A 70,388-nucleotide genomic window follows, 5' to 3' on the forward strand; every position below is an offset into this window, starting at 1 on the left:
TTTTCTGGACAAGAAATTACTACATATTTTTACACTATTACACTGTGTTCTTGTTGTATTTTTTTTTTTCTGTAAGAAAGTCCCTGTAGAAAGGAAATAGGAGCCAACTCTGAAATCTAAAATAAGGACTAAACAGCTTTTCATTTGCCTTTCTACCCTTTGAGATGCCAGAAGCAATTTCCTCTTGAAGCTGACTTCCTTTCTGGAAGTGATTTTCATCTCCAACCATGTTGAGGCTCTTTTCTCATTCTTTCATTCTGACTAACTTGCTTTTTTCCTGTCTGAGTTTCTACTGCAGTTGGGAACTTCTGGAGGTAAGTAATGACAGACAAGTTTCTCTCTAACTTTCTTTTTCAGTTCTTCTTCCCCCCTCGCCCCCCCTCACCCAGTCAGTCTAGAAGGACAAACAAAGCACTATTGGTGTCCTCTGCAAGAGAGCACTGATAGGGGCTGGCTGTAAATTGACGTGGCATGGAAAATCTCTGCTAGTTGGGAGCAGCTCTAATGTTGCTGCGAAATCAAGCCTACTCTTAGCCAAGTTTGTAGCTTGAAATCATCGCGAGCTTACTGCTTCTATATTAAAAATGAATGGAAAGTACCTTTGCTGTTTGGTCTGGGAACGGGACTTTTTCTCTGTTTGGATTTACAGCTAATAGGAAAAAAAAATCAAGGGGAATTATTTGGTTCCTTTTTTTTCCCCTGTAGTAAGAGCGACAGATCTTGCTGCTCCCCCCACCTTTTCCTGCGACTTAATCATTTGCAGATCTTGCCATGGGGTGCGGACTGAGAAAGCTGGAAGACCCAGATGATAGCAGCCCTGGAAAAATCTTTTCTACACTGAAGAGACCACAAGTTGAAACAAAGACGGATTCTGCTTATGAATATGTATTGCTGGATTTTACCTTAGAAGGTATTTTTTTATGCTGTATCTTTACTCTTTTGAAGTAAGAAGGAGTAGGTTTTAACTTAGTTTTGTCTTGTTTGGCTTACAGTAAATCTTAGGCACTTTTATCAAAGCTAGCCAAAATGTAAGACTCTTATTTTGAAACACAAATCATGACGAAGGTTCTTACTTGTATAAAATTACAATGGAAACTGCTGAAGTATTTTTAACAACCAAACCCTCCAAATTATACAACTGTCCTCGTTAAGGAAGCTGGCTAAAAACTGTTCAGAGATTTTTCCTAGTTTTCCTGTGAGTCACATACTGCCATCCGTACTCGCTTTGAATAATGGTTGTCTGAATTCAGTGTGACGGTTCAGAAAATACACTGTGCCTGAGCCTTAATTGAATAACAATTTTTTAAATGCACTCTACTTCCGAAAACAGGCTGTCATTGTCCTTGTTTCTTTATGCAGAAGTAAGTCTGTTCCTTAGTTGTATATCAGGAGTAACTTCCCCTCTTATGCCCACCGCAGTCTCTTGGTAGAGGTTTCTGTTATAAGAGTCTGAGTTTTGTCTTACATTTTTTTCCCAAATGCTTTACTTGTAGTTGTTGAATAGTCTTTTGAAATTGTGACTGAAATGAAACAAAATCTGTATGCATAGCTAGAGGCAGACAGTGCTCTGTGGGATACTTCCTTCCCGAGGGTGTCCCATCTCTAACAGAGCAACTCCCTGTTCCACAAAGTTGAAAACGTAAACAAGCCCAGATGGCTGCCCTCAGAGCACAGACAGCTCAGTTTTACAGTCACTTCGTAGTAACTTGCATTTTGTAACAACCCAATCTACTGGAAATGCTTAATAACAAGGACTTGAAGTAACTGCTATTACTAGAAGGGTTGGATAAAGGGAAACAGTGTAAGTGCAGGTCTTACTGCAATTGCAGGAATGTTTTCATAAACAAAACTTGGCTTTTGATTATTTTTAAGTGTTGTAATATTTTTATTTTAAATACAAGAGTCTTTTCATTAAAAAGATGTAAGATACTAATAGAAGATATATTCTGCTAGGTTATATAGTACTAGATATCTTTGTTCTGGTTATTTACACAAAAAGTTTCTTACTGGCTTTTTTCTTTTGAAGAAAGAAAACTGTCAAATAAGTAATGGTAATATACTGGAAATAAAGCTTGGCTGCCTAATGCATACATGGATTAGCTACTGATATAGGAAGGATAAATTTTTTGGAAACTGAAGAGCATTCAGTGTTCTTAAATAGCCTCTATTCCAGATAGTTTTGCTGTGTTTTCAAGTTACAGTTTCTAATAGTGGGTTATATATTATTTGTTTTAAAGGTGGTTGTGACCTTTGAAGTAATAGCCCATCGAACGTGTCCAATTAAAGGTGTATTGTGTATTCTGTTTTATTAACCTAGCAGTACAGCAGTAAAGATTCATTTTCTGTTGTTTTGTCTGATAATCAGAATTGCCTTGCTTCAGTGGAATTATGAATGGTAAATAACTGAGATCAGTTTCAGATAGTTACCTCACTCTTTTTTAGATTTCTTACTGGAAGTAAGGGGATTTGTAAACAATCTTTCTGTTGAATGGTTCTAGATATGTGTATATAACCTTAAATTTATTTTTTGGAAGTCTCTATTTTTAGAGCTAAGATGAATACAGAAAAAGAACATGGTGCATATTTCTACTGTCTTGGAGGCCTTTTTCAATTCTGAGTGTTTCTGAAATGGATGGATTGGTTCAAGAACTGTGGAGAATATACTGAGCTTTTTTTTTCTTTTTTTCCTTCAGTCAGCTTGCTCATGTACTTGTTGCTATTTGAATGTCCTTTGGCTTAATTAAACTAAATGAGAGCCCTTTATCACTTCAGACCAAAGTTTTTGCTCTGCTGTCAAGTTGTGTATTTATGGCACTCATTCTGCTTTGCCTACTTCCAGAAGAAAGTCTTCCTCTGCATAGGAGGTTTCTGTGTGCCTGAGTGATTTCTTGCCACTGGATCTTGCACCAAGTTAAACAGAAAATCTGCACTTAATAATATTTAAAGATCTTACAGTAAACCATGTCCTGCATCAAGATAAAAGTATAGCAAGCATAAATGTGTTAATTCAATATGCCTTATTCTGTGCTTTATCAGGTATATGCAATATGAAGTCAAAATGAGCCTGCTGGGGAAACTTTCAGCAGTCCCTGATCTTTTCTCACAGGCCATGATGCAGATTAGGTCAACCATGCTGTAGTCTGAATTTGCTGGCTGGAGTCCCTGTGCATCTTAACTAGTTATTAGCTGTGCACTGAACCTTGGCTTCTCCCTTCCTGGTCCCCAAAATGCTCCCATTCCTACTGTAAAAATTAGCTTTGAGTTCCATGGAGGATGATGGCCATCAGGGGAAACCCAAACAGAAAAAATCACAGCCTATCTTTTATTTTGGTGGACTGGAGTAGTACAAAAAAGAGGGAGCAGTGGATTCTGAAGTGTCATTTTAAGTGCTGGTCATTGACTGTAAATTCCAAGGTCTCAGTCATGAAGCATATCCCAATCACACAAACAGCTGCTATTTTTTGAAGTCAGTTTAACCAGAAAGTAGGGATAGTTTATATATTTCTATTAAGCAGAATGCTTACGCATTATCCTCTATCCTCCTGTTAGGGAAAAGAAGAAATATTGATGCAGCCTACTAAGATGACATGCTGTCAAGTTCTTGTCACTCTGAATATGTATGAAATAGTGAATATGTGAAATGTGAATATGTATGAAATAGATGTTTTGTCATCATCTTCAGTCTCCTGGATCTGAGGCTTACTATGCAGCTAGAAAGTTAGCTAGAGTTCTTATTGCTACAGTATTTTGGTTACCTGTTGAGAGCACATCAGGAAGGAAACTTTTGTTATGAAAAAGGGTTTAAGACATTTATAAATCAGGGATGTGATAACCATATTGCATCATTCCTACTTTTTTGGTCTGTGGGCTATGGAGCAGTTATTTCTCAATACATGGGCTCCTGGACTTACAGTTAGTGGAATCATGGCATGTGGGAGTATTGCTAATCACAAAATGTCATCTGTTTACAAAAGGGAAGCTGTGATACACTGTCTGCTTAAAGAAAAAGTGCAACAGCCCTGTCCTTATGACTGAGAATGACTGACAGTTTAGTTAATAGCTTGAATTTGCTGGTTATCAGCAATAAGCCATCAGTATGTGTATTGGTGATAATTTTTGGTAGTGTGTGTTTCCCTGGTATAAATTATTCTGGTTCTTCTTGATGGCTTTTTTGTTAAGGCTCTTATAGTGACAAGCATAGTAGGCCACCATTCCTTTTCCCATTAGTAGAAATTGGTAATAAAAAGCATTGGAGTGTTTTAAAATACTAGTTTCTGATAGTTTGGGGGGGGGTTTGTGGTCTTTTTTTAAAGCCCTTGGTAACTGTATGTATGTCAATATTATCCATGTTTTATAGCAGGAAAGCAGTACGGAGCACTACATGTGAATCAACAGAGTTCTAATTCATTTTATTAGAATAAAATATTTGTGCAAACTGAGGAGTCGTGTCTCTGGTTTATGATAGTTTAAAGCAGTAGGATAGACAAGCTTAGTGACTTCTGTGTCTTAGGTCCTTAAATTCCTTGCTGTTGCCAATGTGCACTATAATGCAGATAGACAAAAGAAGGTAGGGACAAGAAATTAACTCAGCAAAGTGATGAAAGTTTTATGTAATTGTGTTTACTTTATTTTTTATTTCATGCATTTTTTTAATTACAGAATCAAAGAAGAGTTAGTGTATTTAATTAGTTTCACTTGTATGGTTTGAAAGGGAATGTTCAGGGCAGCACATTACAGTTGCTTGTATATTGGAAAAAGTGTTGCGAGGTCACTTAATTTTGACTGAGGCATCCTTTGGTGGAGATGGGCACTGGTCTTAATGCATTAAAAGTCCTGCAAATAGGGATCCATCAGGATCCAGGCAGATAGGCTGCTTGGACCAGGGGTCACCAATAGACTAGCAGATTTCCAGCCAGGCTGTTTTGTTATCAGAGTTCCTAAGTGCAAAGGATGAAAGCTTTGGCAAATCTGTGCTGGTGTAATGACTCTTCTGCTGCTATTTGTGTTTGAGTATTGATTTTCTGCTTTCTGAGACCATCTAGAGTTCCAGCTGTACTTGATAGAAACAGGAATTACTGACACATCAGAGTGACTGTAGCAGAATATATATCTGTTATCAGCATGGAGTCTTCCTTTTCTCTACAAAATCTGTGGACCATTCAAAAACGGTTCTCCAAGAAGTTTTTCCCTTTATCTCTGTAGTTTTCCCAAACAATAACGTATTATCCAGGTGCTGCCTATTGATGCAAAATGCCTGCACACTCTGAGAGGGACCATCCTTAGAAATCAGTGCCAGCAGAAGCTTACTTAGGTGATGTGTAAATATGTTGAAATAAGGAACTGGGGCTGTCAAAATGTCAACTGATAATCCTCAGATCACTTCTAAGGGAAAAAAAAATGGAAACAAATCACTTGTCGTAGGTTTAAATCTGTTATGTGGGAATTTACCTGAAAACTGGAGTTGAGGGATACTGCATTAGTATGTTTAAGGCTTTGGCTAGACAAAATAGTTGCTTTGTTAAGTTCAACCCTATTATGTGTTTAGATGTTAACACAGCTTTTAAATCAGCTTGGCAGACCTTGATCAAACAGAAAATGTTGCCAAGTATGTTAAAAATAGATCGTATTAAGTTGTAAAAATAGGTACTTGAAGTAGTTGAATAGTGTTGAATCATCCATGAATCTGCTTTTTCTTGTGTAAATAGGACTGTAGGTTTTAATAAATGACTGGGGATAGGTTTTGTGAGGTTTACATAAAAGGAACTCACCCAGAATCTTTACAGACATACACAGTATCATGTGCTTCTCTTCTGCTTTCAATGCTTTTTAGCTTCTTCCAATCCAGAAGTTATCAAGATCAGTTCTGTGTTGGATATAGCATCTCGGGTGGAGGAGTATTACAGCAAAGGCTATGTCGTGGGAGCTGTGCATCCCATTCTGCTGCCAGTTGGACGGAGAAGGAGCTTCCCTGCGAGTCACATGTACCGAGTGGTGCTCTCACGGTTAAAGCCAAGGTAACAGTGAAATCACTTGAATACAGTGATCCTTTACTGAAGCCATTTGTATGTGGGCTGCTCAACATTCATTGCTTATCAGTTTGAAATGAGCACCTCAGATTAGTAATGTCTTTAATTAATGCTAAGCACACGGTAAGCTAACGTTTCCTTTGCCTTAGTAAATAGCCTAACAAAAATCCAAAGTGTAATAACATCTGTCTTAGAACTTGCAGCAAATAAAAGATTAACTAAAATATTAGGAGAGTAATAAGCTGCTTTAAACTGTCTCATGCTTGCTTTTTCTTGGTTTTCAAAACTTTTGTCTTTCCCAGGGAAAAATGACATAGTTTGTGAATTAATTTGTCAGGGATAGTTTGGGTTTTTCCTTATTAAGAATGAAATCATTGTTCTGGATCAGAGGTCATACAAAAGCTTAGTTTTGACACTGAGGGAGAGGCAGGAGCTTGTTTATGTTCCAGATCCATGGTCTTGTTTATTACTCCTGTTTTTACTGAAATCACCATGTGGTCCTAAAAACACATACAAAGTAATGTTACCATTCATTAGTTCCTTTAATGCAAAAAAATAACCTCTTGTTCTTACTTTGAATAACTGGAAAGTGGATTTCTTAGAGCATTAAAAGCTGTGAAGCTTCCCCTTCTATCCTGAGTCCTTATGTGATGCACCAAGGTTCTTGTCTTTATTTGAGAACTGGGAGGGTGTGAGTTGGAAGCTGCCTTGCTGCCACTGCCCTAATGCTTTCTCAAAGTGTTCATTTGAGAGAAGTTTTCAAACCCTTTGGTTAAACAAGCATTTTTTGGAGTATTTGCTGTTCATGCAACTTAACCTTTATAAATTCATCTGCAAACAAGGTGAATGATGTTCCTGTGGGCAAAAAGTTGAGTAAGGAAGCAAAATGCTTGCCCTGGAGCTGAGGCTTCGAAGAGCTGACACTGCCAGCACACAGCTCCCACAATTTGCCTTATCCCTGTAGATATGGCATCCTTTGGAAGTTGTTGTTTGAACCTTTAGGCCCTTGAATGGGTGAAGGGTGAGACTGTAGCATACCTGTGAAACTGGTGTAGGTTCCAGTTTCCTTCCCAGGTGCCATATGTACCACGGCTGGTTTTGCTGTGGGCAAATACACCTTCTCCAACAACTGTGTGGAAAGTAAACTTCTATATTTTAATGTGTCTAATAATTTCATTTAGAATTGATTTTCTAAATGAAATTATTATACAAAGAAAACATCTAATAAAATCCCATTATATTATTGGCATACACTGAATGTTGTCTAATAACTGGCTTTAGATGAAACATGAGTGCTATTCTGTAACTTTAAATGGAAGTTAGTGTTTATCTGCTTCAATATGAGAAATTCAAACGTTATTTAACCCTCAGTAAGTGTTTTTGCGTGGTGTTCCTAGTATTTGCCTACACTGTTTCATTTAACAGCTGCAGCTCTCCTTTAGTTACAAAAACTAAGCAGCAGGATGTTAACAGTGTAAAAGGACCATTTCTATTCATGATGTGTTTTCTACAAAACTGAACCTGTTTTATGCTTACTAAATTTAGAGTTTTAATTTGTGTGTTTTGCATTGTCAGAGATTTTTGCATTTATTTATTACAAAGGCAGAGCTGTTTGTCACTAAAGCTTTATTTCTAAAATATCTCTCTGCATGGTCTTCAGATGAAATTCCTGTTAAATATTAATATTCTTATCCTGGCATTGAAACACATAGTACCTGTCACTTTGTGTAAGAAACAGAACAAAACACCAAAACCCACTGAGTTCTAAATAGTATGAAGAAGCATTGTCAGGATTTCATTCATAACTATTCCAAAAGAAAAGAATTCTATATGCAAGCATTTGCTCAAGTTAGCAGCAAACTCCTGACAAAGACTGCTTTCTTTCTGTGTTCTAGCCAGAAGCATGCAGCACCCAGAGGACAAAGGCACCCCAGGCTGGTGATTGAGGAATGTCCTTTAACATATGAAACACTGACAAATGAAGTAGTGAAAGAACTGCTAGAAAAGGTAAGGGAGGTTTTTTCCAATTTCTCCTCATATTTTTGTTTCTATCTTAGTGTAAGTTACATTTAGTGGTTGTGGTTTTAGTTTTGTGTTTATTTTATAGAAGCTACAAAACTTCTTTCAAAGTGAGGAAAGAGTTGCTTTTTGTCATGTAGGACTAAATATCTCTGTAAAGCTTTGGAAGTCTTCACTGAAAGCAAAATCAGGCTCAACCTCAGTCTCTCTTTATAAAACACTCGTATGATGTGTGTATTTTATGTTTTTCTGAGTTAAGTACAAAGAAGAAATGTTCTTTTCATTCTTTAACAAAAAATACAACAAGTATAGGAACTATAATAAATATTTATTTGGCACAGTGTTTGAAAACATTGTAGAGTTACAGAAAACTTCTACTGGAATGCAAGTTATAGTTCTAGCTCTTTTTGTGTTTAACTTCCTCTGCAGAATTGAAGACTTGCTGAAACAGGAAGCTATTGTTATTACAAGAGTTAGTGGTATCTTTGGCATTAGTTGCCAAGGAGGGTAGTAGAAGAAAAAGCATATTGGAGATCTTTAATGATCTTTGAAATGTCAAGAGTTGTTTGTATTTTATAAATGGCTTGTTTTGACTTTTTCAGGTGCTTCAAATGTAAAATGTGATTACATTATGCTTTTATAATATATATACACCTATTCCAGGTTGGTGGTGTAGTGTAGCAGACAAAGATTAGAAGGAAAAACACACTTGAAATGAGTAGTGATGAAGTCTTGGAAGCATATCTGTTACAGGAGTAGTATGTGAGAATAATTTGATTTTTAAATGCCCTCAGTTTTAGAAAGACAGAGCCATTAATCCGGTCAAATATTAATACTTTTTTTTTTTCAAAAAGATTCTCTTATTGTCTGTTTTTCTCTGTTGCTTGTTAAATTCAAAACTATTTTGGCTGTCCTTGAAGCAGCAGCTCTGTATATATAACCACAGTGATTGGCATACTGTATCATTGCTGTACATAAATAATGGCAGTGGATAGACTGAAGTGTCACTATCATGGCACTAAAAAGGGATTGCAGTACCAATTTGATTTTTACTCACCCTGGGGATTAACAGTTTATGTGAGTAAACTGAATAAAGATCCTTCCCCCTCTGCCCTCACTTAATCCAGTACCTCCCATGTGATGTCTTTTTCTGAGCTGAAGCTCCTGTATTTACCTATGAGGACTTTTACTTCCCAGGGGAGCTTGTAGTACAAGGTGTCAGTGGGGTCACCTTCCTAAATGGCAGCACTCCTTAACCCAGGGAAAAAAACCAGCCCCAAGAACAGACACATCCCACAGGTGGCACAGATGTTACAGTTGTGCATTGAGACTTTAGTGCCATGAAGACAGCACTGGCTGAAATTAGAGTATCTTCATTTGCTTCTAGTCCCTGCTTTCTCTGCTCCTCCACTATCCTCAGTAATAATAAAGCTGAGTAGCCTCCAAGGGAGCCAGGGGGTAATGACTAATGGCTCATGAGAGAGATACTGACCTCCAATACTATAGAAGTATTTTTAGTATGACTGGTATCACATATTTAGAGGAATACTATTTATTTTTCTACTATACTGCTTATCAATACAAGACAGTAAATAAAATCCTTGGGGTTTGTTCTAAATGAAGGATTTTGTATGCTCTGAAGTCAGTACCAGTGTTGGCCACCTTTCTTGGCCTAACTCCAAAGACATGCTGGAAAACTTCCATTTACTTTGAAGCAGGGGCAGCATCAAAGACAAGTCACCCTTCTCTAATACAGTGTTAGGCCTTTATGTCCTCAGCAGTTTAGTAAAGTGGTTCATCTATGTACAAGTTTTAAAGAAGAAAAAGGTCCATGCAATTCTAAAATGACTTTGCAGCTAAGTTTATGTTGTATTGCAGGTTAATGAAGCTGCTAAAAGAGGAAAGAAGTTCGTGGGATTTGTAACACAACATTTTCCTCAGCCTAAAGCCTGTAATGGAACAAGTGCAGATGGAGGTGCAGAGCTGGAATCAACGCTGGGCAGAAGAAATCGGGAACACAGAAGAGAAAATGTTGAGGAAAACTATAAAAACTGGAATGAAGGGACATTGAGCGGTCACTCATCTGAGAGTGGGATAGAGGAGGAAATGCATGGAGAAAGCAGACTGTTAGAGGATTCAGATTTCCAGTTTGGCAAAGAAGCCAGCCCTTCTAAACCACAAAAAGGAGATGGTAATAAATGCTGCTTGTTTGTTGCAGAAATAAGGTATTTTATTGAGTTGTTGAGGCCTTGGAAAAAATAGAAGAGCAGCATTTTCTGTTGTATCAAATACTGGTTTTGGAAGATGCCTCGATACAGGCATATGTAAATGCATTTCTGAAAGAGTTGCCAGTAAAAAAAGCAGAAGGAACACTCACCTTCTGTTTTATGTATGTGAGCTGTATTAATATATTAAAATGATACTTCAGTTTTCATATAGACTGTTGTAAATGTACTGTCAGAATTCTAGTTTGCAATTTAAAGAAAAAAAGAAAACCACAAACACCCTAAAATCGCCCACAGTGTAATTGTGGCTTGAAATGTGGCACATTTCAAGGTTTTCTGCTCAGTATGTGTATAGCAAACATGTGGCAGTAAAAATCCGTCCTTTTAGAAGGATGCAATAGTTATAAAATATTTTCTGCAATGCACACATAGTTTTACTCAATATAAAATCATAAACATGTACTGATTTCAAAGTATATGTTGTGATTCCAGTTGTGCCTGTTTCAAAGATAACAACAAAGAGAGCCCCTTCCAGCTAGAGCCATAATTTTACATGCTTCCAGGCAACTCACATAATGTACACCAAATAAATCCGTTCATAATGGATTCTTTCTGGTTAGTGTGCCTTCAAGAAGTGTCCTGAAAGAGATCACTGAAATTAATGCATTGACCATGAAATTGAAGACAATAACTGTTACAAAATGAATTTCTTAGAGAAAAGTAAGCATTAGAAGTATAGGAAGGAAAAGCATCATTGAAAAATGCTGGTGCTGTAGTAGACAACTTAGTTGTAGAAGGGATGAGGTGCTTGGTGTAGTCTGTGCAAAAAATGGTCTGAAACATTGACTTCTGGTACTGAAACTCATAAGGCCTCCTGGCTGCTAAGAGGAAAAGGTAAAAAGAGAGAAGTAATCTGAGTAAGAGAACTAATGCAAGACAGAATTGTGTGGAAAGCAGGCAGCATGAAACTTTCATGTCAGGCTACATTCCCTGATGAGGCAGACATGTTTTAATTGCTTTCCAAAGCAACCTTTTCCCTTTCCTGTTAAAGCAGCCTCTCCAGTTTGTAGACTGAGAATAATGACTCTAAGCACAAAGATAATCAGTGTCCCTCTTATTTTTAACACTTGAGTAAAAGCAGTTTTTCTACAAGTGAGCCTTTATAGCATAATCTGGTAAAGCTTAACTCTTTTTTACAGCTTGAAATAGTGGGTTGCTATATATTAGCAGTCTGTAAGGAAGAAGTGGAAAACTAGATTTTGTTCAGGAGCACTGTTTGTACAGGCTGGTGTGACCAGGTAGATCAGCAGCCACTGCATCCCCTACATGCAGTGTTCTCAGGAAATTTCAAAAAGCTTTGGCAAGGATATATGCCAGGCTTCTCTATATTAGTCAAACAGAAAATCACTGGAGTTGATAAGATAAAACTTCTGGAAACTTAGCTGTCTTTCTTGGTCTATGTTTTATGTAACCATTGTTTTGAAAAATACTGATGTGAATTTTCCAAGGCAGTCTTACATGTGTGTAGGTATATACTACCATGCCAGCATGCCACTTCATTTACCTGTGCTCAAAAGAGGCAAAAAACTATGTCCAAGTTACAGATTTAGGGATTTTAAGTATGAATTTTTACTGTTATATTGCTTTATGAATATAATTTTATTGAATTTTGCCTATAATACATAGCTTGCAGAGGTAAATTTCTGGTAGATGTGAGGAATTGAACAGTTGTATTGGGAAACTGTTTTTTGCACACAGTTTCCTTTTTCTACAGAATAAGAGATCTCACTTCAATATATGGTAAAAGAAATTAAGGGTTGTCAGGATAAACACATCCATTGTGATGTAAGCACCTGTGAAAGTGATAAAACTGTAAAAAGAGTTATCTCTTACTAAAAGTTCAGCATTTTGTTCTGAATTTCCCTTATTCTAGGCACCTGATGTCACCTGCAGTGGGTGTAGTAACACTTCTCAAAGCAGAGAGGGAGTCTTAGAGATGTTGGTTCAGATTACTTAGGGTACAAATCCTGTTTTGGAAATATCTCTGTTTCTGGAGCCTAGAGAGACTGACTTCTTAACTGGGGTCATCTAAGCAAATTCCTTTGTTTTGACAGTGCAAAAGTTTTGATATTTAGATGTTGGTTTGCATTGATTTAGGCTGCCCAGCAGTATTAGGCAATCTGAGAAAATTTCTGGGCAACTGCTTTGTGTTACTTCTCTACTCCAGTGACACACAAGTGTATTTGTAGAACACACTGACATAGTTAGGGTTTCATAACTTGCACCTGTGATTTGCTAATATGCTATGGCTATGTCAGTTTTTCATGAGTGCTTGCTTGTGACTGGTTTTATTACAGCACAGTATTAATGCCTAGGCAGAAAACCAATTTGAGGGTATGTTGGTTTTCTATCTTTAACTTCCACTGATCATCAGTTACTATGGGGAAATCCCAGTAAGGAACTAATTACACTGGTACTTCAGAGAATAAAGGGTTAAAGTCAGTGCAAGGCATTCCTTACATTTGCAAACTTAGAAAATTGTCTTTTGTTTTTATAGTTGTAAATATTTGTAGCCAGAAGTTCCACAAGTGGCAGAAATGAAGGCTGTTTCCACTGGTTTTTCTTAGTCCTTGTGTGTTTTCTTTATGCAAACCCCAACTACCTGAAGAATTCAGTGACAGCCCAGCTGTTATAAGTTCACATTTTCCTCATATCTCAAAGTGTACCTCCCCTCACATCTTGTCCTGAGTGTGTTTAGGTCTTAAGCAGAGCAACATTAGAAAAAAATATTAAAACTGTTGCTTAGAAATAGAAAATGAAATTAAAATAGGAGATTAGTAATATTACAAATTTTGGAGCACTGTCTTTGGGATTCATTCTTCCTTTCTCTCTCCTTAGACAAGCTCTATACAGTCTTCAATGTTTTTGATGATGATTCTACCTGCTGGACCTACCATGAAGGTGTTTTGTCTATGAAAGTAACAAGAAAAGGGCCAGTTGTTAGTACACTGGAAGCAGACTGGCTAGAATTAACTACATTTTATTATAAACAAGGATTGGCCTTAGTTGATTCTTTTGTACACTGGGAAACTTCTAAAGGTGAGTACTGTCCCAAGGTATCATGAAGCTTTTGCTTGTTTACATAGAACTATGTAATTTGAAAAAATTGTGGTTGTTTTGCTTCTTGATGGGAGGGTATATATGTGGGCATGTCCAGATGGATCTGTAACTGCCCAGAAAATTACTCCCTTTTAGGTATCAGATTCCATAAATTTATAATAGACTGACTATTTGAAATTCTTGCTTTGTTTTATTAAATTGACAGTTTCCAAAGCAGCAAACTAGAGTAGCTTTATAACAAAATAAGTAGTTTGTGCTAATTCTTCTGGTTTGGTTTGTGCTTTTTTTCAAGAAAAGACAATGGGATGAAAAGTGTTTAGAACTCTTGAACTTTGTTGCTGGTAAAATATGTAATTGAGAGATTCATTTCCATTTGAACTGGATTTGTCTGAAAGCCAGAAATTCAGTGTGCAAAAAACAGTAGGTAACTACTGTTGTACAATTAATTGTAAAAGAGTGAAGAAAATTGTAGTTCCCTAGTGTTAGGGAAGTACAGACCAAAACAAACTGAGATGATTAATAAATTCCAAAACAATTAACTATTTTAACAAATGTTGTTTGATAGCAAACCTACACTGTATACTTCACTAAGGTGGTGCTTTGGTTGCATTTGTACCTGTCTTACTTGTAGTAAGTTGCAATTTGTTGATGTTCCTTTAGAATTAATTATTGCAGTGTAAGCAAGCAAAATACAGGGTTGAAGTAGAGAAAAGTCTTATCAAATGTTAGTTGAAAAGGTTCCAGGGACCTTAAACAGTTTTTTGCAATGCTCAAGATGATTAGCAAGTGCAGTAGATAATTAATAATGTATTAAATTGGCTTTCATAAGTAATTTTGTCTGCTTTTTACATTAATTATATGAGGAGGGTAAAATTCCTGTCAGTCTGAGCAGTTGCTGTATTTACTATGCTGTTATTTACTATGCCTTATGCTTTTTTCTGATAATTTTGATTTAAAACAATATGCACTCTTGAATTATTGAAGGCCTTAAATTAAAAAAAAAAAATGCAAAACATATGATCTTTGTAATTTAAATTATGATTCTTCAAAAACAAAAGCCTGACACTAATGACAACTCTTCAGTTTTCATTGCTCTCCACGGTTTTGAGTGTGAATCACTGTGTTTCTGTAGCTCTGCAGTAAATTTAGTGACTCAGAGGCACATAAGCTCATCAATGTAGATTTACTTCTGATGGAATTTGGCAGCTAGTCCCTCTCAAACTGCATATTTTGTGCACATGAAGAGTCTAATGCCACAGTTTGTAGCAGTCATCTTTTTTACTCTGAAACTGTTATTCCTTTTTATTGAAATCAGTGGAACAACCAAATTTCCTTCGGTGGAGGAGAGGTGAGAATTCAGACTTGTAGTTATAGAGTTTTTTTAGAGCTGGAAAAGAACTCTCTGGAGATCTGTTACAGTTCACTGAAGGGTGGTTTTGCAGCTGTTGAAATTAATCTTTGCAGCTGTTGTCCAACAACAGTTTTACAGTCTTCCCATTGCCCACAGAGAGAGCTGTGTGCTCTTCTCTGCATGAATAACTCCCCATCTTTAGTCTCCAGGTAGTAACATACCTCATCCAGTATTGGAGGGGATTTAATGCTGATATTCTGAGGATTACATGATTTTGCTGTACCAATTTAGTTTCTTAGTCAGCTGTCAAGGTAAATCTCCACAAAAGGCTTCCCAAAGGCTGTTAGGAGAAGGAAAACCAGAAACTGAACCGGTATTTGATGTGCAGCTTTAGTCTGGGCCAAACGGATGCTACCAGGCTTTGACATGTGAGTCAGAGAGTTGTGCTCCGAAACTTCCTTCCCATCAGGAATCCTCCTTCAGTTAACTTGCTTCAGGCTCTTCCTGTGGCCAGTTATGTATTTAAGTGGCTGTAATTGAGCTTTACACTTCATGGTTCACTCATTTTTGTGCTCTCTCCCACCACACCAAAAGCCATATGTCTTGTCAGGAGGACAATATTGAAGTTGAGGAAAAAAGGGTTGTGCCCATCCTCTGCAATGGATATGTTGAATACAGGAAACTGGAATTCATACTGGAGTATGGAAGGGGTTAATGCTTTTGAGACAATTGTTCATAGTTCAATATATGTAGAAAACATGGGATTTTAATAGTGAATTGACTTTCACACTCCGTAAGTAGCCACAAATTTGAGTTTGCTGAGTCATTTACTTTTATTTTAGAGAACTCTTCAGTGAGAAAGAAATGTCTTGTGTACATCTTTGATCTGTCAACCTAAAACTTAATGTTTATGTTTATGTTCACAGGGGATTATTTGCCCAAATCTTTAGAAGGATTATTTATCTATGAAGAAGAAGGTACTGGGGTTCCAGGTTCTAACAGGAAAGGAAATGATGCAATAGTTGTTGAACAATGGACAGTCATTGAGGTAAATGAGGTGATGATTTAGCAGTGCTATTTCCTACTGGTATTTTTCTTTGTTTTTTCCTTTAGGTTGCTGGTACCAGCGTTCTATAAACATTCAGGATGGTTTCAAGTCACCTGCATAGGCTTTACTAGAGCCCCAAATGATAAAAATGAAGTCAGATTTGTGGGCATTGGTAAATGTGCATAAAAGAAATATGCCAGAGGAATTCTGGCCTGACATTTGTAAATGTTCATACCAACAAATACAACTACCAAAGAAAACGTCTTGGGGGATTTTTGTGTGTTTCAGACCAATTTAGGTGTAATTTCAGCAAGTGCAGGTCACTTATTTTAAAAAAAATGGGGAGAAAATAGCCAGATCTAGAAAAACAACAAGTGAATTAATTCAGTATGATATTCAGATATGTATTTTTATGAAGATTTTACTGCTAAATATGAAAGACTAATAAATTTACCTCTACTGCTGTAGTAGGTTACAGCAATGACATTACTTAAATTACTCTTTAGAAATATTCTAATCTTTTAGGATTATTAGTATGAATGACATCTGAAAGCAATTGTTGTTGGATTATGTTGTTGGATTTTCTTACTTTTGAAATATCTAATGATAAATAAATTTACAAATGTGAAAGAAAATTAACATAAAACTAAAGACTTGTATATTTAAAAAAAAAAAAAGACCACCACCAAAAAACCCACCAAAATCTTAAGTATATAGCTAAGTGAGATGCTTATTTTTCACATCTGGAATAAAAACTGTAAAAATGTCAATTGAGACACCTAATTATGGTGCTTGAAAAGTTTTAGGCACTAATTTAGCAAAGTGACAAGTTTAATGAGTGAGATGTGCTTTGAATTATGCCTCGATGAGTCAGGTCTCATACCTAATGTTAATGAATACTGTTTTCCATGGATTTTGAAGTCTTGAACTTTTCAAGTTGTTTTCAGTTTGAAATAATGAATCTCCATCAAACAACAGCTTGATGTCATCTCAAAGGATTATCTCATTAAAAGTGAGAGGGGAGATGTTGTAATTGTGTAGAAATGCCAATAAAACCTGTACAGAGTCTCTTTACTACTTTTTATAATTATTAATGTAGGGGTGTGAAATTAAAACAGATTATGGACCTTTACTGCACACGCTGGCCGAGTTTGGATGGCTGCTGACCTGTGTCCTGCCTACACCAATTGTACGACATGACAGGTACCCAAACTGTTACAGCATTCTTGGTGTGTGTGCCTGGGAATTAGCAAATAATTACTTACATACTTAAATGTAAAAGGAAGAAAAATGCTGATGATGTCAAATGTATATAAACTTGAGATGTAAGTAGCAGTTTCATGGAGTGTTTTGCCACATCTTCTTAGGACTACTGATTTCAGTGAGTCTAATTCTAAATTTAAAATGTATTGTGTAAATCTAAACGTGGAAGATTTTATTTAGGAAACTTTTTATCACAAACCCAGTCCACAGCAATGGGGTTACTCATGCTTCAACTAGAAACAAGTGTTGAAATATTTCACTAGTTTAGGACCTTGGTGAATGACTGATTTAGACCATGGCAAAAGTCATGTTGTCACAAGACAGTCATGGAGTGTTTGTTGCAAATTAGCGTAAAGAATGTTTTAATCCAGTAAATTCTTGGGCTAATATAGACACTATGGTTTAACTCAAATATAGTACCAGACTACTGGATTTCAGGTCTCTAGCTGTAATGCTTGTTTAGAACATTGATGGGACTCTTTTCTACATAAGAAGAGCTAAATTGCTGACCTGCATTCCCCATAAGGTTCCAGGCTTGCTTTTTTCCTTTTTTTTATTCTTAAATAACGCCCCCCCCCCCCCCAAAAAAGATACAACACTAGACCAAGTATTCTTAATGCCTCTCTTCTCTCTTTTTTTTTTTTCTTTTTTTTTGTTTTTTTCTTTTTGTTTTGTTTTGGTTTTGTTTTTGTTTTTAAGTTCTCCACCCATTAGATTAAGATTGCCAAACTTCAAAAGCAAGCAAAGGTGTGGAGGCAGGGCTTAAGGCTCATTAACAAGTGTGGAAAGAGTGGATGACTCGAGTAATCTTTGGGTCCCAGACCTCACTGTGTTAAATCAAGCATGAAAAAGATGTGCATGAAAGAGTCTAAAAAAACTGTTGCAAGAAAGAGTTCTGCTTAAATGTTTTGACATAATTAAATGAACTTACCCAATGTAAGAAGGAGGCTTTTGTGTTCAGGAAATAGGTGTTGGCTTTTTTTGGCAGTGTTTTTTCTAATAGTTGATTTTAACCAACTGGTTAAACGCAAAGACAAAAGAAGTTGTGGTAAAATATGGCATGTTCTGTAGCTTATATTTTTTGAGAATCTCTTGTTTTGCTTTCCTCTGGAAGAAGTGGTTTCCAGAATATGAAACAGATGATTGTCCTTTAATTTCTTCAATAATTTTGCAGTATAAGGGTGTTAGCTTTTAACATGGTGACTTATAGGCTATATGAATTACCAGCCTTGATTTTCATAAACAGCTGAAATTTTGGGCAAATCTTGGGGCTTGAGAGTAGGTCTTCAGAATCTGGGTATAATCTTTGAAGAATGGGAGGGAGATGTTAGCAGTCATGGTGTGTTCTGAGTCATAGGATGAGCGAATATTTAACTTCCAAACTTTTGTGTCCCACAAGCAATGTAACTGTACCCATCCCCACGGGGTTTGGACAGCAGGGTCAGGAATGTCCTGAGCAGCTGCTGAGTGACACTCTGGGAGTGTCAGCCTGTGCTTGCAGCACATCAAATGGTGCTGGTTTGTACCTCAGAGATCACAGAGCCAAGGCAGGGCCAACTAAAAGAGCCAAAGTGCTGTAGGGGAAAAAAAAATAGGGTGCAGTGCTGTAGGAAGCATTAACAGATTCATTAGGCTGGGGCTGTTCCTTGCATTAGTGAGAGTGTAGCAGGAAGATATTTAGGTCTCAAGCAGTGCTGTATCCCAGATGTAAAACAAGCAGAGCATTAATAGCAGTGCCCATGCTAAAGGGCTTGTATCCTGGCCAAATCTGAAACTGGATTCATTTTGTATCCACACCAGAGTAACTCAGCCTAATAAAAACCATTTGTTTTCTCGCTTAAATGGTTGAGTAGGACTCTCTATGAATTGTCTAATGCTTGTTATCCCATTGTAGTTTGTGAGTTACTCTTGGAAGAAATAGGATGAATCATGCTTTGTGTGCCTGTAGTATATCTCATATACAGCAATTCAATTTGCCTTAAAAAAAGGAAAAAAGCTTATGAAGAAGAATTCCTAATTAGGGTTGAGAATTCATGAGAATCAGAAAATGAATGTGTTCCTGTTCTGATAGGCTGAGTAGTGATTGATAACTACTATTTTTAGGCATTGATGTTGGTATTTAAAGAGGAGAAGAAATTCCTCCATGGTTACTGTGTGTCTGCTATGAAAGATGCCATTACTGTGGTGGTGGTGGGTTATCCTAGGAATGCAAAAGTCTTAATAAAGAAGGACACTTTATGCTGCTCAACAGCTGGTTTTTTTTCCCCAGACTCAAAACTGACCTCAAAACCCAGTCTGAATATTAAGAGGTTTCAGAAACAGTGAAAAAACTAAATAAGCAGTAACTTGGAATGATCTGACAAAATGATGTTTTCATGTTTACTTTTAAAATAGAATTTGTGCATAGCAGTTAAACAAAATCTTATTTATTATCCCCATTTTTACTCACTGTAGTATTTTCCTCTAGTCTGTCTTCCTTTTCTCCTAATTTATTGTAAAACTTTCCCTCATGTCAGATCTTTTGTATTTGCTTGTAAATTAGTACTACTGCAGTTTTTAGTATAGTTAGTACCATGAGTTTGTAGAAGTCCATACATGTTTGTGGTTGAAAACTAGAATTACTTTTAAGGCTTTTGAATTTTTTCATTTAATAGATCCTTTAAGCCAGGACACTTAGTATCCCAGGCTGGTTCTCCCTCCAAACTGAAAGTCTAGATGCTACCCAGTTCTAAAGGAATGCAAAGTTGGTTTTTTTTTGAGAAATGAAAATGAAAAAAATCCACAAAAAAACACACCTGCATACATGAAAATAATTTGTCTTATTCCCTTTGGTCATTTTCAGAAAATCTTGTCTAACATCTATTCTAGGTATTTTGTACATCAAATAGTCATGCATTAAAAATGGATCTGTAAAGACCAGAGCCACTGGCAGTACTACTGAGCTTGTAGCTTCATGGTGTTTTGGAGGACTGAAATGTAGACACGTAAGAGGACACAGTTTTGCCCATGCAGCATAAGCAGACAAATTGCTGGTGTTTCAACAAAAGAGTCTCTGTTGCTCTTCATCACTCTTAAAAGAAGAGACAGGAAAAAGGCTTCAGCAGCCTTACTCTGCAGTGACCTTTATTTCCCTTCCCTGATTACTGTAGTCCCTGAAATGGCCAGGGCAGACTATGGGCAATGCACTGCAGAAACACTGACTTTATAGGTATTCCTTTATCCTGGCTCACCACTTAATCTGTATTTTCAAAATGCCCTGACTTATGAGGCAAAGAGGGAATGTAGAAATGTGAGGGAAACTGTGGAGCTTCCCTTGCTCTGAGCACTTTCTCTCATTTAAATTCTGTGGAAATCCCACTGTCATTGAGTTCTTTGTGAATTAAGCTCATAGCTGCTTTGTCGTGTGCAGCATTTTAATAAGGTCAGACTTAGAAATTTGTTAATTTACTTCTTGTCTACTCACCATCGTGTCCTTTTTCTGTTCTAGTAGAATTTGTACAAGCTGTAGCTCAGTGTTTGGGTTTTTTTCTTTTCTCTGAAGGAATGCAGACACTGTTACAAAATAGGCCTTAGGCTCTTCCCCATGCCAGAGACTCTGCTCAGCCTTGTTGCTTGGAAGAGACATTTTTCAATTGATCAAAAGAGACATAACTGAGGCACAGAGAAATACCTTGCCAAGTGGAATAAGGTTGCAGGATTGCAGATTTCCTTGTACTGACATAAAATCTAAACACTTTCTTTTAATGAATGCAAATAGTGAGGTAGGGGCTCTTGGAGCAGGAAACCTTGTTAGGTTTAAGGAAACAAATGAGTTTGTTCTCCTGCATTTTTGTTTTTCCCACAAGCTGGAGTTTTAGTTCTCTGTTCTCATCCAAGAAAGACATGCAAAGATATGCCGTGACCTGAGTTGAGCCAGACTGGAAAAAAGATTGAGGGGCCAAACAGAATCACAAATCCATCATCACTAGCTATTGATCTGAGTGGCTGTTTATGCTGAGAATAGTACTGATTTTTGTACTTTCTCAGAGCTTACTTCCAGAAGTTTTACTGGGGCAGGCTGTTAACAAGCTCTTCTGAGCTCTTAGGAACAGTTCTAATCCCTGTTTTTTCTTGGAGCAAGTTCCTGATGTTAAATTCAAAATAATTTTCAGTTGTGAAACATGCACCAGTTGCCTTGACTGCTTGTGTGTGGTGGTTGACCTTGTGACATATCCATACTGAAGTAAAAGCTTACATTTTTTTTTAAGTAGTTCTTAGTAATGTTATGCATAGTAACACAGTTTTATACTTGATAGAATAGGTAGAATCATAAATACTTCAAATGAACTGACATCTCTTTGGTGTTTCTGTTTGGATACTCTTATTTAGTGCACTGTTAAATCTGTAGTCACCCTTTGGCCAAACAATTTCAGTGTTTTACCTCTATATGCTTAAAGATCTTATTAATACTGGCCAAAGGCAGCTGGGGGAGAAGAGCTTATAAAAATGTAGTACCTGATATTTAGAAGAAAACAGGAATTTTTAAAATCTTATTCCGCAGTTCTTGTCTTGAAATTGTTTCACTTTCCGTAACATGGAGTTGGGGCTTGTATTGCATATCTTATCAATGTGGTGACATGTATTTCTGGTGGAAAGGTGATGGAAATGCATTAAAACTTAAAGAGGATGTATTTATCACCACTACTAAGGGGATGTGATGCTTATGAAACATCCTATCAGTAATATCTGGTCTGGGGAGCAACTTCACTTGTCATGTTTATTTTTCTACAAGAATTCCCTTTTGGGAAAAAACCCAACATCTTTGCTTTGTCTACCATAACAGTATTAGCATCTGTAAAAGTTCCAGGACTGAAGTTACTCTTCTTTTTTTCCCCCCTTCTTTATTTTTCTTACCAAAATATTCTCTTGTCCTGCCTTTGCTGGTACCTCCATGGTACAAAACACCTGGTGTCATTCATCTCATTCTTGCTGCAAAGCTTACTAAAACTGAGCTGAAGCCCTTTCTCCATAGGTGGTGATGCAGCAAGCTTATCCTGCTGTGTCAATTAGATAACATTTTACAACTTTTATTTAGCAGTAAATAAGTTTCATACCACAAAGTATTGAGAGATTTGCTGGAGCTATGGATCCATTAAGATTGGGCCTGGTTGTTGTGATATTAATAGGTAGCAATATGTTGCTGTATATTTAACAATGAAGATTAAGTTTAAAAAGACTTGTGAAGGTTTGATTCAGATGTAAATGTGCAGACTTGGATTAAAAGCAGGAGCTCTGACATTTAAACTTTCAAGAGCACACATGTTAAATAACTCCAGTCATGGTACTACAAGTTAACTGGTCTGTCCATATTTTCATGTGCATCACCTTAACCTAGTCCTATGCTTCTCTTTTTAAAAAAAATCATTATAGAACCATTAAGGAATTAATAAACTGGATAATACTCTAGTCTGTCCTCTTCTCACTTGTGAACTTACACCCACCCTAAAGTTGACTTCAAATATGTTAGTGACAATTATTGCCTTTAAAACATGGAAACTATTTTCTTTAAATTTTAGTGAAGGAAATCTGGCCACAAAGCAAGTGATTTTTCTTCAGAGACCTGTTATGTGGAGTTCTGCTGTCCAGACACCAGAGGTGAGTGACATTTTTGTGCCACTAATATATAAAAAATTAGTACTTCACATAAAGGTAAGATACAGAAACAAGCTGGACTTGAGAATTAACAAAGAACTGGCAGAACACGGTTTCCCTGCAAACAAATTCAAGTTTGTGAATGTTTTTTGCAGCTGGATCACATGTTATTTTTTTCCTCAGCTCTTATCTCTTAAGTATCTCTTAGAGAAAAGCATGAGCAGGCTAAAAACCTGTTTTGTGCTAAGGAATTACTGTATCTCAGGTGAATGTGTTTGGCTATGCTGTGTTTCCTTGGAAGTCTTTAGGGAGTCTGATCAAAATCCTGCATCTCTTGCACATGAAACAGAAAACTATTTTGACCTTCAAAATGTCTACTTTCACATTTTTAGAAGAAAGGAGTGTTAAGCTCTGCTCTAAGGGATACTGTAACCTGCAGGTTATCAGGATGAAGGGCAGTTGTTGCATTAAACTGTGTGACAGAGATAGAGGCTTTAAAATTCCTGCAGCTGAACCTCAACACCTGCTTGTCCCTTTCTGGGTGGACAAGGTTGTATCAAGTGCTTTGAGGATTAAGTGACTGACAGTCTCCACATTCTGCTCAAAGTCAGTGTCACAACAATTACTGCACTAGCACACTGCTGCAGTAAATCCTGCTGTGGCCAGAGAAGGGTAACTCCTGGTGGGCTTTCCTTTGCCAGGTCTTTTGGTGTACTGTGATGGTTTCCATTTTTGGCTCTTTCTCATTTTCAGTGGCTGATCAGCCTTTCTCTGTTCAACATGTCTTTCCTGTGATAACCTTAAGCAGTTAGGAGAGCTATGAATGTTTTCACTCATGGTAACTTCACAAACTCCTTCATGGCATATTATTATATGGCAGTGGTACCTAGTTTTTTTTTTCTTTATTTGTATGAATACTTCCATAAGTCTTCAAATTTCTTGCATTTCTATTTGATCTTTCTCAGTGTTTTTTTAATTGTCTGTTCAGTGTGTTGCCATCATCTGTGTTTTCCTTTCTTTAGTGTTTCTAAAATATACTCTTCCTTTTTTTGTTCTTCTCCAGGCTTCTGCTTATCTCCAGCCTAACTTCCTTCTCAGTGTGTCCCCTGATAATTAGTACTTCCATGCCTGGAAGAACTTGCCTTCAATGTGTATAGTTCAAGTCCTGTTTGTTTTTGTCTCTGCCACTGTCTCAGTTCCCAGGTAGTTCTTGTGTGCTATAATTTATTTCTTATTTTCAGAATTGGAGCTTTTGCTTTTTTGCACTTCAGTGTTCTGTGCAGTCTCCTTTGCCAGTGTCGCTCTCTCTCTCCATTCATACCCTCCTCTAAATTCTGCAGGTGGAGTTTTTTCCATAACTACCCACTGTGTCAAAAGCATCTCCAGCTTTTATCTTTAAAACCTTCTGACTTCCTCTCACATGCCTGACTTTGTAGGCTTTACTTCTTTTCCTAATTCATTTCTGAAAGTATGTTTTGGACCACAATTTTTGATAGCAACATTGCAAATATATAAAGCAAAATCATGCCAGCCATAAAATAATGCTTCTCCTGATGCTTTCCTACTTCTTTAATGCTCAGTATCAGGAGTTCATGCCCTTATTATATACATTTTCCCTTGTTAAGGCATATTGTCACTTCTAACTATGTGTCTCTTAAAAGGCAGTGTAACTGTATGTCACAAGTTGGATTCTGCCAAGAGATGTAATACAAACCAGTTCTGTAAAACCATTCAGTCTGAGGAACTGATGAATCTTTGAGACATGGCTCAAATTAAAAATAGGAAGCATTGTACTCACTGTTTAAATTCTTCCACCCTGTTGTAGGGTGATGAGCAGCCTTGGGTATACAAATAAAATGTGTTTTGTAGTTGTTGTTTTATTGTTGTTGGAATGGGAAACATTTGACCTAAGCATTAAACGTACTCAAAGTAAACAAGAAATAGCTGATTCGTAACCATTTACGTCAGGATTCCTATGTCTGAAATCTGAACAAAATGTGGTTTTTTCAGTACCACTGAATGTTTTGCTTCTCTACCAGAAATTTCATTATGCTAAATATGGGCTAAATATGTAATTGGGGCTGAAACTGAAACATTTAGCAGAGTCACATTTTTCTTCTGTTTTGCCAATTACATTGGTTTTTACCATAATTTTAATCCCCCATTACTTGGTCTCTTAATCTCACAGGGTCTCTTTTCTGAGGATGGAGTATGTTATGTCATCACAGCTCATCTCTCTGCCTTATGTATTTGTGGGGTAGGGAGTTATGGCCTTGCTTATGATTTATGTGATAGTACAAAAGCTTCTTGGGTTACAAGGGCTGTACTGTCTCTGTGGACTTTGTTTGTTACATACCACTTGTTTTTCTAAGAAAGGATTCAGAGGGATAAAATGCAAGATTGAACCATGAAGTGCTTGAGGGGGTTGTTTTTTTCTTTTCTCTTTTTCTTTATTTTCCTTAAGCAGACTTTTCCATCCTCTTTCTGTGGCATCCAGGCAAAACTTATTTCCTTCTGTTTCTCTTGAGGCAGTGCTGTTTCCCCTTGTTTAATTTCCCAGTGTTCCCTGTAACAGCTTTCCTAAATATGTTTCCTTTAGCCACATAAGCCATTGTTTTTACTGTTTCAAAAGGATTTGAGAAAAAGCTTAGCAATGTACAGAAGGGGGACACAAACTTGCTGAAGCATATTAAAAGTCTGTAGAGTGTTTGTGTTTTTTTTTTTTAAATGTCTGCACTGTGTCCTTCATGCACTAAAATGCAGCTCTGTGCTGAGGCTGGATTCCCTCTTAGCTACATGTGTTCCTTCTGTGGGCAAGGCAGTGTCCCGTGGCAGACATCTCCTGGTGTAGTTGTGCTTGTGCTGAGAGCAGGGCTCCAGGGAGGTGGCTCAGGGCACTCCTGCCTTGCTGACCCTGCTCAGGGCACTGACACTGTCTCTGGAGGGGCTGCATCATCACAGATCTCAGGAACTCAGGTAGCCCTGATGCTGAACTGAGATAAACCTTTTCTTTATTGTTGTGCCTCAGAGAACTCTTAGCACAGTCTGATAGGTCTATCATTTGGTGAAATCATGATCTGTTTACTTTCCTTTTTGACATTGGCAACCATCACTTCAACAGCAAAGATGCCAGGCAGTCCCAACACTAAAGTCAGACTGTATTAATCCAGAGTTCCTTCTGTGCTAGGACTCTGTAGATCCCATTTCAAAGGGCTGTATAGAGCAGCCACTGACACTCTGACTGCATAGATTTACCGTGGGAATGGTAATTGCCCCCTCAGATAATGGCAATCTCTTGTTTCTTGAGAATTGCACTCATGATTAAAATGCAGCTACACTAAATTTATCCATGATCCATTGCAAAGTGTTTGGCTCAATTGTTTCTCCCCTAAATAAACTAACATTTCAACATTGTCTTGTTTTTCAGAGGAAGTCCTTAAGACAAATGACTGGGGAAGAAAAAGGCAGGGTGTCCAGCAGAAGTGTTGGATCAGACACAGCTACTTTCTGCCCTGTAGAAACTGGACAACCACATGACGAGTTTCACCTATCTCCTTCTAAACAATGTTGGATTAAGGAGGGATCCTCCCCTTATGGAGGCTTCCCAGGATTCAGTAGCAGTGATGGAGTATTAAGGGAACTGGATGATGGACAATTTGACCAGGAGGATGGAGTCACTCAGGTCACGTGTATGTGATAAGTAAGTAACTGCATCAAATGGACATGTACATAAATCACACAAATGAGGTTTTTTTTAAAAACTACACTACTTTAAATACATTGGTATAATCCTATGACTCTTCCCAAACTCTTTTTTGTATTTTTGTCATTTTCCATGTTGTGTTAATCCTACTGTAGTAATAATACTACTGCAAAATGATTTGTTTTTCTGTCTTAAGCAGAGCACCCAAGTCACGTAGTTATACTATTAACTTGTTAATGCTTTTGACAAGCAAGGAAGCAAAAGCTGCAAAACAGTGACAGTTTGAATTGCGTGAGAGGGAAAGGAATGAGGATGTTTAGAATTTTCCACAAGCTGGAGGAATGCTTTTGGGTTTGTTTGGTTGTTTTGTTGTTCCGGGTTTTTTAAGGATGTTGTAAATATTGTTGGGGAAAAATGAACTGTCTGGCTGTTAAGTTTTAATATAATTTTCACTTTATTTGCCTTGCGTAAGTTCAAAAGCCTAGAGAAATATCAAGTCTTACACTAGAGTGTTAATAATTTAAGCTACATTCAGACTTGGTACGGACAGAAAAACTCAGGAGGCTGTAGGTAACTTGTTCCTGGAATATAACTTCACCTATGCAGTTTTCACAAGGTTCCTTGTACATGTAAGCCAGGAGTTTATAACTTGTATTATAACGACGTGTTCATAATGTACTCGTGAGTGGAAATTAAGAACTGCTTATCCCCTGAAAGATAATTTGCAGTCTGTAAACAAGTAGTTTAAGAAGTTCCCTAGGAAGCATTGAGAGCAGTGTGATGCTGCTAATGCATAGGAGGAAGATGTAGGCTAAACTTCATAGGCTGTATTAGATGGATGTATATATAAAACGTCTCAGCTAAATGTATCTCACACTGGATAAAGTGTATTGAACTGCATCCAATACCAGACTTTATGTTCAGAGGAAAGGATCAAGTTGCTGTGCTTCCATCCTTACTATGGAGAGGAGCTGCTTGCATTAAGGGAGATTAATGCTGGCAAAGTGCTGTGGGGGGAGGAACAAACAGCAACTGTGTTTTTGCTGCTGTCTGGAAAGTGTATTTTACAGAGGAGAAGCCGAATAAAAATGCGTCTCCAGAAGGTAAATGTGATTATAACTACAATGTGCATTTTTAATTTAGTTCTAGAAGCAAAAAAAAAATTATAAATGTTCATCATCTCTAAGCTAGTGTAAAATAATTCAGTCAAAATAAGTCAGAACTGAGCAAATGTATTTGTAACTCCACTCCACAATGTTTGCAGTACAGCACACACATCACCCAGGGATTTTGTTACCTGTCTTTGTGTGTTGTGCTGCAAACATAGATGTCATTAATCATTTCTCTACAACACCCCATTCCCCATGGATGCCATCCCACCAGGTGCTGTGGACTCTGCCTAATTCACAGTGGTAGATGCTGGCACTAAATGCAGTGGGCAGATTAATGCAGTGACTGGAACACCAACAGTAAACTCCAAATAAGCACCCCAGGAGATGGCCAGGATAGTGGAGGTTTGGCTGAAGTCTCAGAGCTGTGCAGAAAGAACATAGTTGCTTATTTCAGTAAGCAAAACTAATTCATGCAAGGAAAAAAAATATAATTTTATAGGGCAGGGGATGTAGAGGAAAAACCCACTCTACTGACATAATAGCATAGGGGGAACTTGAAATAATATTGCTTTGGAGCTGCTTCCTGAGCTACTTACAAAATTCTTACTGGCAGGCTTGCTTATTTTTTGTTTGAAAGAGCAGCTCTTCACTGTAGCAGGTTGGGAGGTTTTCTTCCCAAAAAATCAACAGCTCTGGAGATTAAGCTTCAACATCTTTTTCCCATTGCATGCTGTGAGGAGTGATGGGAGCACCTCCAACAGGAGGTACAGTAAGGAACCCCTCTGACAAAAGCTCTTCTCCCAGTTTTCCCACCAGCATCTCGAGGTCAGGGATGTGGGCAATGAGCCTTGTGTTCATTCCCTGTCTGGGGCAGTGTAGGAGGAAGATCCCTTGCTGACAGGGAGAGTGCTGGGCTGGGTGTCCCTGCAGAGCCTGCCTAAGTGCTGCTTTCTCTTGTGGCACTTCTCAGGGAGCACTGGTCATGCTTACAGGCAGCAGGGATCTCCTCCATAGGACACAGATGGGGAAGAAATATGAAATTCAATTTACAGCTATCTCTGGCAGAAAGCCAGGTAACTCTAGCATATTAAAAATGGAGCAACAGCTGGTCTCATGCAACCTGGAATATGTTGCTCTACTTCTAGAAGTATTTTTTAATGAGTTATTCAAAACTTGTGTGTGTGTCATTTTAACCATTGGTCATTCTCCATACAAGTGCAGTCTGTAAAATGGGCAAAAATTGGTCCAGAAATCCAGTTCTGAATAGTTCAAGTTAGAGCTTTTAAAGTATATCAAAGAAATAACCTTTTATAAAGCAAGATCCTTGCTTAAGATAGTTAACATTAGTGAACCCTAAACCAAATCTGAGCTGTAAGTATTTAACTAAGTTACAAAGTATAAAGTAGTACATTTAATACAGTTATTTTTTATAGAATGCCTTCATTGGATAAAAATTAATTCATTTTTAACTGAGATCTTTCCATATCACCTGTTGAAAGGGCAAAAAATTCAAATAAATAATATCTTTCTAAGAGAAATAATCTCCTTACAATTGATGTGATGTACTAGAGAGACTCTTTTAGAACTAGGGTGGAAATGGATGCCCTGGATGTCCACAGGTACAGTAGAACATTATCACTTTCAGCAAAAAAAGCTTCTTTTAAGATGAAATAAAGCCATATTCTTTTTCAGTTATAGCCCTCAGTTTTGACTATGCTTTAGTCCTTGCTCATGAATCTTACAGGTGTTAACAATGCTGCAAACCTCTGGATTCCTTTCTGTCTTTTTAATGCAGTATAACTACGCTAAATTGTTTCCTCTGAACCCATGCAGCAATCCCTGGATTGTTAAGGACAGCTGGGTTTTTTAATGTCATTTGTCTCATAGTATCAAAGTTGCCTGTGCTGTAGAAATATTCATCTGAACTGTTTGCTCTTGGCAGTCAGGGCAAGTTGTTTGCTCAGCCTGTGTGAAGACAGTGCAAGAATTATTTGACTTCATGCACTTGACTACTCATCTTCCTAAGGCTTGGATGCTGAAACTGAAAAAATTGAAAATGCTTCTAAAACAAGTTATGGAAAATCTTCTGGTTTGTTCCTTGTAAAATTTCTGAGAGACAACTCTTACCTTACTTGGATGGGTGAAAAAGGGAGGGTGCATTTTGGGTATAGGAGATTTGATTTCAGATCCTCATCACCTGTCTGGCACAAAGCAGAGCATTAAGGTTTGCCTTTACTGGTGTGGTAACACCACACATTAAGGTTTGCCTTTACTGGACCAGCACTGTCCACTAAGTAAAGCAGCTTTGTAAGTCAGAAGAATTCTCTGAAAAAAACAGTAAGTATGCTTTCTGTAGTCAATGACAAGGCTTCAGCCAGGAGCCCTTGTGTTTGAAATGTAGTAGTGAAACCCTTTCGTGATTGTGACAACAGAAATGCTCTGCAACTGTTAGAAAGAACAGAAGGCAGCCATGTTCATGAACCTCTGCAAAAGACTGTTTATACTTTCTGATGCTTAAATTGTTTGGAGAGGAAATAGTTTTCTAATGTTTACAAACAGGAAGAAACTGTCCACAGTTAAATATTTTGTACTTTGCTTATAACTGTCAGAACAGTTTATTTACATACCTGGTCAACTGCAATAAATGGCTGCTTCACTTGTTCTTGGTCTGTAAAATATTTTCTTTTTTATGGGCTCAGATCTTTTCTATAGTTCATATAGGAAAGTTCTCACCAGTAGAAGTACTTAGCAAATCAGTTCCCAGTTTATGGTGTTTGTCCCACGCTGACATTACCTGGGTTAGATCAATGTATACCTTGCCTCAAGCTAAAATTACCTTTTTGCAGTCTTGTCTGAACAGCAAAGCCTGATAGAGTTAATGCCATCTAGTAAAAACTCATTAGGTTTTCCCCGTTCTTAGTATATTCATCTTTTGAAGGCAAAAAATGGAGATTGCTGTCTTGACAGCTTAACACCATGGCTGATGTGCTGGAAGATGTGCTAAGCCAAACGTGATGAAAAACCTCAGTGACAAAGGAAAAGTAATTTGACAGTGTCTTTGCTTACAGCCTGTGTGACATGCAGTCAGAAATGTGCTTATTCTGTATCTAGAGGGCCTCTTCTAGACCTCCCATATTAACTGTGGAACCAGCATGTTCTGATGTGAGGAGTGTGTAAATTTGAGGTCTGACTTGCAAGTTCCTAATGAGTACTTTATTTTTCTGCTTTGGAAAGAAGAAAGACAACCCGACTTGAGCACACCTTGGAGCAGAGATGGGGGAGCACCCAAGGGTCTGTTGGAAACAGTTGCTATGTTCTCAGACAACATGAAAAAAGAGAATAACTTGTCAAAATATAGTGGTATGGATAAAGAAACAGTTTAATTTTATCCTTTTTTTACAATATAATTCAAAGACAGTCTCAGTTTCCCTATGATGTAAAGTCTAAATTAAACCTGTTAATATTTATTAGACAAATCAATGGTTTGCTTAGGCTAACTGAAGTTTTATGGTACCATCCAGGCACATGTGTGTACACAGTACTCATGTAAACAATAGCAAGGGAAAATACAAGCAGTGTCTCACTTAGGCCTTATATAAAATCAGCTTAGTATAGCAAGTCAATTTTACAGTGCAAATCTGAATGAGAATAAACAGGATTCAAACTTCCAGAGTTTTGTTTTGAAGTTAAACTCTTAAAGCATAAGAGGAAGAGGTTTAAAATTTTAATGCAGTCCTGAGCACCACATCATTTTCTTCAATTTTGTAGAGGAAATGTAATTAGCAACACCAGTCCCATGTTTTTGCCTGTCCCAGTCACTGTGGCCAATATACACATGCAGAGTGACTGTACAAAGGAGCCACACATGGATGGTCCTAGAGCAGACAGTAACGAGCTAAATACATTTTACTACCTCCAGAAAACATCCTCCTACCAGCAGTACAAACCCCAAGGTATCTATCAAAATCAGGTAACCTGGTCTATACAAGGCAAGTTACAGCTAAGTGTATAGACAGTAACTAAAGCTACTTCACTCTGACAACATCTCATGCAATTACCCTGCTGACAGTTAAATACAATGATAAACATGAGACAAGAAGCTGCTGAAGAACACAGCTGTTGAAGTACTTAAGCTTAGTCTCTCAATTTTCTCATTGTTCATATTCCCTTTACATCCAGGTGATAACAGTTGCTTGAGGTGTGCTTGATTCATATAAAGAAAAATAGAATTTAAGGCATGTTTAGTATATTATGAAAAAACACTTAGTAAAAATATGTGGACTCCCTTCTTTCCATGTAAATGTAATGTAGAAAACAAAGTGTAAATTACTGGAACTAGCTGAGCTAGCCCATTCTGACCTGCTGAAAGAAATAAAGAGGGCTCCTGTCAACCTCAGAGAAACAAGCTGACTTCTTAAACAGCAAAGCAAAATTCATTCAAGAACACTGCTACTGCTTTTAGACCCTGCATTCATGTACACTTAGCAGTATTTCTCTTATATGCATCTCTAAAACATTTAATTCTATCTTTCTAGACAAAACACAATTAAGCAGCACTCATGGAACTTCAGTTATTGCAAATCTGCAAACACAACTTGAAACAGACACCTGATAGGGAACCAGAAGCATGAATCCCAATCTCTCTGTCAATATGGTTAAGGTAAATGAAGAGAAACAAATGTATGTTGAAAACAGAATTAACTCTTGCAAAGAATCGGATTGGATATTTCAGGTATGTAGCATGTTTTGACTAGGAATACAAGCAGAGACTGTGCCAGTGTGTTATGTAGTGTAACATGAACAGCTGAGGTATAATCTGTAAGCAGTTGCCATAAATATGCACAGGTATTCTTTAGAGAGGTTGTGGACTGGAGAACAGCAGAAGTCTGCCTTAACAGGACAGCACCTGTCCCCTGCTGCATACAAACCCCCACTGCTGACAAAAAAAAAGTCCAGAAAGTGTGTTAGATATATATCAAGAATATATATGTTCAATACCATAGTGAAATTGTCCTTTTGGTTAATACTATAGATCCTGTTAGTATCTGGATATGCACATACAGCAATATGCATATCCAGAAGTAAATCTTCAAAGCCATTTTAAAAAAATAAAAGGTAAATTAGGAATAAGCTACATTGCAAGAAGCTTCCTGCAGAATTATATATTTAAGGTGATAATCTTTGAACTAAGACTTAATATAGCTACTGCATTACAAAATGGCTTGCTGTGAAATCGTAATCTCACTTTTGCCCCACCTAATCAGACACATCTTCAGGATTGTAATTCAATGATTGTTTAGCAGCATTTTTAGAGAACTGTAAATTCTTTTATTAACAGGCATTATAAACAGATACTACTATTTTTATTTAAAAACCATGAGTGCCACATAGATGAATATACAGCTCATGAATAACTTAGAAGTATTTCCCATATTAAAAGGCAATGCACACAGCATACAAAAAGTATACTAAACAAAGCTATGAAGATACGTGATTGAAGTGTCTAAAGTGATATATACAGTACATAATTAATGTTTTGTTTATATTCAGTACAGGATTCTGTACTGCTTTTGCCATTATGCCTCACTCTCCCCTGACACTGAATTTTGCACTTCTTCTTCCAAAATTGGTACAATCAGGTTATCCTTGGACATCAGATTATACTTCATCACAAACTTAGTGAACCGGTGACACAAGAAAGTTTCATTCTGGAGGTGAAAAAAGGGAAAAAAACAGTATGTACAGAAGGATTATTTTAAACCATTATGAGGAACATGCTAAACAAAAAGCCTGTTCTATGTAATCATCTCATTACATTTACAGGTCTTAGTCAAGCTTAATTAGTAAGTCATTGCTTATTTTATATTTTACTGGTTGCTTATAGTTACTACAAATACTAAGAAACCTACTGAAATTGAGGCTTCAGTCACACTCAATTTAACAGCATTTAGTGCATGTAGGAGGAGTTTCAGAACCATACTTTTAAATATTTAAATATGTTCTTGTCTATCTCCAACACAACAGGGCACAAGCATTTGTTCCAGAATCTTTCAGTGGGATTTGGAAAAGGTTCCCTTTTATATTTAGCTCTACCCCTTATCTCCTTTCTATCTATTAATTTCTACTTTCCCATTACAAAAATAAGGTTACTGGTTGTGCACAAGTTGCCCTCAATTACTCTGATTCTTTACCGTTACACAATTGGAATTCCTTAACTGTTGTGCAACATACACAAACAGGAGATATATATTTGTAAGCAGTACTAACTGTACTGTGCTTGAATACATCCAGGATTCTTAAATACAAGATGAATTTGAGTTGTCTGTGGAAAAACCTCCAATTCTGGCTTTTTATCTAAATGAAGGGAAACACTAGCCACATAAATGAATTTTTGCGTGTATATGTAAGTGTAACAGCTTTTCAGTTCTTACAAAACTGGAATCTACTGTAATCAATCTTCATTTGAATACAGAGCTTCTAGTAGGACTAAAATATTTTACAAAACTCTATCACAGCTGTAACTTCAGTAAATACCCTGCTTTCAAGATACTACTTACTTCATATTCATCAAATATCTGCCGGTGATGAAAATAAGCGTGTGAAAATATCCTGTAAATCCTTCGGCACACTGATCCTAATTTGGCTACAGAGGATTCCTTTATGCTAACCCTGTAAGCAGCAGGAGAAAGGTTACACAACTGCTCTAATGAAATGACTACTAAGGAACATGTTGACATAAATTTTGATTGTTAAAACTATTCTGCATAATTGCATATGAGATTTAGACTTGTTGGTGCAAGCTCCACATTTACAAATTGTACTCTGACTACACAGAAGTTCTGCCTGTAATTAGTCATCATCAGTTATTTTGGTAAAGGCTGGATCTCTGGTTTCTAGGCTTTATGGGCAGAGGAAAAAAGAGACTTCCAGTTGCCTCTCCTTGCCTATACTACTGAATTCCTCAAGAAGCACAATTTTGAGTTGTGCAAGGAGTTTTCTCTGAGGTGACCTGCCCATTCAGTAGCCTGTCTTCTGTGGTTGCCATGTCCCACAGCAGGTTAGTCTTGGCTTCTGGAGGGTCTTGGTGCTGTCCGGTTGAAGGTGTTTGAGGTGCAACATCTGTCCAAATGCCATCCTCTTATCTAGGTGGGCACTACTCCAATGAAGCCCCATACCACTAATAGGTATCACTAAAAGAGTTTTTACCTAAAAAGCATTCCTTAGCTCCAGTAAATAGCAAACTATTTGAATAAGCCAGAATTCTTCCTTGGCTTAGAAGTGGCAATAGGCCTCCCAACTCCTAAGAGCTGCAGGATTTTTGATAGTTCCAACAGTAGTCCGTGAAACATGCATGACACTTTTCCCTGGGCTTTGTTGCTGTCTTAAGTTCCAGCCTCCTCCCTCCTCCTCTCCCTCCTCCCAAGAGAAAATGTTTTTACCTGCTGGGGAAATATTTATTGCTATTCAGAAGACATGCAGCTCCATCAAGTGTGTGCCTGGTGTAGTCTATAGCAGGACACTACAGAAACAGACAGTGAGTGAGCACATGCATGACATTGTCAGAACTTATTTAAAAAGAAACATTATATTTTCTGATGCTTTGAACTTCATCAGTCATTTTTATTCCCAGAAGTTTCACATAGCTTGTCTAAAGGTATAACTGTGTATGTATAACTACATTTCCTTCTTAAGTGAGTTACTACTTCGCTCTGCTTCACAACCCGTGAAAATTATTTCAAGAAAAAGTTACTATGGCAATGCCATTATGCACGTGAGTAGTGAATTTTATGCCTCTCCTTGAACAAAGCTGTATAATAAAAATACATGCCAGAAGTACACTGAAAGGAAATATGATTTTTACCTCACAGCTCATTTGTTTCCCACACAGTGAAGTTGCCAGACTTGTTCTTTTACAGGCTCTAAAACCAAGTCTGCACCTAAATCTATCAGTGCTTTTTGCTTTGGCAAAGAAAACTAAAATCATACATGTGTGTATGTAACAAGCCATCCCTGGCTCTGCAATTAAGTACACCTAAAGAAGAAAAGATGGACTGAGCCAGACTGAGAGAAAGAATGTCTGTCCATTGCCCATTCACCAATTTCAGGAACAAGACTTGTCAGTTGTACATTTCTCTCAGCAGTTCAAGGTTCCATCAGCCCCTGTCTGACCATGAGCTGGTGGCTACTGCCATGGAAAACAGGAGATGAATGCTGCATGCTCAGAGATAAAAAAAAGCCTGACGTTCTCCAGTCTAGCTGGGGACCACACTGCTAGACATGCCAAGGTGCTGACTAGGGAGAGAGTGGGAAGTTGGCTAAATCAAAACATCTCAGGAAAGTAAAAGCAGAACAAAACAAGAAAAAAGATCTTACAGGACAAGAAAAATAAGGTTAAAAAGAACCAATACCGTATTCTGGAATGTGAAACATAAATATGACAAACTGCACTACCATCATAACCAAAAGCAACAAAGATTATCTGAAGGCAAAAAAACCCCAAAGATGTACCAAGTGGTTTAACAGAAGATTTGAATAAAGTTTAAACTAACTGGACATGGAGGAAGACAAGCGAATGCCATGCTGATAAACCCACTTGACTAGAAACATCTTCATGACTCCACCACCTTTTTGGAGTAACTGCCCTAAGAATGAGCACATGCAGTCACGTTTGGAGTGTCAGGTTTACACTGCGGATGATCAAGGCCAAGGTTTGAAATGAGAGCCCATTCTCAGCATGGGCTCTTCTATCAGTTAAACAAAGAGCTTTTTTCCTTTGAGTTTCAGGCAGGGTCAACACCAACCCAGAGAGAAAAGGGGAATGTGCAAAGCTGCTAATACTGAGGTAAAAATGCGAACTGTTCCTCTGTAAAACACTACAGAATGGTAAAGAAGAGTAGCTCAAATGATATTAACCCACCTAAGCTCTCAGTTTGCCTAGAGAAGCCACCTCTAACAGGCTCCCTATGAACTGGGAAAGAAAATTCCTGCATCACTGGAGTCAGTTTTCCAAAATACATCCATACCTCTTTGGGAGTTTTATGAGCTGCACAAAGAAAAATCCACTGTTCAGTTGCTGTCATCTGAGTACATGTGTCAGGGTGACATTCACTCTGTTAAAACAATTGTTCAGTTAAGAAAAAACCCCAGCAGCAAAAAGGAGCCGATCTTTTCAAATCACTTCCTTGCCCTGTCCACCCCCCAAAAGGGTTATGTGCCATATGCCCGTAAAATATTACAAAACCTCCAAGCACTGCTTAGCCCTGCGTGTATATATTTAGAAAAAACTCTGCAATCTACACAGAACAAAAAAGTCTCCTCCCTGACAAAATGTCTCAAGAAAATAATTACCTGAAGTTTGACAGCTAGTCCATTGAGCTCAAGGCAGAATTGTCTAAAAGAAATTGAACACAGCAGCATCAAAATCAGCTATTTGTTTCCTCACTGCAAGTATCTCATAAAAAACAGCTTAGACACGTTGATCTTCATACCAGCAGATGTTTTTTTTTTCACTCAGCTAAACAATTATAGTTTAATTCTTCACTGACAGCAGAGTTTAACATATCATTTAGTGAAAGTATTGTACTGCAACTTAAAAAAACAGAAGTGGACAAAAAGGTTTGTTTCCTTACAAGCAGAAAAAGAACTGTAAGACACAGGTACTCTTGCTGTCCCTGCCATTTGCCTGCTAGTTTCATAAACAGCACTGGGGGCATCTGGAAATCACATTACCCATTAGTGGAGATGGAGAACTGACAATACTATGGGAAAGTGCTTTGAAAATTCATGACTATATCTTCCTATTCAAGAAGTGAGGTAAAAATAGTTTCTTTAAAATAAAACATTAAGATCAGAGCACATTATAAATCTTTAGAAATAACAGGGAAATCAGAAAGTAATACCAATATTTAACAGTGGAAAAATCAAGTTTCATTTAAGTTAGTTTTGATGTGTCACATTCAAATAGATTCACTACCAGCATCAATGAACAAAACTTAGAACCAAGACAGAATGTTAACAACAGATGGATTTTTACCTTAAATGTTCATACTTCCATACACCTTCATCCTGGCCTTCGGGAGGTTCAAGGATCTTATCAATGTTGGAACAGTCTGCCCTTATGTTTTGTTGAATATACTGGGGAGGGAGTAGAAATAAAACTAGATCTTGTTGTAATTACAGTAAGAAAGTATATTTAGAACATTACATCTTGGAGGGGCTTAACTTTTACTTAAATTATTGAGAGACTAAAAAGTTCAAAAATAGATGGGGCAGGGTAAGGAAACTGGTATTAAAAATCCCAGATCTGAAAAATGCCTTTCTTTAATTAAAAAAAGTAAAAGAATGGAGAAACCCCCACCATTTTCCTAAATCTCATTTGTTTAAACCAGACACGGGAATTTAAGTTATTTCTGCAAATAAAATTAACCATTAATTTGTTAATATACATAGGTGCTTAGCAAATTCACTGCTGTGCAGCAACTCCCTAAGTAGATAAATATCAAGCCCTGTTCAGTTTTATATACCAGAACACAAAACCTGGGAAACTGCACTCATTAACAGCATTTCTTGTAAGTAGCAATACCTGCTGGACAGCTAATGTACTATCCATTTCTTCAAAGGATTCATCAGGCCAGTTGTAGAAATCCTGTTTTGAAAAAAGAAAGTTTAAAGCAATGTAACAAAACCACAGGGGGAGGAAGAAAGGCACACAGTCTACAATAAGCCTGAGCATGCGGGAAAATAGATGGAGTTGATACAATTCCAGGAAGCTGCATCTGAACAGAAGCAGCACACAGTCCTGGCAGGAAGAGGGAGAGGATTTACACTCCCAGCACTGCAGCAGCAGCACACCTTGAAATGAAAAGCTCTGCATGACTCGGCAGGTGAACACCCCTGCCGTAACACCCAGAGCCTGCATTTGTTCCATTAAATCCAGCACATAGCACCCACTGCAGGTGTCAGACCAGGCAGCAGTGGGGAAGAAGAGGTCTGCAGAGAGCAGCAGCATACTCTGGTTATGAAACTAAAACTCCCAGTGGTGACACAGCAAGAAAAACATCTCTGAACTGAGATCACGCAACACTGTGCTGGCCTAACCTGGTACCACATTCCCACCTTACCTCTAGTAAGGTCAGTATGCCTTAATTAAATTTCTGGATGCTTATCAGCCTTGTTAATGATAAAGCCTTGCTGAAGTTTCACCTCAGATCCAGCTGCACCTGTGTTCTGCAGCAGTCCACACGTGCTGCACCCACGATCATCCCAACCACAGGCATTTTCTTACTGAGCATTTTTCGCATCTAAAATTTGGTGCTGCTCCCTCATATCACACAGAGATGCTACACATCAGCTTGCTGCAGTCATCCCAGTAGGTGCAATGACTCAATGAAAATGTCCCAACAGCAAAGCTTGGCAATCTGTTCCTGAGAGAGCAAGTCAGCTCTGGCAAAAATACCTCAAGTGAATATCCACTGTTGAAATATCATTACCTAATTGTATTTGCAAACTAAACAGCTATATCAGTGTCATCCAAAAAACAACCATTAAATAGAACCACACAAAGAAAAATCATATCTATGGAGAGAAATTATCATCACTAAACACAAAACTCTTCAATCTACATTAGTTTCATAACAGTTGCCCAAACCTAGGTCTATATCCAGCTGTTTTTCAGAATACCCCAAATTTATCAAAGGCACACATCTCCTTCACAGATTAAACATGCATAGAATGACCTGATTTACAGGATTGTGTAATAATTTTACTTCTATGCTATGACAGGAGAAGACACTTGTCATACGTAGCTCCTTTCCCACCATGAGATCTCCCAAAAGCAGAGGGGAAAGTCTCACATAGAGGTCTGACAGATCATCTCTCTGAAATAATCTAAAAAATGCAGCTGCCGTGTTTGAGGTGTGCCTGTTCCAGCTGACCGTGAAACCTCAGAAACTAATGAATTCAATTTTGATTAAGGGAAGCGATGTGACACCAGAATTTCCCTGTGTGCAATTACGTAAGGGAATGATGAGTTCTCTCTGGGAGGGCAGGCAGGTACGGTCGCTCTGACGGCGCCGAGCTCCCCCCGGAGCCCAGTGCAGGGTCATGAGCTCACTCCCGGAACGTGCTCTCGGTATTTTCACAGCAGGAACGACAGCAGTGCCTGACAGCACCGGGGAGCCGCCCTGCCTGCACCAACCTGCGGAGCGGGCGCGGCGCCCGGCCCGCGCTCACGCCCGGCTGTCACAGGTGTTCGTTCTCCGGCCCGGCCGAGGCCCCCGCGCTGCGGGACGCGGCGCCTCCCTCGGCCAACCGGGCCCGACGCGATCTCCGCTCCCAACCCGCAGCCTGGAAGCCCCGGCGGCCTTTCCGCCGAGCCCGCGGGGAAGGAGCCGCCGCCGTCCCCGGCCCGCTCCCCCGCAGCCTCTGGGTCTCGCCCGCTGCCCCGCGAACAAAGCGATCCCGGCAGCGGGGCCGCCGCCGCCCCGGCCTCGGTAGGCCCGGCGCGGCCCTTGGCGCGACCCTCGGCGCCGCCCCCGCTGGCCGCTGGGCCCCGGCGGCGGCGCTGCCCGTGCCCGCTCGCCCGGCGGCCAGGGTGACGGCGGCGGCAACTCGCAACTCACCTGGGCCTTGGTGCCCGGGCGGTTCCGCCGGAGCACGGCCGTGCCCTCCGCCATGACCATAGCGACCGCGGGGCCCGGATGTCGGGGCCGAGCGGGGCGGGGCGGGGCGGGAACAGCCGCGGGGCGGGGGCGGGAACGGGAACGGCTTCTCGCGAGAGAAAGCGCGGCGGCCGTGAGGGGCGGTGGCCGTGGTGAGGCCGCACCGCTCCCCGTCCCGGCCCCTTCCCGCCCGGCCGCCGAGCGCCCCGGACGCGCTCTCCTCCGCGCGGCGCTGGAGGCCATGGACGGTTCCCTGTGAGCGCGGCATCGGAGCAGAGTTTTGTATTCCCGAGAGACAACACACACACACAGAGCCGAGGGTGGGGAGGTTTGGGGCGGCCGCTCGGGGCTGCGCGGCAGGGCCGGTGTCGCGGCGAGTGACCCGGTTTGTGAGGCGAAGCCTCGCACGGAAATTGGCGGGCTGAGTGGTTGTTGAGGAAATCCATCGTGTTTCATCCCGTTTGATCAGCATCCCCCCGCCAGCCCCGGCTGTGCGTGCGCTCACGCAAGGTTAGTCCTCGCTTGTGTCTGTACAACCGAGCCCCTGATGCTCTATGCAACACAAACTATAAGGGTGTGGATTTAAAAATTATTCAGAGTTTAATATTCAAGATTTTTTTTTAAATAATGAGTAAACCCCCACCCTAGGAAAGGTTGGTTGGGGCAAAAGAATTTTAAAGTAGGTAGGAAGCCTTTCTAGGTTTCCAAAGGCAGGATTGAGACCCCTGTGAGCTTGGTGTGCAGAGGGCACAAACTGCTGTACTAATGGCAAACAGCTCCGGTTTCAAGGTTTACTGAGTCAGGTGTTGACTCTGTTTGCGAAGAAAACAAAAAAGACACTGTTACTTCATAGCTGGCTGATAAATACGTCTCCCTTACAAGCAAGTAAACATTTTGAAAGACCGGAGTGACTCAAACTATTTCTGTAGGGTAAGTGAGAAGAAAATTATTTGAAAGTTGTTCTGTTTCTCTAAAATACGTGGTAGAAATGAGTACAGAGTAAGGAGGGGTGAATTGCTTCTGTCTGTGTGCAAGAACGATGAAGCAGCGAGGTACCATGAGACACCTCCCTCACACAATCAAGGAATAAATGGTGGCAGCTGTGGGGTGTTTCTGCAAAGTGGGGCAGGCTGATTGCTACCTGGTGCTGTCCCTGTCCCACCGCGTTTCAGGGTGAGTGCTGGTTGTAGTTTCCCCTTTCACTCAATTATTTTGCTATAAATAACATGTTAAAACCCTTTCCTTCTACGCAGTGAGAGTTCCAGTTTGTGAAACATTTCTAGATCGAAAACACTGAGAAGTCTCTCATGAGGCTTTCCCATCAGAAAGAGAAGTGCACTTTGAATGCTGACTTGGCTTGGGCAAGGCCGCGAGCAGGCCCCTGCCTTGCTCCGGAGCCAGGCTGGAGCCGAGAGCTGGGCGATGTGCGGGGCAGCAGGAATGGGGACGCTCAGCGCCTGCCCCAGCTAACCCGCGGTTTCTATTGCCGGCTGAGGCAGCTCCTCTCACGTTACACTGTAACGCGGAGCTTGGCATTCCTGCCTGCAGGCGCCTGAGTTCGGTTTGCAGTAGTTACTTTTTTACTCCTGGCCAGCATTCCTGCCCCAGGGTTGTCAGCTCTTCGGGTAGTGTGGCGAAACCCGGTTTGTGTAAGAAACCATCGAAAGGTTTAAATGCTGTGAGAAATCGGTGCGTTGCAATGAGGAGTAGAAATGTCCTAGTACTTCTTTAGACCAGCTGTATTCCAACATTATTTTTTTTATGAGATTGATATTATTATTAGCCAGTTTCAAAACACAAGCAGTTCTAGCTGCTTGAGTCCTTCAAAATTCAGCAGTTTGTTTGCATTTTTTTTTATTGTTGTGACTTTGGGTTTTTTTCCCCTATCACCATATTCAAGGCTTAACCTTAAAGCACAGACAAGTTGGGGATTTGACATTTCCATTTGTCCCTGACTTTTATTTCATGGCCATCTTGCTTTTAACATGGAAACAAATCTGACTGTGAAGAAATATCTCTCAGAGAAAAATATGTCTCTGTTAGTTCAGTCTGAAGATGGTTCATGTGTCTGCAGAAAAAAAGAAATAAATCTGTCTTGTTTATTAAGACCTTGAATTCTGGAGGGTATCTTGCATTGCCCTTTGATAATTAATCCTGTATTCCTGGAAGATGCTTATTAGTTTTATTTCATTCAATTTCAAGCTGCTTTTGAACAAAATCTGAACAAGAGTAATTTCAGTTTTGGGTTTTCAGCTGGTCTTCATCTTATGGCCTTCAATAATGAAAATTTGAATATTTGGCCAAAATTTTATCAAGCATGCATATGCTGTTAGGGACCTGTCTGTCCTTTCTTCTCTATTGGCATATAAAAGTTCCATCCTTTTATTATTATAACATAACCAGGGTGAGAAAAGCTCTCTGAAAACACTACAGCTGCTGAGAATGGAAGCTATTCTGAAGTGTTATGAAAAGTAAGCTGCAAAAGATGGAGTCCACCTGGTTTCCTTGTGATTCAGACAGACTGAAGAAAGACTGAAGACTGTATCCCCTCGAAAAAGCAGGTGGGGCAATATGCAGCATTTACACCAAAACTGAAGTTTTTAAACTGTGTAGAAAACAGTGGAATGCAGCATAACTTCCTACAGGAAGAACACAGTAAAGACAGAGGGTTTGTGATTGATTGTCTGTCCTTGCCTGAAGAACGCGAGGGATATGGGATTTGGCACACAGTCACGGTCTGAGAGGCAGTAACAAGATGGATCACCTTGGCTGGGGGGCAGTTGCCTTGTCCTTGCTTGCAGTGAGAGCCTTGTGGTGCAAGGATGGAACGTTCCTGTCAATGCAGCAGATGTTCCAGCATGTCCTCCATTCAATTAGGCCTAGGAACACAATTTTGCCCCACATCCACTTATTCCCATAAAGTGTGACTTCTGTTTTTAATCACCTACATAAACTGTACTTGATACAGCCATGCTAAGTTTAATAAATAGGCATTTTATATTTTATTTCTATAATAAATAGGCATTTAATATTTTAATAAATAGGCATTGTATCCAGCTGCTGAAAACCTGCTGGGCTGAAAGTGGAGCTGGGGGCAGCCAGGTTTTGTGGTGAGGGCTCAGTGATCCTATGCAGTTCATGTCTTTTAGAGCCATTATGGAAAGAAATGCTGAAATTTTAGGCCTGAACATTTATCTGTTGGCAGTTAATTCCTACTGCATCTTGAGATGGCGTATAGTGTCTCTAAGCTGTTTGTAAATATTTAAAATACGTTCTCTTCTTTGCGGTGTGACTGCAGCAGGCTTCGTGCCTTATCCTGGGAGATAAAGGCCTGCAGGCTGCAGTAGAAGATACTGCTTCCCAGGGAGTTTGTGTTTCATTGCACAATCAATTGTCTTGCAAGGTCCTTGGGGTGTGATTATCTTAAGTTTCAGCTTGAAGGTGCAGTGCTGTAAGTACCAAAGTAAAACTGCAATAGGGCAGATTTCAAGATGTAGGTCTTTGATACTAAAAAGTATATTTTTATTAATTTAGCATCTTCCCCGTCTGTCCATAGTTCAGTACAAATTTAACCCCTGGAGCAAACCCCCCTGGTTTGTCTTCAACTCCAGAGCAAGCAGAGATAAGCAGCCAAGAGCAAGCACCTCACAGCAAAGGGGAGCAAAAGACATTGCAGCCAAGCCTGGCAAATGCAGCTCCTGCTGGAATGGCTGGGTGATCAATGGCATCTAGGGAAAAGCATGGCTCCAGTGACCTCTGTGCTGCCTAGCCCAGGGCAGGGACTTTGTGCTGGCAGAAAATAATAGTGTTTCAAACTGTGTCAGAGCTTGAGTCCCTCACTGCAGCATCTGAGTGGAGATCTGAAAAATATTTTGTTACAATTCTTTACTGGTACCTCTGGAACAAGTGTTATAATGTATCTAGCAGTGCTGAGTTCCTATCTGCATAACTAGAATGGGAAAAAAGTGAAGTTTAATTCCTGCCAATGAAGTTTCAGCAGCAATAAGCCACCTACTTGACTGACTTCACTAGGACTACCCCAAAAGCACTTTAAGGCAGTGTCTGTTTTTAGGCTGCACAAGATCCCTCAGTGCGCCCCAGCTTTGAAAGCCTCCTCAGGAACAGTGCAGATTTGGGTGCTCCTGCACATACAACCCTGAATCAAGGCAAGAGAAGGTGGACAGGAATATGCAAATTTAATTGCTTCAGCATTACTTAAGGCAATGTCTTGCTATTTAGGAATGGTGTTTTAAGGGTAAAGGAAATGTAATTTGTCAAAGCAGGTCTCTCCTGAGTTAAGGGAAAGCTCAAGATCTGGGTGTGATAAGTGTGGTAATCAGTAAAGAAGCTTCATTTAAGATCAGCATCAGCCCTACTTCTGCCTGGTTAACGGCTGGGGGAGCTTTTTTATTTTCTATTGGCAAAGCTCAGTGAGCAAGAAGTGAGAATAACCATTAATTCTTATGTGCTCCATGTGGGAACTGGATGATTCTGTTACAGCACAAACATGACTGGTACCAAGCTCCTTCCAGCTGCTGGGGGACAGGCTGTTTGTGTGCCTTAACCTTTCAGTCTTCAGACAGAAGTTAGAAGAACCCATGCTATCTCAGGAGTCCAATGTGCAAGGGAGCAGGATAAAAGTCCTCAGCAAGACTGTATCTGTCTGGTAACCATTTTAAGCTCATTTTATACAAACTTGGTGAAAATAACATATTACTACCATTGAATGTTGCAGAGAGCTCATTACACAATTGAGACTCAGTTTCACTGAGCAACAGCAGAAACTGAGACAGAAGCAGAATAGTTTTATCAGTTTATTGTAAAGACCTTTACAATCTCAGTACAGAGATAAGGATATAAAATGATGTTGTTTGGAATAATTAAGGCTGGTTGGTGGTCATCCAAATTTCACTGTTCAATGGAACTCAAGCAAGAGCAACTGATTTCTGACTGTACATATTTTTATTTGTGTTCCATCGTTACAGTGAGATCACAAGTTATTTCAAAGACTCAATGCCTGTTTATTATAAAATAAAGGACATTATTTACATGATGAAAGAAAAATTTCAGCATTTTAGTGGAATGGATGACTGATACTGCAACAGGTTTAGTCCACATATTTCCCAAGAATGTCACCATCTCTAAACAAGTAGTAGTCCTGCAAAGAAAAGAAACGTTAGCTTCTGTCACGTAAATCTTTTTCTTGTTTTGCAAATAATGTCTGGTTCTGAGTCAGCATTATTGCAGTCATCAAGTGCAAAATCAAAGCAAGCTAACCAAGAAGTCAACATGTAGAGTTAAGTCTTGAAGAAGTTCTTTTTGTTGCTAAGACACTCTTTGGAGAGCTAACAAGTTACTACTTCTAGCAGTGGGAAAGCACAAGAACTGCTAGAAAACAATTTTGCAGGCTTTCCCTGCCAAAAACAAGGATGCCCCCAGGAATTCCCAACCCTTTTTGGATTCCCTCTAATATGCACTTGACATATGGAACATTTTCCCCACCCAGCAAAGGTCAGGCCAGAGGCTCCTGTGGTTGCTGCCTTTCATGCAGGGGCAGAAGTAGCAGTAGCACAGCTGTCAGCAGGTGGCTGGATCCAGCTGCTCCCTTTCTTGAGTGGTGCTATCACCAGAAGTAACCACAGTATTTACCGCTGGGGTTTCAGGAACCATTCTGATTTGCACTCACACAGCTGGGAAACCTACCTTATCTTCCAGTACGATCTTAGTACCACCATATTCTGGGAGCAAAACCTTTTCACCAACTTTTACACTCACTGGCTGAATCTCGCCATTCTGAAAAAAGAAAAAAATCCTTACTTTTCTGTAATAGAATTCCTCCAAACTGCAACAATCCATCCATGTACAGAAACATTCAGGAAATCACAACTCTGCATTTAGTTTTGACTGTAATGATAAGTGTGAGGTCTTTGCTTGACACATTGAATAGGACATCACTTAAAGAACCATGAAACCCCCTTGCAAAATCAAGGTATAAAGTCCATCTATAACCAAGGATAATTTCTCTAAGTGCCAGTTTAAAAAGTACCTTCTAATTTCTGTAAATGTTGCCATCAATTCCCTTGTTTAGAAACACCTGATAGAGTTTAATTAAATTTTGTATTATAAGCAAAACATTAACACATTAGTCAAATATTATCACCCTTTCACAATACAAACCATTAAAAATCAGATCCTGACACAAACCAGTCTGGGATGTAGAGAGGGACAGATGGTAAAGAAAGGCCAAGGCAATGTGCCCAGGTTGAAATTTAACCTGTTTTCCACTGTTGCTACTGACTGAACACTGCTGTGGTGGATAATAATTTTAACAAAGAAGTCTGCTGGTCCCTCAAGGTTTTGGCTGAGATGTGATGAAACATGTTATCACACAAAACACTGTCTACATATTTAATATAAACTAACACCACCAACACCTCCCCAAAAAACCCCCCACCACCAACGGCAAAGAAACCCCACTCCATTTTACAAATGATTAAAGGAATGCTGGAATTCATGTCAGGGCAATGTGAGATTTCTACCTGCTTTTTGAATCCCCACTTGCAATTCCAGCTATCACAGTCATCCATTTTTGTGAGCTATCACCACTTTTGCAGTATGACCATCCCACTCTTAGGGCAATATTCCAGCTACCACCACCCCATTCATTACTGGTTCTAGCCCTTCAGGGTAATTACCTTTCCTCTGCCTCCAGATCCAACTGCTACTACTGTTGCTTGTAGTACCTTCCCTTGGGATTTTTCTGGTATCATGATTCCTCCTTTGGTTACTGTCTCAGCCGCACATCGCTCAACCAGTACACGATCAAAGAGGGGAAGAAATTTCCTAAATGCTTTTCCTGCCTGTGGAAGTAATTGTACATTGTAACAAGAGAACCATTACAACAAAAACTGCAATTAAAAGGAGCTTTAAAACCCCTGAAACACAACGATTTCTTTTGAGAGAGATGAATAGTGTAAGACAACTGCTAGGCACTTATTTAATAGCAGCAAATACGAGCTCTGATTGCATCAGAAACTCCTGAAGGCACAGGCAGATGCTGGGCAATTCTGACAAATCATCTGCAGTAAGATGTACTCCAGCTGGGGAATAAATCACCCACTCACGAGCAGACTCCTCTGTCTGGAAAGGCCTCTAGGCTTTTAACACCAAACCTTTAGTTTCTGTAGCTTGGCAAATGCAACTATTGATTATGTGAACTGGATTTCTCCAGTTCACAAACAGATCTAATGAAGATTAAGGACTCCTGCCCCTATACTTGTGAATAGGTTTACACTGAAGAAGCACAAGTCTAGCCAGGTGCCCCATTATCAGTCTTTCTTAGGTGCTTTGAAGCATTACCCTTTCACAAAAAAAAAAGGTGAGAATTTGCAGCCTGAGCCACAGTGCTTTTACTTATACCAACGTCTACAAACAGATTCAGAAAAAATTACAAGTTTAAGTCAAGGCCCTGAAAATGAGAAAATAGGCATCCTTCTAGCTCAACTGCTTTGGTCTCTACTTCTGCTTAAGCAGAGTCAAGGTGAAGGATTTTTATTAAGTTGTTGGGTTTTTCCCTCACATTTGGTTTAGGTTTGGAGGTTTTTTGCAGCTACTTTCTGCTATCTGTCTGCATTTCAGAACCAGCAGTCCAATTGCCATAGGCCAGATAAATGCAAGCAAATGCATGGGGGTCAGGAAGAAGGAACTTGCTTTGATTTAGAAGGAAAGATATGGCAGGTTGCCAAGTCACATGGAGATAGTGCTCCACTAGACAGGTACACAGAGCCCACACTCAGAGAAAGAGCTAGAAGGGCCTGGCATCCGTGTGCCCTTTGCTAGCACTCATCGGTATTCACACACACTTGAGAAGTGGCAGAAAGCAAAGTCACAGGCAGAGAGCGAAGAAAAGGCAGCACATGGAAGATGCTGTATTCGACTGCTGCCAGCAGCACAGGGATGAAAGATAAGCAAGGGAAAAGGCTGCCAGTTGTGTACGTTTTCATTCTGTGAAGATAATATCGCTGACCCTCTTTTTAAAGAGCCGTTCTACGTTTACCTGAAATAAAGCTGCCAGATTTATGACCATCAATATTTTACACTAAGTTTTAATTCTTCAGGTTATTATTATCCTAAGAATCAAGTATCACTGAGAGAACAAGGGCAACTCAGTGAAACTCTCCTTTTTCTCTATAAAAACTTATAGGAAAGAGAGCTCCGGAGCGTGGCCCAGGTTTCTTATCTATCTCCGGAAAGACCCGCCGTGGCCTGCGCGGCCCTGCCCTGCAGCGCTGCTGTCGCGGAGCTGCTCCCGCTACTGCGGCGGGGAGGAACCCTGAGCTCGAGTGTCTGCGCGGCCAAAAGCAGCCCCTGCACACCTCCCGCCACGTCCCGGCCCGCAGCCCCCGCGCCGGCCGCAGGAGTCGCCTCTGCCCCACGGACTGCGTGACCTTGCGGCGCCGCCACCCCCCGGCTCCACCGTACCCCCGCGACCCAGCGCTGCCCGCGGGCACAGCAGCGACTGAGCACACCCGTGCGCGGCGGCGTAGCCGCGGTTGCTCGGGGCCCCGGCAGCGACCCAGCCGCAGGGAGGAGCAGGGGCGCCGCCAGGCCCTGCGGACTGTCTGTCCCCGCGGCGCCGGACACGCGGGGCGGGGCAGTCCGGGAGCGGGGCCGCAGCAGCGATGGGGTGATGGCGCGGCGGCGGCCCCGGCACTCACCATGATGCTCCCGCGCCGCCCGCACCGAGTGACCGCGCCGCCGCCAGCACACACGTGAGGAAGGTCACGGCGTGCGCATGCGCGACCGGCGCCCCGCCCCGGGGCGGAGCAGACCCGACCCCCTCCCCCGGTCCCGGGGACGTTTAGCGCCGCCGGTTTTTTTCCACCTCTGCGGCCCCATCCCAGTCCCGGGAATAGATGCGCCCCGGCGGCACCGCGGACTCGCCGCACAGTTCCCGCGGCGCCCCAGGCCGGGCCCCGCACGGAAGTGAGGTCAGCTCACCTCTGACCCGCGGCGAGCATGAGCGTTCCAGAAGGTTCTGGAATCGGCGGGCCCCAGAACATGAATTGTTCATGCTACAAGCCCTTAGCGCATGCGCAGTTGTAGCCCGCGGCCCAGCGCGGCAGGCGGGCTGTGGGCGGGCGCGGAGGCCATGCTGGTTCCGGGGCCGGGCGGCCGGAGCCGCACATGGGCCGGCGGCGCCGCGGGGGCGGGGCTGAGGCGGTGAGTGCCGAGCGCCGCCCGCCGCCGCCGCGCCAGACGTGCCCCGCGAGTCCGCAGAGCCGCGGTGCTGCTCCCGCGCTGCCGCAGGTGAGCGGGAACGCGGCCGGGGCCCCGGACCCGCGCCGCTCTGCCTGGCGTGGGGGCCCTCAGCCCTTTGGCCGCGGTTACCGCGGGGGCCGCGCGCCGGGAGCGGCTGGGCCCGAGCGGCGGGAGCGGGGGGCGGCCGTGATGCAGGCGTTGCGCCCGGGTGGCGGGAGCGGGGCCCGCACCTTGCTGCGGGCCGGTGGTAGCGCGGCGGGCCTGGCGGGCGGCCGGGCGGCGGCGGGGGGCGGGCGGGCGGTGCTGACCTTGCTGCGCGTGTCCTGGTGCAGCGGCCATGTGCCCGCGGGGCCCTGCCTGGCGTGGGGGCTCCGGCGGGCCCGGGCCGGCGGCCGCGGCCTTGTCTCTCTTCTCTCCGCCCTTGATGGCGTAGCGCCGTGGGGGAGCCTTACCCGAGCTCCTCTCGGCACGGCCCCGCTGTTGCAGCCGCGGGCGGGCGGGCGCGGCCCCCGCGCTGAGCACATGGAGCCGCGGGCGCTCCGCGGTGCCCTCGCCGTGTCCTGCCCCGCTCCGGGCGGGAGGAGCTCGGACGTGCTGGAGGCCGCGCAGGGAGGAGCTGCTCCTTGCGGGTCTCGGCGTTGCTTGTGTATCTCGATTTCAGCCAGTCGAAAGATAAAAGATTTATTGTGCCCGCTTTATTTCCTAAATCTGTTCCCCCTCTTTTCCTGTAGAAGTAACTGTCCAAAGCCGTAATGCTTTTGTTTTTCTCTACGTTTCTTTTAATATTTTAGCCATGCTCCGTTTATCTACAGTACTCCGTCAGATAAGACCAGTGTCCAGAGCCCTCGCCCCCCATCTAACACGAGCCTATGCAAAAGATGTGAAGTTCGGAGCAGACGCGAGAGCTCTGATGCTACAAGGAGTAGATCTTTTAGCAGATGCTGTTGCTGTCACCATGGGGCCAAAGGTAATGGAAGACTTGGAGTTTATGTTAGTACAGACCTGGCTGAAAATACTGTGACAGAGAACAGTTGTTGGGTTTCTCTCGGTGCAGCTGCACGATTGTATTTGCAGAACTGCAACGCAAAGGGGCTGGGGAATGGACAGGCTCCTGCAAGCAGCTGTAGTCTCATGTCCACCAAAAGTGGGACAGTAGTGCATGTGCTTTTTGTAGTAACAAAATTGCTTGGATTCCTGTGAAAGGTACATTATATTCGTCTGAACAGTTTGAAGGTTAAGGAGATGTGCATAATGTGTTACCAGCTCAGTTGATAAGGTGTAACAGTTCAGTAGGTAATGTAACTGTCTGTGTCATGGGGCAGGTTAATTAGCATGTGGGGGGCTTGGTTGGATTTTTTAATGGTGCTTGTTTTGTTTGTTAATTTTTTTTTTCAAATTACAATTTTGTATTTGTTTACCTTTTAAATATTAACAAGCTTTAAAAAAATATCCAAAGTGTAATGTTGAGTTCTCAGTTGGCTGGTGAATATTACCAGCCTAAGTGAAATTTCGTGCTAGAGGCATTCATTTGTGTTACCCTATATTCTGTTCTGTAAGGGAGATTTGGGTCTCTTGGAAAACCAGCTGTGGTATTCTGCATAGTCATGCAATGTGCAGTAGGGCTGGAAATGTGATTCCTCTTTTTGAGGAAGAGACACTGATTTTTCTTGGGGCTCATGTGAATATCTGTTCCCTGTAACAGCATGTGCATGATAGTACTTCTGAGGGCTGCTTGGTCTCTGCAACATTCTCATGTACTTTCTGCACGTTTTTAGTGCTCTACCAGCTTCATTCAAAGGCAAAAAAGCCATAAAGCTGAGCAGATGAAGGTTAAGGAACAGTTCTGTCAGGAAACTGTGGTTACTTCCATAAAGGAACAAAGTTTAAGTGTAGTTGGTTAATTTAACTCTTGTTTTTTTGGATCAGGCTACTTTGTGAATGCTGAAGCACAGTTCTAATCCACTGGCTAAAGGGCAGTTGCTGATGCAACTTCATGCAACCTTAGGGGATTTTTGTTGGTTATGCTGGTCTTCATGTAAAAATGGAGGGGTTGTCCTGCAGTGCCTGAGTCAGCTTCTGGCATTGTTAAGAAACATCAGTCTGCTGAGGAAACCTCCTTTGGCCCTGTTCTACATTTTAAGGAGCCCAGTTTGCAGTCTCACACAATCTTTTGGTAGTGCTCCAGCATTTTGAACAGAACTGGTTTGTGTGGGAGCTCGGCTTCTCAATATGCTGGACCATTTTAAATGCCTGTGCAGTTACTGGTGTTTGTTCCCTTCTTCAGGAACACAGACAGGTGTTTCTGCTGAGAGCAAGCCCTTTCATGAGATTTGTTATCTGTAGGTTTTGTTGTGCTCATCTTCTCAGAGCTGCAAACCAAACATTAGGAATAAGACCATATCAAAGTACGAAACAGAATCAAGCAAACTAGGAGACATTTTTTGAAAAATGTACTGGTAGCATGCTCCTCCAGAGAGGAGTTTTCTTATTCTTGTCACTTTTTATATTTAGAAGTGCAGGTCAAATAAAATAGTAGTAGGGAATGCTTTTTGGCATAACTGTTCCATGGCACTGAGGTAAATTTCCATAAGCTCTTCCCCAGGTTCAGCCTGAGGAACTGAAGCAGAACCTTGAGGCTGCTGGGGCGGTTGCGCTTCAGGGGCAGCGGGGCCTCGTGCCTGGCGGGCAGCCAGGGCTGGTTCAGTCATTGAGGCAGATGTGTGTGGGCTCTGAGCAGGGGAGGGGCACAGGGCACCCAGCGCTGGGCGCTGCTGCGCGGGAATCCTTGCCCGGCTCGCCTGGCACGTGATCCCCACCCTGCGCTGGGAGAGCTCTGGCAGGAGCCGGCAGGGTCAGCTCCCAGCAGGACCTGACAGACCGAGTGAGGGCACTTGTGCAGGGCCGGCCGGGAGGGACAGTGCTGACGTGGGGCAGTTGCTCTCCCTTCCCTCTTCCAGCAGCTCCAGCTGTCAGGACAGTAGAGGAGTTTCAGGACAGCTTTAGACCAGAGGTGGCTCCTTGACTTTCTGCTACCTCAGCTCAAACTGGAACTTGATTGTTTGGGGCAGGTATTGGCTACTGAATTCACCTTGAACAAGCAAGGACCTTGTGCAGGTGCACTTGCCTTGTGGTCCCTGTATGGTTCACAGATCCCCGTATTAGCTGTGTCTGTTACATATAATACTCCAGCTTTTTTAGTTGGATCCAAGTGTGAGCTAAGATGGGAAAAGCTTGGTAACGTGGAGTGTTTGAGAAATTACTGTAACACATGAACATAAATTTGAAGTATTCTCAGCTGTTTTTGCTAATCACTATTTACTGCTCACTGTTGAGGTTTGCAAGTCTGCTTTTTATTTTCCATCCAGCACATGCAACAAATTGAGTTTTGTATTACTTGTTTTTCAATGACAAAGAATGTTTATTGTGATCTGTTGAAAATTTTGAAAATTTGGTTATTTGAATTGCTATATTTTTAATTTTGGGCTAAAATTTTAGCATTAGAGGGAATCTCTTCAGTTTTTTTCTCTAAGGTCGGTGTTACTTAATTGCAAACTTCAGCATTATGGCTGAAGAATGGAGTGTCATTCTGTGAAAGCATAAAGCCTTTGAGCCATTTTTCTGGTTTTGGAGAACCTTGATATTAAAGTGTGTGTTTGAGAAGTCCCAGCTGAACGCCCTGTGTAAGGTGTTCAGCTGTGACTGTTCAAAATTTTCAGTTGAGCTCCTGATGGTAATATGCTTTGGGTTGGCTTAGATTTAAAATTCAGTTTTTGTCCCCCTAGGGAAGAACAGTTATTATTGAACAAAGCTGGGGAAGTCCCAAAGTGACAAAAGATGGTGTGACAGTAGCAAAGGCAATTGACTTGAAAGACAAATACAAAAACATCGGAGCCAAGTTAGTTCAAGACGTTGCCAACAATACCAACGAAGAAGCAGGAGATGGTACCACTACTGCAACAGTCCTCGCACGAGCTATTGCCAAGGAGGGCTTTGAGAAGATCAGCAAAGGAGCCAACCCAGTAGAAATCAGGAGGGGTAACTTTTTCCTGTTGTTTTTTAATATTTGATCACTGTCTTTTATTTTTCATATCCTGAATTTGACTTATTTTCTGTTTGAAGAGCCACCATAAAGGGCTATATGATGTTTAGAGAACACAGTGGGGTTTTTTTATACTGCAGACTCTGAACAATCATTAATTTGATCATTGTACTATATTACATGCAGTCAACTTCTTTAATTTGTTATAAGTGAACTGCAGTTAAAGCCATTTCTGCATATAATTAATGCAATAGCCATGTAAACAAATCTCAATCATGAAAATATCTCACACCAATTTCAAAAAACCCATCACTGCATACACAGGATGGAACAAGAAGTACTTGGTTTTGAACATGCAGCCAGTGCATTTTTGCAGTGTGGACTTTTGCTTGAAAGAAAACCTGTTTGTTGTGGTGGGTGGGTGCTTGGTTTGTGTTTTCTGTGCTCTGTACCTTGTTTTGTTCGCTCACAAGTGCCCCGTTCATCCTCAGGGGTGATGCTGGCGGTGGATGCCATCACAGCTGAACTGAAGAAGCTGTCAAAACCTGTTACAACTCCAGAAGAAATTGCACAGGTAAGAAAAAAACACAACAAAATGTAACCCAAATTTAGGCAGCTGTTTCTCAGAAAAAGTTTCATGAAGTTAGGTTGTGTGGATTTTGACATTAGGTACTTTTCTGTGCACTTCAGAAATAGTCTTCAACTGCACTGCTAGAAGCTAGTTCAGAAGTGGGCAGAGTTTTTTCATCTTCAAGTTTCATTCCAAAGTGTGGTTTTAAAACATAAATGTGTGTACTTGGGAGGAATTGATGGGAGCAAAGCTCTGCTGTGAATGGAAGTGATGGCAGAGTACTGAGGGTGTGACAGATCTGCTGTAGGAGATCAGGTTCAGGTGTGTTGGTGGTCCTGGGTTATTTGTGCCTGTGCCTGGGGGTGGCCTGGGTGTGAGCCCAGTGCAGGGAATCTGGCTCTGTGCTGCAGCTGCCCAAGGGCCTGAGCCCCCCTGCTGTGAGTGTGCTGCACTCTGCTGCCCTGCCTTGTCAGAAATGTGAGCATTACACATAGTTACTCTGGTATTTTTTTTTTTTCCATCATGAGGAAGCACCTTGCATTGGAAAATAAGATTAAAAGTCTAATTCTTTCAGGTTGCCACAATATCAGCAAATGGAGATCAGGAAGTTGGCAATATAATCTCTGATGCAATGAAAAAAGTTGGACGAAAGGGTGTGATCACTGTCAAGGTAAGAACTGGCCAAGTGACTGTCTCTTCTCCTGTTAGGGCTGGCTTTTGTCATGTGTGATGCTGCTGCTGCAGCTCACATTCCATAATTCTCACCATAATTCCTCCCCAGCTCCTTTAGATCAGAATTTGATCATTCTTCCATTTTACATTCTTTCTGTTTTGGAGAGAAACACATGAAACTCTGATGTGGGGTCCAGAGCCTTTCAATCTGTTGTGCTCGATATGCTAAAACTGTACTTGTACTTTTGTTAGTAAACAGGGGAGATTTTAATGGAGATTTTCTTGCATCTAAACAGGATGGAAAAACTCTAAATGATGAACTGGAAATTATTGAGGGTATGAAATTCGACAGAGGTTACATCTCTCCATATTTTATTAACACAACTAAAGGTGAGTTACAATAAGTCATGTCAAATGGCTTCTGTGTCAGAAGTAATGGCACCTGTTAAAGGCTTTACAGTCCCTTATGCTGTGCACCACACTAACTAGAGCAGGGGGTCCTTCCTCATCAGAAAATGTGAACTTGGTAAAAGCTTGGAGTGTTGGGGGTTCCTTTTCCTTCTCTGCAAAGTGTTCTGTGAACATCAGGCTGGCCTTGCAACACAGCAGAACAATGGAGAATGGAAGTGGAGTCTTGGAGAAAACAAGTTGTCTTTTTCTGAATGCAGTTGGAAAGTGCAACCATTGCTCCAAAGCACCTGCTTAAGTTAATGCTTGATATGTTTTTGTGATGGAACTGTTCAGATAATGCATGTTGTTTCTGCAGGGCAGAAATGTGAATTCCAGGACGCTTATGTTTTAATCAGTGAAAAGAAAATATCTAGTGTACAGTCCATAGTTCCAGCTCTTGAAATTGCCAATGCCAACCGCAAACCTTTGGTCATCATTGCTGAAGATGTTGATGGAGAAGCCCTCAGCACTCTAGTCTTGAACAGGTGAGACTTAAAATCCATTCTTTTCTATGTGTAAGGCTGGTTGTTCTCTTACCTGTGCCAAAGAAACAGCAGCTTTTAACACCACCACGCTTTGTATCAGCTCAGGCAGAACTTCAGTTGTGTCCTAACTACCTTTCTGACAGAAACCACCTCAGTTTGTGATGGTCTCTTTGTTTGCTTGACTGCTAGAGCTGCACTGAAATAATTTGGCTTAGTAATTAGACTCATTCTCTGAATTTTTGTCTTTAGGCTGAAGGTTGGCCTTCAGGTTGTTGCTGTAAAAGCACCAGGTTTTGGTGACAACAGGAAAAACCAGCTTAAGGACATGGCGATTGCTACTGGTGGCGCAGTAAGTAATGATGTTTTAAGTGGCTTTTTGCTCCAAGGAATGTTAATGCTTTTCAAGGAGGAAAATACTGTGCATTTTTAGTCCTTGGCTTGTATTTGCTGGGTTGCAGGCTGTATTCTGTTCTTTCAAAAATGTAACAGTAACTGATGTTTGAAACTTCCTGTTTTTTAAAATGCAGACACTGATAATTGCTGTGTAATGCAGTTCTGGCCAACCATGTGTCCTTGTAACTGACTGAAGTCACATGAGATTTCCATGCAGGATTTGGATTTTTAAGGGGAAGGAGGAACTCCAAGGCAGTTGTTGCCTCTATAAACAATTGCCTGGGCTCAGATGTGGCAAATATAATTATTTTAAATGTTTGGAATTGACTGAATGAATTTTCTTACTACTAAATTTTGAATATAGTTGATGCACTGATTAATGCCCCTTTATGCTGCCCTTTTTTAATATGCATTTCAAAATCATAGCATGATATTGGAACCCAGAGGATACTGTTGAAATAAAACTTCATGTTTAAGGTACTGGCAGCACAAAGTAACCAGCCAGCAAACTGTTCTTCAGTCAGCAACATGTCCATATCTGTAACTTCTCAAAAGGCAAGCAGATAACGGGCAACAGGACCATGAAACTGTCAGGGGAGGTTTAGGTTGGGTATCAGGAAGAGGTTTTTCAACCAGAGGGTGGAACTGCAGAAATGTGGCTATTTTGCACCATTAGCCTGCTGTATGTGTTTGTGTACTTGCAGATAAAAAACCTGATGTGTGGGAACCTGTGAATTCCAGCTTTTCACTTAATTTCTTTTAGGTGTTTGGAGAAGAGGGTTTGAACCTAAATGTGGAAGATATTCAGCCTCATGACTTTGGTAAAGTTGGAGAGGTCATTGTGACAAAAGATGACACCATGCTCCTCAAGGGGAAGGGTGAAAAGGCTCAGATTGAAAAACGCATTCAAGAAATAATTGAACAGCTAGAGGTTACCACCAGTGAATATGAAAAAGAGAAACTGAACGAGCGATTGGCCAAACTCTCTGATGGAGTTGCAGTATTGAAGGTATGAAGAACTTGGTAAAATCATGATGAGCTAAAGCTTAGGCTTCTTGAGTGCCAAGGTAGAGAAGAAGACTTGCCCATATGGGAGAGGGTGGGTTGGCTTTCTGGCACTTCTTAGGCATTGGCTGCTTAATTTGGTGGCAGCAGTGCTGTCCCACCTGGGCTCCTGGAGCGGCATTGATGTGTGGCTTGCCGCTCGCAGGTGGGCGGAACCAGCGATGTTGAGGTGAACGAGAAGAAGGACAGGGTCACCGACGCCCTGAACGCCACCCGTGCGGCCGTGGAGGAGGGCATCGTCCCAGGGGGTGGCTGTGCCCTGCTGCGCTGCATCCCAGCCTTAGATGCCTTAACTCCAGCCAACGAGGATCAGAAAATTGGTAAGCAAATGACTTGAAGGTGTGTGTGGAAGTGATACAAGCAGGCTTTCTCCTGTCCTGAGGCTTTATCAGGTGGCTTTTAGTGAGTTTTTAGTTACTTGATCTTACGAACATCACATTTCTTTGGTGTGGTGGTCTCTGTTTTTGAGTGGGAAGGAGCTTTTTCACTGCATTGCTGACTGGACTGTGTCAGACCCAGTAGCACTGAAGTAGCAGTAACCCAGCACAGAGTGGCAATTGTTTAGAGTTGGGAGCTGGCTGTTAAAAGTCTTTGCAGACAGACAAAATCTAATAATGTTCAAGAGACACTGTGGCAAATCAAATGGGAAAAGACATTGTGTCATGTTGCACATAAATATAGAGAGTAATAATATTTCTTACTGTTTTTTGTAAAAGTAAAACTAAAATGTGTATGGATTTCCTGCAGAGATTGCATTTGTTGGCAAGTGTCAAGTAGCAGAGAACCTTTCCTCTTGGAACTGACAAAAATAGCTTATGTTCTTTCTTGGAGGGTTTTCTCTTTGTATTGATCTCCAGCACTAGGGCATTCCTTGGCAGTGGGAGTGGTGTTTGTACATGGAGCTCCAGCTATCCTGTTTTTTGCAGGCATTGAAATAATCAAGAGAACACTGAGAATCCCAGCAATGACTATTGCAAAGAATGCCGGTGTTGAAGGATCATTGATAGTTGAAAAAATCTTGCAGAGCCCATCAGAAGTTGGCTACGATGCAATGCTTGGGGACTTTGTAAATATGGTAGAAAAAGGAATCATAGACCCAACTAAGGTAACCTAAAGGTCTTCATTCTTAGATTTGTTTCCTCCCACCTCCTGTGATGGTCAGCAGGTTTTAAGTAGTTTCTTGCTTCTTTTTAGGTTGTGAGAACTGCTCTGATGGATGCTGCAGGTGTTGCATCTCTCCTATCAACAGCAGAGGCAGTGGTGACTGAAGTTCCTAAGGAAGAAAAGGAGCCGGCAATGGGAGGAATGGGTGGGATGGGTGGAGGAATGGGAGGTGGCATGTTCTAATTCCCAGGGTAGGGATGCATCATGAGCTGTGCTGTTGAAGACTGACAGTTCTGACTTCAAAAACTTGAGCTATCAGTGTGAGAGGATGGATAGTGACTGAAGTGAGGCTGGTGTTGAAAAGAATCACTGTAACCATCAGTTACCGGATTTCATTTAACACACGTGTAATTGTTTACAGTCATTGTCCATGCCTACAGATAATTTATTTTGTATTTTTTGAATAAAGACATTTGTACATTCCTGATAACTGGGTGCAAGATCCATCTACCAAGGTTCCGATTTGAACTTAATTAAGGCACTTGATATTCTATTTCAGAATTTCTTGGTGCTTGCCAGTACTAGAAAGAACTTGGAAGCCACTGTGCGTGAGACTAGACAATTGTGTACAAAGTAGGCAAATAGTTATGTGACCTTTATGTAATAAACTGCTCAAAAGTTACAAAATGTATCACCTCCTTCATCTGCACACAAAGCCATAGTTATGGGAGAGCCTGGACAGCCTGCTGCTGCTTGTAAGATTTAGTAGATATTGACACTTATGCTTGAAAAAATGACAGGGCATTTCACTCCGAGAAACATTCCTTGGTCTAGAATGTTTCTCAGAAATGCAAGTGCTTTAATTTTGGTAAGAAATATCTCAGCTGAACTGCACTACAGTTCTTTGAAATATTAAACAATGCTCTGAAAACAAAGCACGTGCACTGAGTTTATTTTGCCCTCTATCTGGTTGTTTCACGTGCTGGAACAGACCCAGTGTACCTTTCACAGTCCCAGGGAAAGTGAAGTGCCCCGAGGGTATCAAACAGGTGAGTCTTCGCTAAGAAAGGGTTCTGGGGTTTTTAGATCCTTCCTTTGCTCAGGTGTATTATGTGATTACCTCCTCACCTTGAGCCTTCCATTCTTACCTTCCTCCTTTCTGGTAAGGGGTGCAGGATTTAGTTATTTTGCACTAGAACTGTTGCTTTGCCTCTTTCTGTATTCTTTGACCTGCCACCACCTCTAACATTGTGCAGTCTTTTCTGTTTTCCAGCCTGCAGAACCATGGTGTTCCCAAACTTGTGTATGTTTATATCTGATTACCTCAGCAATCAAAATTGCTTTACATCTCAGTTCTGTACAAATGATCTTAATCCACCTGTTGCTTTCCTCAGCTTCCTGCCCTTTATAAGAACTATCCTTCCGCAGATGGGATGTGTGACATTCTTATTTTAAGTAAAATTATCTGAAACTGTTTCAGGGCTGTCTTTATTTTGAAACATACCTTTCTATGTTATTTAATATGCTGTTCTTTAATAATCATATGAATTACATGTGCTGCAGAGAAAGGACCAGCTTCAGCACCTAACCTGAAGCTTCACCTAATTTCAGTAAGGAAATCTGGTAATGCAAGGCACCATAAAGTAATTTAGAATCTGTTCAAACCTATTGATTTTTTCAGAAACTGGCAAGAGAATATTCAGGAGTAGAAGTACTGAACATGTTTGTAATCAGGATGGCATTATCCCAGTGGGAGCATGGTACTGAAAAACCTCAAAGAATGAAGTTTTAGTGCTCTCTTACATGATTTATGACAGCTGGCCTTGGCTGTTCTTCTGTGCAAGGAAGCACAGGGCCTCCTGTTACCTGCTTCCAGGGAGGACAGCACGGGTGCCTGGTTCTCAGAGGTAACACTTGCTTTAAAGCATTCTATTTGCATTAGATGAGATGGAGGTAACCAAAATGCAGCGTGTACCAGGCAAGGAGTGGCAAGGAGCAAGTTCAGCCTGCCAAATGTACTACAAATTCCAGACAGGTCCACGGGGTACCACTGCCTGTAGCTGAGACTGCTGCACTCAGATTACAGTGCTCCTTATGTATTTCATTCCTGAAAACAAGGGGAGTTCTAGAGCAGTTGGTGATCACTCTAGGGGCAACTGGAGATCCCTGACTTACCTTTGCCATTCATTTGAATTCAAAGCACCACATCTCAATGGCTGCCAAACTGTGCCATTCTCTGGGAAGCCAGTGTGTCAGTTGGCCTCTGCTTGGGCAAAGCTGGCTGAGTTGATGCTTTGAAGTTACATTCCCACAAAGCTGAGTTAATAAGTTACAGTGCTGTAAAATGCCAGGAGTTTGGCTAAGGCAGAGCTTGGGCTGTGATTCCAGGAGCCGTTTGGCGTTAAACGGCAGCCGAGATAGCCTGGGTTGCAGGCGCTGCCAGGTGTTTGTTACTGATAAGGCTTTAAGCTGCACTTGATTGCAGCTTTTGAACATTCTATATCTGGCTGTCTGAGCAGGTGAGTTTGGCACAGGGTAAGATCACACCCAAACTCAGATAAGAAATGAATGCCCCAAAGGAGGAGCACGGCACTTTGTACAAGTGAAGTGTACAAACAAGTTTATAGCTGAGATTGTTACAGTTTCCCTTTACGTCTGATGAACTTCATGCAGCATCAGCTCCCGAGGGATGCTGGTTTCTGGGCCGTGGAGTTTGGCTGCTCTTCTTTCAAAGGCAGCAACCATCTGCTTTACAACTTCATCAAAAAATAGTGTAGCAAGTTTTGAATGTAGAAGTGAACGAAATTCAAAAGAAATCTGTTGAAGAAAATAAAAGATAATTATTTTTCCTATCTATACTGTTGTAAAATGCTGTTACAAATAGACAACTCTGTTAAAGAATCTCCAGTGAAGGCTGCAGGTAAGTTGTAGAACAGTTAAAACTGAGGAATAGGTGAACGTGGCTGAGAAGGAAACCCATGCTCCTTGGTCTAAGGACTGTACTTCTGGGCTTTTCTATTAGAAGAATCCTCTCATTCAGTTCTCTGAAGTAGTCATTTACATCTACCTAAACTGTCTTTTCTTTTATAAATGGCTCATTACAAAAGAGGTTTGGGGTAATGAAAAACTACTGACAAACAATAACTTACTTTGTGCACAGAATTCACTTGAGGGACAAAAGTTGTCTGAAGAAAATCCTGCGTGGCAAGACAACAGACTAACAGGTAAGCTGGAGCACGCCCAAGAAACTTAGAAGTGACTTGAAATAGTTACCTATTAAATGCCAATGTTTTAATTCAGTCTTTCCTTTTGGTGGCAGTAGCTCTGGTAGGTCCAAACAAGCAGTTTAATTACTAAAATTACAGATTTGGTTTGTGTGTCACATCTGCCTGAACAGCTCCCACACCCAACCTGACACCAGCAGTCAGTGAAATGGATTGGGAGTTAAGTAATTTTTGTTATTCCTGAAAAATCAGATTTAATGCCACAAGGAGCAAATACAGCTTCTCCCCAACTCCTTATGAGCAATGCACATTAACTGCAAAGCAGTAGCACAGAAGTAATTAAACAACTTGGCCCATAAGCCAAGTGTAGCTTCATTTACATTTGCTTGACCTCAAGCATCAATAAAATTAATGTGCCTCTTGCAAGTCTGAGAGCTGTCATTTAGGGCATGCAGAGTTCTGCACAGTGGGGATGTGGAGTCTGGCATCATTTTTAGCAATTATGTCAATCTTAAGGTATGGTATACATTAATGAAGTTTGCAGGTGGTAAAAATGGTGGTGTGCTTCAATCTGTGAACCAAATAATTTCAGAGCTGAAACTAAAGCAGGAAAAGTTCCCTGTTGTATGCAGATGTCTCCTGGAATCAGGCTGGCACAACAGGATACAACAGCTTGTGGGAACCAGCATACCCTGAAACTCAAATAACATTTTCTAGAGGAAACAAGCATTCTTCAGTTGAAGTTTTCTCTGGAATATCTGTAATTGCAGGGCCTGTTTTGAGGAGTTTGTTGTGAAATGCTTATCATCCCTGCCTGCACGTGCCCAGAGGCAAGGAGCAGCAGGGCCGGAACTGGCAGAGGTTCAGCTCAGCCAACTGCATGGCTTCCTTTGCTGCCTCCAAACAGGGTAAGCAGTAAGATGTATTGATAGTGTTCCCCCAAAAAATGAAAAGTATTCCGTTCAGTTTTGATTCCATTTAACTGAAGTTCTTGACCTGAAATGTCAAAATGTGGCTTTGGTTTGTGGAGGTGTGGTGCTGTTTTCTCGCAGAGCCTGTATGTAGATTGTAGGCTTTAAATAGTTGTTTAATTCAAGTTTTTTAACTGATTTATGGCATGGGTTAAAAGACAGCTTATATTTGTTAGTAGAAAGAACTGACACTTATTTGCCTAAAGAAAAACAAATAACACGAGCACGCAACATGCAAAACATTAAAATATGTGGTTCTTTGAGCACCTGTAGATTAATTTTTACTGTTGAACTGTATGAAGTGCAATACAGTAATAAGCTGAAAGTTAATAACCCAAGGAGGTTAATGTGCTAGTTCAAAGATACTCCAAAAGCTTTTTCCTATTCACTGAAGCTAATTTTCAAAGCAGAGTATTCCAGCAGATGGCAGCAGGATTAGCCCAACTCTGTGCACTTCTGCAGCCTGTTACAACCCCCAGCTCAATGCTTTGTTACACACTTTGTTATTAAATGCAAGGAAAAAAAGTAATGGCAGACAACCAGACAACATGGAAAAACAGTAACTGGAATGGAAACAGCTTTTCTGAGAGTGAAATCAGGCTAAATCAGGTACTGGATTTAAAGAGCAATACTTTTGGGCTGCAGCGATATCCCATCATAGATTAGAGACAGCAAAAATCTATTACACTTGTATTAGAGAAGGAAGGACTAAGGCTTAAAATACGTGAAAGAGTAAAACTGGAAGACAGGAAATTAATCTGACCAAACTGCAGCCCAAACAGGACAGATGGCAGAACACTGACTTTCTGGTACCAAGAGCATTTAGGTTGTAGAGTGATTAAAGAAAATAGCAAAGTATATTTAGCATTTCTCCTGCACTGGAGTGTCTAAAAACTTCAATCTCTTTAGAACTGTAGGGTGAGAGGTGTCTGTCCTAGACTGTTTCATGACACATGGACACCTCACAGAAGGCTGCTATTTCTGAAGGATGCTGAAGTGGTTTCCAGCAGTACAGTTTGCAAAATATTTTTTGGACAGAATCTACTAAAGCTAACTTGTTTTCTGTGTATAAGTGTTTAAAAACACTTATGCATTTTAAAAAGCCCCCTCAGTTGAAGATAAGTGTTTCTATGTGCTGCTCCTAGCACGTGGTAGTTCTAATTACCATACTTACTGAAAAATCCAATGTACATGTCCTTGGATAACCAGGGATACCAGGGCTCAAACGCCACACTGTTTCCAAGTGATTAAAGAGTTTTCCATCTGTGCATGATGCCTAAAATAAAGTTTTGAAAATCAAGCTACAATTAGGCTTTTACAAATGTGACAAACAGGTATTACTGAAGCTTGTGTTTGCATTTTGTTAAATAGTGATGGTCATGGCATAGTTAAACCTGTTCTTACAGCACAGCCAATATGCAAAGATGTCAATTATAGCAAAATGACTGAGGTCCTTCCAAGGCAGAGGAAAATACTGTGTCTGAGTGTCATAAAACAGATTTGTGGCATGATGCATAGAACATCCAAATACATAACCTCAGCTGGCTTGGAATTTGTAGAGAAAATTTCTGTAACTTTTTTTTGGGTCATTTTTTTACAAGTTCTTATTGTTACCCCAGAGAGCTCTGCTCCAACAGACTGCCCCCAGGGAATAGGTGTTGCTTGGCTTGGAGAGCTGTGCTGAGGTGACTCATCTCAAAGACTAATCACCAGCACAAAAACACCTACATTTCTCTTTCCAGGAATGAGATAATGCATGGCCTTGCTACTTCTATATCAGAAAGAGGAGTAGAGGGAAGATTAGATACAAAGAGCTGGCCCCTACTGCTATCAAAACAGCAGAAAAAATGGGAAAAGTGCCACTTTGTTCCCCTTTCTTCCAGTCTTAAAGTAGCAAACTCACTCCATGCTTTCCCCTCAGCAAAAACTGCTGTTACCAATCTGATTTTTCCATTGTTTAAGCCCTAAAAATGGGAAAACCTCTAAGCAACAAACCCATTCCCATTTTGTGCCTGAGCAGCACACAAGGTTCCTTTGCCTGGAGTTACTTGAGAGTGACAGTGAAATGGTCCAAGCACACAATCACTTCCCTAGAGATGTTCCTGCAGTTCTGTGGACATAATGTAAACCTCTAGGAAAAGTAATTGCAGCAGAGAAAAGGCTAATGAGCCTCGGGGGAGGCAATCTGAAGAAATGGCTTTCCTCACCACTTTTGTGAGTCTTTTTTCTGAGACAAGAATTCTTCTTTTGAATGAATTAACAGAGGAAAAGAGTTGGTAAGCCAACCTGATAGCTGTGTGAAAGAAAAAAGCCTGTCTTCTTAGGAAAATGTAGAAAAGGAAAGCTCTCAGCATGTAAGTCACAGATTTTCCATTATAGCTGCTCAACTTTTTTTAATAAAGAGAGAATTTTTTTTCTTTCCAGAATCAGTAAGGATATTGAATAAAGGCATTTTGCATATTCCTTTTCCAATTTACATCTCCCCTGTACTTCAGAAACTCATTTTCTTTTAAGTGTCTCTTATTAGGAAGCCTAGAAAAGAATAGTGAAATAAGATTTTCAAGCAATTTTCTTCAACAGCAATCAAATGCTATAATTTCCACTAATTATTCCAAACCAATCAGGATCTCCCAAGGGAGAGGCAGTTTTGCTATAGGGAATCTGTTCTGAGCCATTCTTTATCAAAACAGATTTGAACATGTAAGGCAAACAAATAGAAGATCCAGGCATCATTTAAAATATTTTCCTTGATGCTTTTCTACTTTTCTCTTAATTATTGCTCATAAAAAGCTGAAAGGAAAAACATAACTGCTTCTCTTCTGAGCATACTAATTGTAAAAAAAAAGACTTTAAATCCACATTTCTTTCTTCTCATCAATATATCAATAACCATCTCTTCAGCACATTGTACTTATGCTTAGCCTTTTTTGAGGCTTATAATATCATCTAGTTAAAATCATGAGGAGAAAATTAATGACAGATAGCAAGTTCATTAAGATATCAGAAGCTAGAGTTTTCAGATAACTTTTAACTGATTACTTATTTTGCATTCAGAGAGGCTTGGACAAAATAAAAAAAAAAACAACAAAAAAGAAAAAAACCCAAAAACAATAACAACAACAAAAAAAAAACCAACCAAAAATGTATCTTCTTTTAATAGCTGCCAGTTTTGGCAATAAAGACAAATTAAAAAGTGATTTCCTGTCCTCCCTCATGTGGCAGGTTGTTTTAAAACACATTCAAATTCTCCCCAGTTTAGCTAAAATCTTTAAAGAAAAGCAACACAAGTTTTAAGCCACACAAAGAACTTCCAGCATCGATTATGTTTTAAGGCAAGATGTTCCTGGAATATTCAAATTTCAACAAACAAAAGTTATGGAAAATTATGGTTAGGAGAAAAGAAAAATGCAATTACCTTAACTAAATGTGGTCTCACTAGGGTTACAATTGATGTGTATCTCTCCACTACAGGAGGGAATCCTATTTCTAGCTCTGCTTTGCAGTACCCAGAGCGCCTCGAGAGTATGTCTGACTTTTTACACCAAGGAACAAAGAGTTTGTAATTCTCCACAACAGCAACAACTTCATACATTTCCTGCATGGAATACCTGGAAATAGACACATGAATGTTACAGTTACAAGGTATTTAAACTTCAAATTAGTATTAAAAATGTTCAAAGATGGTATACGTGGCCTAAGCAGTTGAAAGGCAGACACAGTCACTACCACTGATTTTGGAAATTGAAAATGCAGCTTTGCTAATTAAGAGGAAAGAAAAGGAATACACTGGTACTTGTTTTTTGCATAAAGAAGCAAAACATCACACACCATCCAGCAGTAACTTTAGAGAATAATGAACCTAGTGCCTGCTACTTTTCTGCAATATCAGGTAAACAAGCATACTCTTCAAATGGAAACATTTTTTCCAGCACAGTTGTGTCTTCATTTAGACAGATGTTAGACACTGCACCAAAAAAAAAAACAACAAGGTGTACCAAAACTCAGGTACTATATTTCATAAGGTTTAAACAGAGGAGCACCACTTTCCTTATTTGAGCCCAGATAAAGAAGCCTAATTAAAAAACCAGATGGAATAGAAAAACCTTCCAGCACCACAGAATGGCTGATGTTGGAAGGGACCTCTGGACCTCATTTTGTCCAACACCCCTGCTCAGGCAGGATATTGAAATCAGATTAAACACTATTAAGGCTACATTTTAGCTGATTCTGCTAAAAGTAAGATGGCAAAGTATAACATAGCTATGGGTTTTAATTTTTCATTCTGACTCTGAAACAGATGGGATTAAGCATGTGCTTAATTTCCTTTAAAATGAAGCATATGTTCAGCAGTACTTAGCAGTGAGGACTATTGGACAAAGGCCCTCTTTAAGTGGCTAGGCAAGATCTGTTGCAGTTCAAGAACTATCAAAACAAGGAATGTTAAGTATAGTAAAAAAAAATGCTAATAAACAGTTCATACTGTTGTGGACCAGAGCCTGGGCAAATCCCAGTATCATTAAATGAACTGGGATTTTCCCACTAGCTCTAAGGCAAACAAGGTTTTCAAAATCTTTTTCTTGTGTGAAGTTTCTTCATCACAGAACTAATTATTTTTCTTCTTTTAAAGAAATAAGAAAATCTTGAGAAGTATAATATAATGTAAGTGCAAACATTAGCATGTGTTTGGGAGAGAATGGAACAGGGTTTTCACACCTATTGATTTATTCACATTTTACTAGATGAAATTCTTAGTGTATTACTCCATTTCAAGGTTGGTTTTGTTTTGTCATGGAATGGAACAGTTATTTCTGCTGTTTCTTGCTATAAACCAAGGGCTTTGGGTTCCAACTTTTTTTTATATTAACTTTCAGACTGGTAAACCTAATCTCTGCAAATTCTGAAAGTCAAAACTCCTTTCTAGGTTCCCATAGTCTTGGAGACAAGTGTCTTCAGGGATACTCAGTTTTTTAACTACTTGTGTTTTGGATTAATTACAGCAAATACAAAATCAATAAGCATTTAAAGCATCTGTGTCCACAGTTTTATACCAACCCTATAATTCTTCTTTCAGAATATTCTTTTCTTTTATTTATTAGTGGTGCAGCAACATTGAAGAAGTTTCTTGAAAAAGTATGGCTCATTACAGGTACTTGCAAAGGAGGAGTTCTGGTCATCAGAATACCACAAGAAGCCAAGTGCCTGAAACAGGGAGAATGCTTTTAGATGTGTTTCATATCAGCAAAATAAATAACAATGCATTCAGGTAAGACAAACCAACTCTTGTATAATATTATAGAAAATGTCAGCCAGATGGAAAAACGAAGGCTTGTAACAATATAAAGTGTCAAAAACATAAGGGGCACCTTTTCTTTTTCCCCTAAGAGAAACTAAAAATAGCCCCCAGTCATGCCAGAAGTAACTGGCAGAATAAAATACAAAGGACTTCATTAACCACTGGCTGCAGGGCAGCTTGAGTTCATGCTCAAGTCTCACATGCACTTAGTGTGCAGAAGAGGCTTTCTTAATAACAAAAACGAGGCATAGTTTGCAAAATTTTACCTTTGTGGAATACACAAAGTAGAGAAGGTTTCACTTGGAAACAGAAAGCTGAACTCTGCTATAATCCTCCTGCTGGCACCCTTCTCTTAAAAAGACAACTTCATTTTGGGAGTCCTTTCAGAAGGTGCTTTGTTTACCCAGCTTTCAACATTTCCTTCAGAAAATATCACCAGAACCTTGGATGCAGTGTTTTCATATGTAAAACTTAACAAATTCCCTTTAAAACTACCAGTAATTCTAAGACTGCACCTCGGTGTTCTCAGTGAACATCTACACTAAAATCTCATAAGTATTCATCATGTGTAACAGTTCTCCTAAATCACTGATTTTCCTCAGATCAGGTCAGTCAAGATGCAAAACGCTGCCTGAGAAGCTCTGAATTTTGGCACCAGGAAAGTAAAAATGCCACTATTTGCCCACAGTGACTCTAAAAACATAAGCTAACAAGTAACCCAGGTCTTTTACTGATCTTCCTCTAACTATATAGTCAGGAATATACTTCTGGATTCACGTGGTTAAAAATGAAGCCAACCTCTTTTACTCAGAACTAGGCTTCTTTGGGGTTTGGTTGGTTGTTTTGTTGTTTTTTTAGACAAAATGAACATGTAGATGCGTTTTTTCTTTTTTTTTTCCGTTTTTTTAAAATCAAACACCAAATTAGTCAGCAAATTAGTTACCAATTTTGAATTAAATTTAATTTAAATTAGCAATATGTTCTTTAAAAATCAGCATAATTTAGAATTCTAATGAAATACAGTAGTTACCCATGACTGAGCTCATCAGCTTACATGGTCACTGTATTAGGGGTCAGGTAAATAACAAAGTGGTAGAGTTTAGAGGAAAATAATCATTATTAGCAGCTGGTTAAAAACAATCTGTACAGACTTTTTAAAAATTCCAGCTATGCAACTGGAATATGAAGCATGATGCCTGAAAACACACTGTAATCACTGCTGTTGAAAAGAAACTAAAATGGGACAGACATATTGCATCGAAATTAAGAGAGGATAGGTCCACTTTAAAAGCCTTTAGACTCTTGTTTGTAACAGTATCTCATAGGATGTGGACAAAGTCTGTTTTTTTCCAGACAGACCATACAAGACTGTTAAGGAAAAGCTTTGACAGGAATGCTGGAAGAGCGCCAGTAATGTTGTAGCTGCCTCAACCAGATTCTGAGAAGGTGTTCAAACGTGTGGAGCAGAGCTCATTCTGCACAGCTGATTTAAATTCCATTATCTGGGGCTATGTACAGGACACAGTCCAAACCAGTCACCAGGGTTTGGCTCTTGGTTTGTATTTTACTGTACTGCCGTGCCAGTCTATTGTTTCATGCAGTTTTATCTAAACTTGTTTCAGCCACAGGGCTGAAAAACAATCCCTACAAATAATCTCTCAGCTGCTGAAAGACTGTGTCCTTGCCACTTGAGGAAGGCAAGGTTAAGAGGTTGTAATGCTAACAAGTATGGTGAGGCTCCATCCCTCTCCCAATTTTATCTGAAGAACAGATGCTGTGAGAATGTTCTGGGCTTGGTCCCAGGTCAGGAAAGCAGATCTCTTTAAGAAATCCCCTGGTTTCCATGGACTGTCATGCGTTTTTGTGAACCTGACCTGGGCCACTGAAGAAAAACCAAGTCCATTCTAGAATTCAGACACACCTGCCACCTCTGTATTTATCTCCTGCCAGTGACAGAACCATCTCCACTCACTCCTGCCACTCACTGCTTCCTCCCTGAGCACTTGAGGACTGATCAAGGCATAGCCCAACTCCCATGACCTGAAAAGGAAGCATTTCTGGAGTATGACATGCACACGTAAGTGATCCATATTCTGTGATTTTTAAATTTTGTGTAAATATAATTACACAATTTTCTAAGCCTGAACATTAACTTTTTTGAAAAAAATGGCTCTCTTAACTCCTCAGTATCAACGTTGAAATTAGTGCCAGGAGCATGCCAGGGCAAATGTGTTTACTATAGCCCAGCTGATACTTTCATTAGGTTAGTGATATCTGACTTTACTGTCTGTGAGAGGGGAGTTGATCCCATTCAAATTCTTTGCCAACAGCAGCTTGTATCCCAAAAAATCAGTGTACCAGCAAGTGTCCTCACTAGCATCTCAGTCTGAACAAGCACACGAGACTAATTTACCACCTGAGCCCTTGAAGCCTGCTACTGAGCACCGTGACGTTCTGCAGAGCTGGCAGCAGGTACAGAGTGCATTCCAGGGACAACTGCAGCAGTGAAGTGTCCCCAGCTCCAAGGCTTCAGGTGGCACAGCACTGGGTTTGATCCAGCTTGTGCTTGCTTAAAACCAGCTGCCAAGATCCTTGCAGCTTCCACTAGAAACATTTTTAAACTGAGTTTGCAAGCAGTTACTTAAGGGGTTTCCTTATACCAAACACCTTTCCAGCAATTGATTTTGCCCTGGAGACTCTAAT

The 70,388-nt window shown here is 40.5% G+C and overlaps 4 protein-coding genes across 6 annotated transcripts in view; 2 read left to right on the plus strand and 2 right to left on the minus strand.

Moving 5' to 3' along the window:
• Window positions 1-771: 771 nt before the first annotated feature.
• On the plus strand, window positions 772-26,685 carry RFTN2 (raftlin family member 2; the record flags this gene model as incomplete). Its single annotated transcript, XM_084209358.1, has 9 exons — window positions 772-910; window positions 5,831-6,014; window positions 7,922-8,033; window positions 9,924-10,236; window positions 13,169-13,369; window positions 15,668-15,789; window positions 16,889-16,992; window positions 22,608-22,686; window positions 26,111-26,685. 9 exons carry the CDS (start codon window positions 772-774, stop codon window positions 26,378-26,380), a joined length of 1,524 nt encoding a protein of 507 aa, XP_084065484.1. The 3' UTR covers window positions 26,381-26,685.
• Window positions 26,686-32,364: 5,679 nt separating this feature from the next.
• On the minus strand, window positions 32,365-49,129 carry LOC311155918 (MOB-like protein phocein). Of its 3 annotated transcripts, XM_084209403.1 has the most exons (9): window positions 48,875-49,129; window positions 46,853-47,017; window positions 38,081-38,143; window positions 37,532-37,632; window positions 36,847-36,889; window positions 36,522-36,608; window positions 34,938-35,017; window positions 34,056-34,167; window positions 32,365-33,206 (listed from the first exon to the last, which is right to left on the minus strand). In XM_084209403.1, the coding sequence occupies exons 1-9, from the start codon at window positions 48,875-48,877 to the stop codon at window positions 33,075-33,077; spliced, it is 786 nt and encodes a 261-aa protein (XP_084065529.1). In that variant the 5' UTR covers window positions 48,878-49,129; the 3' UTR covers window positions 32,365-33,074. The 3 variants fall into 3 exon arrangements, with proteins under 3 accessions (XP_084065529.1, XP_084065527.1, XP_084065528.1); XM_084209401.1 differs by lacking the exons at window positions 46,853-47,017; window positions 48,875-49,129 and adding an exon at window positions 40,119-40,211; XM_084209402.1 differs by lacking the exons at window positions 32,365-33,206; window positions 34,056-34,167; window positions 34,938-35,017; ... (2 more) ...; window positions 37,532-37,632; window positions 38,081-38,143 and adding exons at window positions 45,101-45,315; window positions 45,861-45,950 and having other exon boundaries at window positions 48,875-49,020.
• Window positions 49,130-49,338: 209 nt separating this feature from the next.
• HSPD1 (heat shock protein family D (Hsp60) member 1) lies at window positions 49,339-60,656 on the plus strand. Its single transcript, XM_084209837.1, has 12 exons — window positions 49,339-49,466; window positions 50,210-50,385; window positions 53,201-53,453; window positions 53,949-54,031; window positions 54,603-54,698; window positions 54,997-55,090; window positions 55,467-55,635; window positions 55,885-55,984; window positions 56,792-57,037; window positions 57,239-57,413; window positions 58,020-58,198; window positions 58,288-60,656. Exons 2-12 carry the CDS (start codon window positions 50,212-50,214, stop codon window positions 58,438-58,440), a joined length of 1,722 nt encoding a protein of 573 aa, XP_084065963.1. The 5' UTR covers window positions 49,339-49,466; window positions 50,210-50,211; the 3' UTR covers window positions 58,441-60,656.
• Window positions 60,657-60,800: 144 nt separating this feature from the next.
• COQ10B (coenzyme Q10B) overlaps window positions 60,801-70,388 on the minus strand; it is a 10,295-nt gene continuing 707 nt past the window's right edge. Inside the window, exons 2-5 of the mRNA XM_084209838.1 lie at window positions 67,445-67,591; window positions 65,808-66,000; window positions 63,567-63,668; window positions 60,801-61,014 (exon numbers count right to left, since the gene is read on the minus strand). Coding sequence (XP_084065964.1) covers window positions 60,847-61,014; window positions 63,567-63,668; window positions 65,808-66,000; window positions 67,445-67,591 — 610 coding nt within the window. The 3' untranslated portion in view covers window positions 60,801-60,846. The remainder of the gene's footprint in view (window positions 61,015-63,566; window positions 63,669-65,807; window positions 66,001-67,444; window positions 67,592-70,388) is intronic.

Source organism: Fringilla coelebs (assembly GCF_963513975.1).
Source record: "Fringilla coelebs genome assembly, chromosome: 7".
Taxonomy (NCBI): Eukaryota; Metazoa; Chordata; class Aves; order Passeriformes; family Fringillidae; genus Fringilla; species Fringilla coelebs.

Bases quoted from the DNA above. Each gene is read 5' to 3' on its own strand.
- HSPD1 (XM_084209837.1), top strand. From the start codon at position 50,212: ATGCTCCGTTTATCTACAGTACTCCGTCAGATAAGACCAGTGTCCAGA. The intron at 55,636-55,884 runs GTGAGACTTAAA...TTTTGTCTTTAG, and splicing joins AGCACTCTAGTCTTGAACAG to GCTGAAGGTTGGCCTTCAGG. The intron at 57,038-57,238 runs GTATGAAGAACT...TGCCGCTCGCAG, and splicing joins ATGGAGTTGCAGTATTGAAG to GTGGGCGGAACCAGCGATGT.
- LOC311155918 (XM_084209403.1), bottom strand. The intron at 35,018-36,521 runs GTATGGATGTAT...CTGTTTCTGTAG, and splicing joins CTCATAAAACTCCCAAAGAG to TGTCCTGCTATAGACTACAC. The intron at 34,168-34,937 runs GTAAAAACATTT...TGCTGCTTACAG, and splicing joins AATAAATATTTCCCCAGCAG to GGTTAGCATAAAGGAATCCT.